General features: G+C 42.7%; 2 protein-coding genes across 7 annotated transcripts; one reads left to right on the forward strand and one right to left on the reverse strand.

The window, feature by feature from the left end:
- Positions 1-4,115: 4,115 nt before the first annotated feature.
- Positions 4,116-23,612, reverse strand: FAM76B (family with sequence similarity 76 member B). 4 transcript variants are annotated; one of them, XM_083361954.1, is made up of 11 exons: positions 23,234-23,612; positions 20,173-20,237; positions 19,336-19,390; positions 18,635-18,790; positions 16,868-17,079; positions 15,864-15,911; positions 15,235-15,315; positions 11,988-12,123; positions 9,458-9,559; positions 5,924-6,050; positions 4,116-5,300 (listed from the first exon to the last, which is right to left on the reverse strand). In XM_083361954.1, exons 1-10 carry the CDS (start codon positions 23,387-23,389, stop codon positions 5,961-5,963), a joined length of 1,101 nt encoding a protein of 366 aa, XP_083218080.1. In that variant the 5' UTR covers positions 23,390-23,612; the 3' UTR covers positions 4,116-5,300; positions 5,924-5,960. The 4 variants fall into 4 exon arrangements, with proteins under 4 accessions (XP_083218080.1, XP_083218081.1, XP_083218079.1 ...); XM_083361955.1 differs by having other exon boundaries at positions 4,116-6,050; positions 11,988-12,120; XM_083361953.1 differs by having other exon boundaries at positions 4,116-6,050.
- Positions 23,613-23,684: 72 nt separating this feature from the next.
- On the forward strand, positions 23,685-54,139 carry CEP57 (centrosomal protein 57). Of its 3 annotated transcripts, none has more exons than XR_014492435.1 (11): positions 23,685-24,032; positions 31,276-31,432; positions 35,867-36,046; positions 37,671-37,792; positions 38,909-39,025; positions 39,907-39,984; positions 41,536-41,652; positions 42,998-43,078; positions 46,560-46,745; positions 49,205-49,349; positions 52,880-54,139. XR_014492435.1 is itself a non-coding variant. In XM_083361948.1 (11 exons), exons 1-11 carry the CDS (start codon positions 23,700-23,702, stop codon positions 53,075-53,077), a joined length of 1,755 nt encoding a protein of 584 aa, XP_083218074.1. In that variant the 5' UTR covers positions 23,685-23,699; the 3' UTR covers positions 53,078-54,139. The 3 variants fall into 3 exon arrangements, 2 of the variants coding, with proteins under 2 accessions (XP_083218074.1, XP_083218075.1); XM_083361948.1 differs by having other exon boundaries at positions 46,560-46,786; XM_083361949.1 differs by lacking the exon at positions 23,685-24,032 and adding an exon at positions 24,247-24,355 and having other exon boundaries at positions 46,560-46,786.
- The last annotated feature ends 6,064 nt before the right edge of the window (positions 54,140-60,203 follow it).

Here is a 60,203-nt window from a genome sequence, read left to right on the forward strand (position 1 = left end):
CACATCAGTCATCAATGGACACATAGAGATAAACCACATTTACATACCATTCAAGAGATAATAAAAAAGCTAAGACCAGAACCCATCCTCTCCTGCAGCCTACTCTCAGACAAGCAGGGATTAACACCAGACAAACAACCAAGCAGAAAACAATATCCTTATTGAGGAATTACCAGGGAGAAAACCACAGCCCCATCAACACTGGCAGGGCAAGCTATTGTAATATAAAACAAGACATTGTAATATAAAAACCACGCCCGCTAGCATCCATTGTACCTGGTCAGGCAATAAAACATCTGCAAGCAAACAGCCAAGCCCAGAGAACACCATAATACTGTAGAATTTGACTCTGGACATGACAACAGATGCTTGAATGTTTCTTACCAGAAACAACACAAATGATGCACCTATAAAGCCCTTAATGGCTTGGGTCCGGGATATCTGAGGGAACACCTGCTGCCGGCATCAAGTTCCCTTCATCCAGTGCGCTCCCACAGGGAGGGCCTTCTCAGGGTGCCGCCGGTTAAAGATTGCCGGCGGGTAACACCCAGGGGGAGGGCCTTCTCTGTGGGTGCGCCTGCCCTCTGGAACCAGCTGCCCGTGGAACTTAGGACTGCCCCCGACCTTCGTTCATTTCGCCGGGACCTGAAGACCTGGCTCTTCGAGCTCCCCGGCCCAGGCTGAGAGTTTTTAGTTTTAATTGGGGTTTTATTCTCAGAGATTAAATTTAATTGTTTTTAATTGTTTTTAATTTTTGTATCACTGTTTTAAGTACCCTGTAAACCGCCCTGAGTCCTTCGGGAAAGGGCGGTATATAAATCCAATAAAATAAATAAAAATAATAAATAAATAAAATATGTCAAGAATCTTTAAAACCAAGACCTATACTGAATGTCCAAACAATTTATAGTCTATCACTTTGCACATGGATTTGTACTGCAACCAAAGTGTGACTTTGTCTTAACATAACTTCAGATCTTCCCTGATTTGTGGTATGGATAGATTTTCTCAGAATAGTCAGTTCAATCAGAATACAGCAGGAAGGGACCATGGAGGTCTCTAGTCCAGCCCCCTGCTCAGGCAGGAGACTCACAATTTCAGGCAAGTGGCTGTTGAGTCTCTTCTTAAAAGCCTCCAGTGATGAAATTCCCACAACTTCTAATGGCAAGCTTCTTCCACTGGTTAATTGTTCTCACTGTTAAGGAAGTTTCTTCCTTAATTCCAGGTTGCTTCTCTCCTTGATTAGTTTCCATCCATCGTTTCTCGTCTTGCCTTCTGGTGCTTTGCAAAATATACTGACCCCTTCCTCTTTGTGTCAGCTTCTCAAATACTGGAATACTGCTATCATGCCACCCCCTAGTCCCTTTTCTTCCATACCCAGCTCCTGCAACTGTTCCATGTTTTAGTCTCCAGGCCTTCAGTTGCTTTTCTCTGCACTTTTTCCAAAGTCTCAACATCTTTTCTGGAATGTGATGACCAAAACTGGATGCTCTATTCCAGATGCGGCCTTACTAAGGTTTTACAAAGCAGTACTAATACTTCACACGATTTTGATTCTATGTTGGATTGTATTAAGTTTTCAGTGCTGCCACACTGCTGGCTCATATTTAAGTGACTGTCCTAACAACTGTGTGTTCTGATTATTTTTATAATATTGGCTGCCTTTGCTAATATTGATTTGATTTTATCAGTTTTAAATTATTACTCTGATGTAAGATCATTTTATATGCAGAACAAATGTAATGCTATTTTGAACATTCTTATATGTTTTATGTAGCTTTGTAAATCTTTTTTTTTGTACTATTTTTTTCTTTGTTGCAATTTCAAATGTTCAAATAAAGTAAAATGAAAAGGCGTGGGGAAAGATAAATCAGAGAACTAAATTCTAAGTCCTATAAAAATTGGTTAAGAAGTCTAAGCATAAGATAATAGCGCCCTTTAAAAATCTGAAAGGATGCTATGGGGACAAATGCAATTGCTCTAGAGTAGGGGTGTCAAACTCTCGGCCTGCGGACCGGGTGCGTCATGCGGTAGCCCTTTGCCGCCAATGGCAAAACCGTCCCGAAACGTTGTGCGTCCTGTGACCTCGTGAGTTTGACGTGTCTGCTCTACTGGATCTGACATTAATAGATCTTAACTTATACAGGCAAAGCAATTTTGACTGACTATTGTAAAAACAAAAAAAAAACAAAAACTCCCAGCAGTGAGAACAATTAGTGGTGGAACCTATTATCCCATTGTGTGTTCCTCTTCTTTGGATGTGTTCATACAAAAACTAAGTAGCCATCTGTTGTAAATGATTTTAAATTAAATTCCTGAGCATCGGACTAAATAAGGGCTAAATGGTACCTTCCATCTATGTGAAATCAGCTCATATATGAAAATCATTTTTTGCAGTTCAACTGCCAGAATGTGGTCAAATAAATCAGGCTTTTTCAATCTTTTTCAACCACACATAAGGTTTATGGACTTCAACTCCCAGAATGCTGGCTAGGGAATTCTGGGAACTGAAGTTCCGACAACTGAAAGTTTCAAGGTTGAAAACTACTGAACTAAACAGAATACTAGGAACAGCTTGAAATCTTAACGTCAAATGTTTTTATTATTTTAAATGTTTATTCATTACAGGCAATCTGTGAAACACACAAACTATAGAACAGTAAAGATGTTGGCTAGAAAGGATAAGGTTTATAGGCATCAGTTTGGAAAAGGCTGCTGAAACCCCCAGATTAAAATTACCCCTTTCCCCAGTCTTGGAACCCAATAGGCAGACAGGCATACTTGCTGGTTTAAGAAGCTTTTATTGTGAAATATTGGATTTAGAAAAAGTACAAAAATGTCAAATGTGTGCCAGTACAGAATTTCAACACAATATACAAATGTAAGTAAGATGAAAAGCTTCACCTCAAAATGGAGATAGACATTCTAACTAAAACAAAAAACTGCAATTATTTACAGGCTAAATGTATATAAATAATTCAAGCCCAAGGGTTTTTTTTCTTGCTTGATGCCAATTATTAAAAAAACTGATTTAAATGCAAACCATAGTGTATCATCTTGGGTCTACATAACATCAAGCTCTTTTTGAAAGCCACCCAAATCTCCAGCCTTTGAAAGACTCCAATTAAAAATAAATAAGTTTCTCTTTAGACATAGTAAACTCTTGTAAATGTTCTGAAAAGGGATGTTCCACAGCTCTGGTACTTAAAAGCCAGACTGTTGGTTTTCTTCCTCTATATAATGTTCCTATTGCAGCATAAAACAGGTTTCAGTGACAATGCCTTGATCAGAAAGTCATTACGTTTCTTGTGAAAAGTTTTGACTGGTTTCTTTTTAAACAAGTCCACCAATGACAGGTAGTCATTTAATCAGAAAAAGTTATCAAAATACTCTGAAATGGAAGTCAGCAATTAAAAAAAAAGTCTGAATGATAAAGCAATTCAACAGGATAGCAAAAGAGTATTCTACCCTATCTATATAATCATGTAATATCTGCAAATAGTATTTATAAATTTACAAAGTTCATCTTTAGTATACAAAAAATAAAAAAAATCTCAGTATTGTAGAAAGCAGCTTTTTGTGTGTGTTCAAATTACAAATTATTCAGTAGTCTCTGGGGAACAAACCCTCCGAAAACCGGTAGCTGGAGGCCCCAACACGGCTAGCTGATGTGCAATCCATGTGATAATAAATTGAGCACCCCTTTTATCAACTGGATTTTCCATTTAATAGAAACAAGTTTAGGTTAATAAATTTTAGGTTAATGAAACTATTTTCTGGAATGCCAATGAACTTTTCTAATGTCCTACATCGGGGGTCCCCAACCCCCAGGGCCGCGAACCTCCAACGGTTCGCGGCCTGCCAGCAATTGGGTCGTGCAGGCATAGGATGCGAAACTATGACCCCTGGCCTGCGGAAAAATCGCTCTCCACGGAACCGGTCCCTAGCGCCCAAATACGTGGGGGGAGGCCCTGCTCTTTTGTATCATTCTCCTATAAAGAACCTTAAAAAATATCGAAGTGTTATTGGTTTTTTGTTTTTAAGCTTTACACATCCAAATCATGATCTCCAACTTACTTATTTCATAGTCACTTCTTGCTTACCTGCGGGAGCAGTCTGTCTTTTTTTTTTTCTTTTTCCAAATCTGGCAACTTTTTAAAGATGTGCAGGCTTCAAATCCCAGGAATTTCCTGGGTAGCACGCTAGTCGCCAAGCGGCCTGAAGTCGCCAAGTTTGAAGAACACTGTGCTAGAAACCTCTGTGCGTTTACACAGAAAGTTTGGAGAGAAACGTTCCAGGGTGCACTACTCTGTGCAAATGCTGAGAGGTCTTCTTTGCCCTGAAGAAATTGAGAGGGCCTGCAGGACACATTCAACAAACGCCTACAGATATGTATGCAATTGACGTTCCCGTAATGGTGATCCCTACGGTGACCGATCTACCTCCACAGAATCCCAGGCTCTCCCCAAAAATGCAGCTGGAGAGCCAGTCTCACTTTATTCCCTCTAGTGCAAATGGTGCCTCAGCCTGCATTACTGTCCCGTCACTGTAAAGACTGAGCCACGGTTATGTGGACAGCATGGTTTTATGTCTACACAGCTAGTTGTTGTTGTTGTTTAAATTCACAGTGTTAGACATTCATCAGGTTTCTCCATGGACATTTCTTTCTGCTCCGAATGTATTGGCCACAGAACATCTGTGGGACAATGCCTTTAGCGACACAAAGCTTTCAGTGTAGACTTGTTACGTTCTCACCGTACAAAACGGCATTAAACTTCAATGCCATGTCATTAAAAGAAACACCTGGAGCGTTTTACATTAGCTCAAATATTGTCCCCCTCATCATTCAGTCAAGAACACATCACTGAGAATACAATGCAAATCAGCACTGAGATCAAATAAACCATCTATTCGTAGAAGCCCTACATTTTAAAAGCTCCCCACCCACCCCGTTAAGTTAGGCACAGCAAGAGTTAAGACAAATACTCTCTACACAGACACATCTGTTACAGTATCTACAGCCAAAATTCATTGCCTGCCAGTACTTAGGACCTTCCCTATCATTCTAACCATTTGATCGTTGCATTTGATCCTTCTGTATATACATTTATAAATATATACATACAGGGGAACGCTGAAACATGGTTAAAGAAAAAGAAAAGTATATACAATTACCAACATCCCTATAAATAAACCGTTGGGAGAAAAGGCACTTGCAGGAGGAAGTCTACAGCGTATTTTCAGGAAAAAAACAAACACCTTTTGTTCTGGTACTTACAATAGAGAATCTCTTTTCATTTCTATAACAGGAAATGCAAAACACCAGTTATTACTAAGAATAGAACTATTAAAATCTTTTACATATATTTATAGGTTTAAGCTTCTTGTAATAAAAGCACCATGATTTTAAACCTCAATGCACTCTTATTTGGACTGAAAGACCAAGAAGGGTTGCCAAGTCTCCAGTGCTCTTGCTTGTTGTCAAATTAGCAGCTGCTGCTGCTGCTGGAACGTAGATCAGATTGAAAGTTGTCCTCAGATGTCTTTGTCCAGCTCCTCCGTGAGTTTTTGCTCTTGACCAGGCGACTTGCTGAAGTCCAACCCAATGCAATCAGTCTGCACGTTATTGCATGTTGTGATGACCAGGGACAGCACACTTACTGATCACCAGGGACTGGCCAGCTGCCTCCTTTTGTATGGCTGCATGGCTGCATTATATATGTATGCGTGCCTTCTTCAAACTTGTTGAAGTACTTTAGTAATCCAAATAATTTTTAATTTGCAAAAAAATAAAAACAAAAAACAAAAAAACAACAACCCACCTCCGTAACATTATTCAGTTAGAAAAAGGTATAGGAACTATGCCACCAACTCTGCACGCCAAAAGGTTTGTTTCTATGGAGTCTCCCCAGAGCTGATTTACCTTTCTGAGTTTAACAGCCACGAAGACCACCATCTTCTTATGGTGACGTCAGCATATTCCCGCTTTTGTCAAACTTCTTGCCCTTTGACAATGCTGCCACCTGTTTGAGCAGCTCTCTGTTCTTTGCCTACAAAAATCCAAAAGGGCCGGTGCTCCTGGTTATTTTGTACAACGTGCATTATTTTACATTGCTACATGAAGATTTGTAAAAATTAAAAAAAATTACAAAGTCTGCAAAAATACAGGGCAGTTAATACTCCATTTATATATCAGGGGTCTTCAAACTTGGCCCTTTTATGACTTGTGGACTTCAACTCCCAGAATTCCTCAGCCAGTATGCCTGGCTGAGGAATTCTGGCAGTTGAAGTCCATAAGTCATAAAAGGGCCATGTTTGAAGACCCCTGTCCTAAATCCTTCCCCTAGGTGGGCTGATAAACATGGCCTTCTTGGTGAACCTGTGAAGGATTGAAAAGGATTCTCTCAAAAGGGGTGGAGGCCTCAGACACAACTTATCTCCCAATTTTATTGCTACAATTGCTACATGAAGATTTTTTAAAATTAAAAATATTACAAAGGCTGCAAAAATATAGGGCAGTTAATACTCCTTTTATATCAGGGGTCTTCACACTTGGCCCTTTTATGACTTGTGGACTTCAAGTCCCAGAATTCCTCAGCCAGTATGGCTGGCTGAAGAATTCTGGGAGTTGAAGTCCACAAATCATAAAAGGGCCAAGTTTGAAGACCCCTGATTTATATGAATCCTAATTTCAGGGGGGGGGGGGAAAGAAGAAATACACTATATTACAGATGAAGAACCCAACACAGAAAGCTGGTTCATCCAGCTTGTAGTACTACAATGGAGGACACACCCCCTTCCACTTCTCAAATCCTACTTCTAGTTGTTCTGCTGATCCCGTTGGTAGTGCTTCAAGAGTGACAACAGAACAATTTCTACTCAGCTTGAATTTTGCTTGTCCCAATCTGCATCTCTGAGGGAAAAAGGCAATAGCGAAGAAGGGTAAAAGGGTCTACTTCCCAGCACTCCTGCATACAGGCAGTTCTCAAGTTATGACTGTAACGGAGCTTGCCCATCATAGTTGTAACTGACCAACCCGATTTTCAACCTTTTTTGCAGCAGTTGTCAAAACAAACAAACAAACAAACAAAAAAGATGGTCATTAAGTAAACTGCCATTTGCTATGGGCCTGGTTTTGCCAAAAACCAGAAGTAAATGCCAGTTTTCAGCAAAACCATTGTATAATGCAGTGATGTGACTGCAGGATGCTGTAACTGTACATACGGCCCAACTGCCAAGTGCCTGAAGTATAGTCACATGTCTGCAGTGAGGTGGGAGTCTGGATTGTAAGTAACCCCAGTTAAGTTCCTCCAATTGGTTGCTAAGTGATGGGTTATAAGTTGAGAAGTAATGCTTTCAGGATAGGACTGTTTCAGCCCACTTCTTGTATAGGCAAGGAAAAAGTGCAGGTGAAGCATACGCTACCCCTACTGAAGGACAAAAATCACTTTTGTAATGAGCCCTTGATAGAAACAAAAGAGTTGTGGTAGCGCAGTGGTTAGAATCCGGTCTTGCAGGCTCATTCTGCCAACAGCCAGCAGTTCGATTCTCACCGGCTCAAGGTTGATTCAGCCTTCCATCCTTCCAAGGTTGGTAAAATGAGGACCCAGATTGTTGGGGGCCAATATGCTGACCCTCTGAACTACTTAACTGTAAAGCACTACGGAACAGCATATAAGTCTAAGTGCTATTGCTTTAAGTGGGGAGAAGGGGTAGGGGAGAAAAGTTTGACCCTGGGGTTCCCCTCTTTCTTCCCCTGCTTCTGCACTTTAACATCTACATCAGGGGTGTCAAACTGCCGGCCCGTGGGCCGAATGCATCCATGTGAAACCACGCCCACCCCATTGCCGGCAATGGCAAAAAAGTCACAAAATGTCACGTCACGTGACGTCGCACGTTTGACACCCCTGATCTACATGAAACTGCTGGGAGAAGACATCCAACGGTCTGGGAAGGTGTTTACAAACCATCTAACAAAACTCAAGGGAAATCACTGAGAAATAACCCAGCTTGGACCTAGAAAACCTACTGCCTGCTTAACATTACTATGGTGTGAAAGGGACGCGGTGGCTCAGTGGGTTAGGACACTGAGCTTGTCGATCAGAAGGTCGGCAGTTTGGCGGGTTGAATCCCGAGTGCCGCGTAACAGAGTGAGCGCCTGTTACTCGTCCCAGCTTCTGCCAACCTAGCAGCTCAAAAGCACGTAAAAATGCAAGTAGAAAAATAGGGTCCACTAGGGTGGGAAGGTAACAGTGTTCTGTGCGCCTTTGGCGTCTAGTCATGCCGGCCACATGACCACGGAGACGTCCTCGGACAAGCGCTGGCTCTTCAGCTTTGAAACGGAGATGAGCACTGGCCCCTAGAGTTGGAAACGACTAGCACGCATGTGCGGGGGAACCTTTACCTTTTTATGGTGTGAAATGTCAGAATCCAACCAGCCTTACAACGCAGGAGGAGGGTCATGTTAGTTTATGGTGGTCCAAAATCAGGGAGGGGTCTGGTAGTATGGTGGAATCTGGCACTGAGTTACAGGAGGGAGGAGTGAAGGGACAAATAAAACACTGAGTCACTGGTGTGGAGGAAGAGGCCCAGGGAAGATCTTCCCAGCATCCATATCAGGGGTCTTCAAACTTGGCCCTTTTATGACTTGTGGACTTCAACTCCCAGAATTCCTCAGCCAGCGTGCCTGGCTGAGGAATTCTGGGAGTTGAAGTCCGTAAGTCAGAAAAGAGCCACGTTTGAAGACCCCGGATTTATACGATAGTAATGCAGAGTATGCTTTAGTCTGGTAAGATTTGACTAAAGGAGAACCGCAATAAAGAAACTACTAATTCATCATTAGTCGTTCTTGGTTTCCCCTACCTTGGACAGGTAGCGCCTTTTCAGATTAACACTCTTCATTATTTACCTCTTACTACTGAATGGTTATAAAACCATTTTTTTAAAATCACATTTATATCCCGCCCTTCTCCGAAGACTCAGGGCGGCTTACAATCTAAGAAGCACAAATCAATGTGCTTAGCAATAGCCTTCATTCTATGTATATGCCTGCTTATTAGGGCTTCCCCCCCCCCCAAGCAGCATTTTTACAAAGTCAGCTTATTGCCCCCAACAATCTGGGTCCTCATTTTACCCACGTCGGAAGGATGGAAGGCTGAGTCAACCTTGAGCCTGGTGGGACTCGAACCTGCACTAATTGCAGGCAGCTGGTGTTACTTAAGGAGGCATTAGCCCACTGCTCCACCAATCAAAAGGCCCAAGCTTTTGTGAACTGTAGCTCACTTTGTCGGATGTCAACTTTTTTTTTTAAAATAACGTTTATGAAATCAGAAAAGGTGCCACCTGACTCCTCCTGATTTTTGGGTAATACAGTGCAACGGAGCAGTACTGGGTTCAAAATGTAGGCCTCTTGGCTCTCACTCATGGATGTTCTCAGCTATTACTGAATAGCATTTACCTGTAATTGTTCTACAGTGTCCTTATGAGCTCTTTCCATACTGTTCATCTTGGTTCTTAAATTCGACTCTTGGTATTGAAAGTCCGCCTTCAGCTCAGTCAGCTGAGAAAAAGAATTGATTTACCTCTTTAAAAATACTGCCCATGGTTACTTCAATCCCCTCACCCTCAAATATCAACAACACGCATTTCTAGGTAAATGTTTAAAGATAAAGTACCCAATTTTCTTCAGCTGGTTTAAAAGCCAGAAAAAAAGAACATTAGGCAGCATTAAGTAATTTATCTGTACAGTTGCAAGAAAAAGTATGTGAACCCTTTGGGATTATATGGAGTTTTGCATGAATTGGCCATAAAATGCGCTCTAAATGTCATGTATGTCACAACAATAGAAAAACATAGTCTGCTTAAAATAATACTACACAAACATTAGCTGTTGTCATGTTTTAATTGAACATAAGATGGAAACATTCACAGTGCAGGGTGGAAAAAGTATGTGAACCTTTGGACTTAATAACTGGTTGACCCTCCTTTGGCAGCAATAACCTCAACCAAACGTTTCCTGTAGTTGCAGATAAGACCTGCACAACGATCTGGAGTAATTTTGGACCACTCCTCTTCACAAAACTGTTTCAGTGTAGCAATATTCTTGGGATGTCTGGTGTGAATCGCTCTCTTAAGGTCATGCCACAGCATTTCAATCGGGTTGAGGTCAGGACTCTGACTGGGCCACTCCAGAAGGCGTATTCTGTTCTGTTGAAGCCATTGTTTTGTTGAATTACTTGTATGCTTTGGGTCATTGTCCTGTTGCATCACCCATCCTCTGCAGAGCTTCAGTTGGCAGACAGATGGTCGTACGTTTTCCTGCAAAATGTCCTGATAAACTCTGGAATTTATTTTCCCATCAATGACAACAATCCGTCCAGGCCCTGAGGCAGCAAAGCAGCCCCAAACCATGATGCTCCCTCCGCCATGTTTTACAGTGGGGATGAGGTGAGGTTTTGATGTTGGTGTGCTGTGCCTTTTTTTCTCCACACATAGTGTTGTGTGTTTTTCCCAAACAACTCAATTTTGGTTTCATCTGTCCACAGTATATTTTGCCAGTAGTGCTGTGGAACATACAGGTGCTCTTTTGCAAACTTCAAACGTGCTGCAATATTTTTTTTGGACAGCCATGGCTTCCTCCGTGGTGTCCTCCCATGTACTCCATTCTTGTTTAATGTTTTCCTTATTGTAGATGTGTCAACAAAAATGTTAGCATGTACCAGAGATTTCTGTAGGTCTTTAGCTGTCACTCTAGGATTCTTCTTTACCTCATTAAGCGTTATGCGCTGTGCTCTTGCAGTCATTTTTACAGGACGACCACGCCTAGGGAGAGTAGCAACAGTGCTAAACTTTCTCCATTTGTAGACAGTCTGTCTTACCGTGGACACATGAACATCAAGGCATGGTTCACATCAGACAGTGCTTCTTGAGACCAGTAAACCCAAAACAGGTGTGTGTTTTTAAAGGGCAGGACGGCTGTCAGCAACACATCCAATATCATCACACTGATTGGAGTCAAGGTTGGCTCACTCCTGGCTCCAATTAGCTCTTGGAGAGGTCATTAGGCTAGGGGTTCACATACTTTTTCCACCCTGCACTGTGAATGTTTACATGTAATGTTCAATTAAAATATGACAACAGCTAATGTTTGTGTAGTATTATTTTAAGCAGACTGTGTTTTTCTATTGTTGTGACTTACATGACGTTTAAAGCGCATTTTATGGCCAATTCATGCAAACCTCCACGTAATCCCAAAGGGTTTACTTTTTCTTGCAACTGTATATATAAAAGAGGCTGAGTTTATCTGTAAAGCACAATGCAGTGATTTAGAATTTTGTCCACATTTTCTGAATTATAACCAAAATGCACTGTCCTTTAAATTGTTTCAGAAGCAATTTAAAAAAAATACAGGCCTTTTTCTAATTTACCTGAAAATTTAATCTTGTCATAAAAGTCTGAGCTATTGTGAAGTGGTAAGTATACATTTAAACTCTTAAGAAAAAAAGAAGAATACTATAAAATTACAGAACTGATATTATCCTAATTGCTTAAACTTTCTAATGAGGTTCTTTGGCTTAATTCCTAAAGTATTTCAGGCTTTTTAGTGCTTCCAAACTAAACTGTCTTCCTTTTATGATCCAAATTTTCTCCTTAAATTTATCCAGTACATTTGTCATTTACCCAGTTGATTACTAATTTAGGGCATCTTCCCTTTGAATCCTATTTCTTTTCCAAAAAGATGATTCTTGGTTCTCAAGTTTGATGGAAGATAGGGAATTACACACACCTTTCCCTTTCTGATACTTGGGAAACAATGGACTCTGTTTTCTGAGGTCAAGTCCCGATGCAGCTATTATCTGTTATTTTTGCAAGCCCACGGAGGGAGGGTCTGGAGGCTTAGCTGCATTTTTAAATATCTGACAAACATAACACTTAAGATACAAATGGAATACTTCTAAAGTAGGTACTGAAATGACTAAACCATTCACCTTTTTATCCTTCTCCAGTATAGTCTGATCTCTTTGTTGCAATAGACGTTTCAGTGACATCACTTCTTCTTTCAACTGACTTATTAGAACAAAGTTGTCGGTGCCTCCGCTGTCTGCTGACTGATTTATAGAGCTACTGTAAAAAAAATAAATAGCATCAAATGTAACTAAAGGCAGAAACAAACTGCATCCCAAGTATACGCATTTATCTGTTTGATACAGGTAATCCTTGACTTGATAACCATTCGTTTAATGACCAAAGTTACAACCGCACTGAAAAAAAGTCACTTATAAACAGTGGTCATACTTATGACCATTGCAGCATCCTCAGTTACCTGATTAAACAGAATAACAAGAGTTGAAAGGGATCTTAGAGATCTTCTAGTCCAGGGGTAGGCAACCTTGGCTTTTATGACTCGTGGACTTCAACTCCCAGAATTCCTGAGCCAGCATGGCTGGCTCAGGAATTCTAGGAGTTGAAGTCCACGAGTCATAAAAGAGCCAAGGTTGCATACCCCTGGTCTAGTCCAACCTCCTCCTCAGGCAGGAAACCTTATATGATTTCAGATAAATGGTTGTCCAGTCTGTTCTTAAAAACTTCCCGTGTTGGAGCATTCACAGCTTCTGGAGGCAAGTCGTTCCACTGATTAATTGTTCTAACAGTCAGCAAATTTCTCCTGAGTTCTAGGTTGCTTCTCTCTTTGATTAGTTTCCACCTGTTGCTTCTTGCCCTGCCTTTAGGTGCTTTGGAGAATAGTGTGACTCCTTCTTTGTGGCAATCCTTTAAATATTGGAGGACTGCTATCATATCCCCCCTTAGTTCTTCTTTTTATGAACCTAGGTAAAAGTTTCCCTGCACATGCGTGCTAGTCGTTTCCAACTCTAGGGGCCGGTGCTCATCTCCGTTTCAAAGCCAAAGAGCCAGCGCTTGTCCGAGGACGTCTCCGTGTTCATGTGGCCGGCATGACTAGACGCCAAAGGCGCACGGAACGCTGTTACCTTCCCACCGGAGTGGTCCCTATTTTTCTACTTGCATTTTTAGGTGCTTTCGAACTGCTAGGTTGGCAGAAGCTGGGACGAGTAACAGGCGCTCACTCTGCTATGCGGCACTCGGGATTCGACCTGCCAAACTGCCGACCTTCTGATCGACAAGCTCAGTGTCCTAACCCACTGAGCCACTGCGTCCTTTTTATGAACCTAGACGTACCTAATTCCAGCAACCGTTCCTTATATGTTTTAGCCTCCAGTCCCCTGATCGTCTTTGCTGCTCTTCTCTGTACTCTTTCTAGAGTCTTAACATCTTTTTTTACATTGTGGCAACCAAAAACTTTGGGTGCTTGGCAACTGCCATGTATTTACAATGGTTGCATTGTCCGGGGATCCTGGAATTGTCATCTGCAACCTTTCTAGGGAGCTTCTGACAAGCAAAGTCAACAGAGGGAAGTCAGATCCACTTAACAAACATACAATTCACTTAACAACTCTATAGTGATTTGCTTAAGAATCTGGGCAAAAATGGGGCATGACTCACTGAACAGCTGCCTTGCTTAGCAGCAGAAATTTTGGGCTCAATTGTGGTCATAAGTTAAACACTACCTATGATATATTTATGCACTGCCTGTCATCTCCTCCATTGTAAGCAGATTTTATCCATCCTTTGTGTCAGGTACCGTATTTTTCGGACCATAAGATGCACTTTTTTCCCCAAAAGTGGGGGGGAAAACGAGGGTGCGTCTTATGGTCCGAAGGTGATCCGTATGGCCAGCCCCAACCTCTGCAAGTGGAGCACAAATCGGCACGTGCTGAGAAACGCCGATCTCGCGCTCCTGCAAACTCCCTTGCTCGGGTTCAGCTTCCCTTCCTACAAGAGAAAGCAGGCTGAAACGGAGTGAGGGAGATTGCCAGGAATGCGAATCGGCTGATGTTGCGCTGCTGCAATCTGCCTCGTTTCAGCCTGCTTTCTCTTGTAGCAAGCGAAGCTGAAACCGAGCAAGGGAGTTTGCAGGAGCGCAAGATTAGCCGATTCGCATTTCTGGCAATCTCCCTCACTCCGTTTCAGCTTGCTTTCTCTTGTAGCAAGGGAAGCTGAAACTGAGCGAGGGAGTTTGCAGGAGTGCGAGATCGGCCGATTCGCATTTCTGGCAATCTCCCTCACTCCGTTTCAGCTTGCTTTCTGCAAGAGAAAGCCGGGTTGCAGGGCCGCCTCCGCGGGTACTGCTCTAATGCAGAGAGGGAAGGACAAAGAGGGAGGGAAGGAAGGAAGGAAGGAAGGAAGGAAGGAAGGAAGGAAGGAAGGAAGGAAGGAAGGAAGGAAGGGACAATGGGAGAGGGAGGGAGAGAAAGAGAGAGAGAGAGAGAGAGAGAGAGAGAGAGAGAGAGAGAGAAGGAGAAAGAATTTTTTTTCTTGTTTTCCTGCTCTAAAAACTGGGTGAGTCTTATCGTCCAGTGCGTCTTATGGTCCGAAAAATACGGTAATTGACACGTTTTAAAAGGACCACTTATATTTGAGCATTAACTTCCAAAGGGTCGGAAACTTGCTTAATGAAGCAGTTGATTTTTTTTATGTGAATAACAGTTAACTGAGAGATTCATTTTTCACATACGATGTACAGATAGTCCTCAATTTATAACCAGTCACTTAGCCACTGTTCAAAGTTATGACAGACCCCATAAAAGGTACTTATGATGGCCAGTGTTCGACGTTCTCACCGCCACCCCCCCTACAGTCACGTGACCCTATTTTGCACACTTGACAACCAGCCCACGTTGACAGCCATTTGCAGGATCCCTCAGTCGCATAGCCACAATTTATGTTTTCGCCAGAGCCCAGTGTTCACTGAATGTCCCAGAGCAAACAATGGGTTGCTTAATGACTGCTACAAAAGTCACAACATTGGGTGAGGTCATGTGATCACTCGTTTAATGACTGTAATTGTGGGATCAATTTAGGTAAGTCAAGGACTACCCATATTTAAAATAAAATAGATTCACAAGGGTTAAATTTGCCACTGCTGCCATTAGACTGATTTCTGATTCAACGTTAGTTCATTTATCCCAAGAACTGCTGGTAGCAGAATTTTCAACAAAGATTTAGGCTAGTTTTGTAGAAATCTCCAAAGATCAAGAACTGGAATAATATTCATGTTGAAATTGGGAAAAAAATGGAAAAAGTATGAACTCTATTTGTTCATACAATGTTTTATTTAACAGAACAGAAATATATATATATTCAGAACTGTATTTTTACCTATCTCCATTAGATGGCTTGGATTCCATTTTGGGCTTTTTCTTTGGAGTTTCATTCTGAATAGCTGAAGAGGATTTATGGCTGCAAAGAAACATTAAGATTGCGTGACATATGGTCATATAGCCACATTTTACCCAAAACAGCATGCAGTATTATATATTATAAATTTATTACATATAAATATTACAAATATAAAGCTGTCCTCTCAGCTTCTCTCTCAACTTTTAAAAACAACTGTCCATCATTCCTAATTCTTTTAATGCTTAACTGTCACTCAAGGAACATTTGAAGCACATTCTACAGTTAATGCAATGCTATCTGTGCCCTCCCTAAAAAAAATCACCAGCCTTTTAGACAGCAATTAAGATTTTCAAAAAGCCCTCACTGTTGTCAGTGAAATATTTGTAAAAGTTAATACAGGTGGCAAAGTTTAACTTTCTCTTCTCTAGTGCTATGCTCTCAATCAGCCCGTTAGTTTCAAGGCTGATAAAGAGGCAATTCTGTCCTCGCCAGTTCTGATAACCACATTTTTCATTTGCTGGCATCTACCACTTCATAAGGGGAAAGAAACAACAAAAAGTTTCCAATCCAGGTACAAAGCAAGAAATGTCTTTTTCAATACTATTTACCTCTGCTTCCATAACCCCTGATCTTCTTCTGGGCTCAGACTGCTGATTCTAAAATACAAAAATGCAGAACGTTGAACCAGCTTATGAGTAATATTCCAATATCTGGCTTTAGTCGGTAACTTCAGAAACTGAATGGTTTGAAAAGATGGAGACAAGAAAGCAAATAGGGTTGTTTTTTTTGTCAAATAAGGAGTCGGGCAATTTTTGTGGGCCTCCATGCCGTTGCAGGTACCGTATTTTCCGGCATATAAGACGACTGGGCATATAAGACGACCCCCCAACTTTTGAGATGATTTTCATGGGTTAAAAAGTCGTCTTATACGCCGGAAAATACGGTAATCCTTGCTTAGTGACTACCTTGGACAATTATCTCTGCAATTACAAAGGTGATGAAAAAGTAACTCTGTGATTGATAGCCACATCTATGAACACAGCAGCATCTTCTCTCACTTATATGCTCATAATTAGTTAGTACATTTGTCCTATGCTTGATCTATTCTCCCTCCCCCCCCAGCAAGAGATTGCCTAAACCAGGGGGTAGGCAGCCATATTCCTGACCGATATACAGTCTCTAACAGTCACACCAAGATCCTATATTGATAGGGGTCCCCAAACCCTGAGCTGTGGCCCAGTACTGGTCCGCAGACCACTCGGAACCGGGCCACAGAAGGGGTAAAGTGTGCACGCATGCAGCTCCACTTGCATGAGCAGCAGGCAAGCGCAAGCAGCTCCGTTGGCGCAAGCTAGGGGTGTGCCTCCACAAAGCTGGAAAGGTTGGGGGACCGCTGCTTGTATGGTCCAAGTTGTCCAGTGAGAACTGCAACCGTCTCTGAACAAAGTATATCTTTGCCACATGGCCATCTGAGTTCTGAACAATGTGTCTTATAAAAGGAATCTGTTGCATTCACAAGAAGCTACGTATTTCTTTATTTATTTAAATCCACCACTTCGCAAGAACGTGTCTCCTAGGATGGCTCAATTTCGAAGCTCCTCGTAGCACTTACTTGTGATGGCCGCTGCTGTGATGGTGGTGGTGATGGTGGTGGTGGGAGTGACGGTGGTGATGGTGGTGTTTCAAATGATGCTGGTCTTTTTCAGTAATAGATGTAGAAGAATTAGAATGTGAAGACCCTAAGCTCTTCCTCTGTTCCTTGGTCTTCTGCAGTACTCTCTTGTAGGACAGAGTACAAAGCCAACACAACAGCTTCCCATCAACCTTTTGGGAAATCATTCGCAGCAAGTTATGTTACACGTACTGAGTGCTAAAAAGACACACAACAGCCAAAATAAAATTATCAAATACTACTGCTGTTATCCTTGCACACAGATCTTAATATAAACAAGAATATGAATACGTGTGTATATATACGGCATCGGCAGCATATCAAAGAAAGCATGCTAGACATTGTAGAAAATTTTGTGTGTGTGTGTGTGTGGGGGGGGTAATCTAACTTGACTTCAATCTGTTTTATCTTTCCAAGGACTGTGGCTAGTTTAGGCAAAGAGATTATTTAGGGCATTCTGTTACCACTATCTTTGTTCATATAACAAAATAATGTATTCTTGAGGACAAAGGGCAGCCCAGGTTCTTGTGTTTTGATAAATATGTTGAGCTACGCAAATTGACATTTTAAATTGGTATCCTGCCTTTATTTTTAGAAATAACTCAAGGTGGGAAATACATCCAATACATCCTCCTCTATTTTCCCTACCACAACAATCCTGTGAGGTGGGTTCATCTGAGGACTGGCCCAAAGTCACCCAGCTGGCTTTCATGCCTAAGGCCATAAACTCATGACTTCCTACTTTCTAGGCTGGTGCCTGAACCACTAGATCAGGGGTAGGCAACCTCGGCTCTTTTATGACTCATGGACTTCAACTCCCAGAATTCCTGAGTCAGCTATGCTGACTCAGGAATTCTGGGAGTTGAAGTCCATGAGTCATAAAAGAGCCGAGGTTGCCTACCCCTGCACTAGATAAACTGGCTCTTCGATGTATGTCCTATACATGATGAATTCCTAAGGCTACAGTACTACAGTACCCTGAATTCTATGAAGAACAAATAAATATAAACGACTACTGCAATAGCTTATAGCACATAAATAGTAACTGGGCAAATTATAGACCAAATTTTGACATAGACATTATTTGTACCTCTTAACATGTAAGAAAAATTCGTGGAATTACTTTTGTTGTCCACTGTTTTGCAAAATCAAATTAATTAGTTCCCTAATCTTATGAACTCTGAGGTGATACATAGACATATATAAACCCTAACCCAGAAACATACGAAGGGATTCCTTTTATACTTGGAAGTAGTCATTTTAAATGTAATATAAAAGGCAGTTTTCTTTTAGAAAACGTCAGATCAACAATCTAGTTTGTAATCTAGTTTTGTAAGACATAAGGAAAAGGGATACAATGCAGACCTTTTATATATATCAGGGGCATCAAAACTGCCGACCTACGGGCCGGACGCGTCATCCCAAAACCGTGCCCACCCCATTGCCGGCAATGGAGAAAAAGCTCTGATACATTGTGCGATGTCGCGAGTTTGACATGTCTGATATATATCAATATCGATAGATAGATCGATCAAGATTTGGTCATTGCTATGGATATTCCTCCATGTAGGACTTAGTAGCCTAACTAAAGATTCAGGTCTGACTTGGCAGAGTGGAGCGTAAGTTGGATTTTACTCAGTTGATTTGAGATCAATTTTGCACCACCAATTTTACAGCAAACTTTTATTTATAATCACCAAAGCCTACCTTTCTTCTTCCTTCTTCTTTGCGGTCAAAAGCACATTGCTGCTTACACTGTTCACAGGTCTGAGGTGGTCCATATTTTTTTTCAGAGTTTGTACAGCGCTGACATTTTGTACCAATAAAAGCAGCAATGATGTTGCAGTACTGACAAGGTTTCGGCTGGGAAAAATGGGTTAGAAACTCTTAAAAATATGTTAAGTTGTTGAGAACTGAAAATCAATGGGGCGGGGGAGAGATAAAATAATTATACAGGGGGCTGAAGACAGATTGTCATCAAACACAGTACTTGCATACTAGAAGAGCATTAAGTTTTATAACTGGAACAAGAGATAATGGGTTATAATCCCTTCGAAAACATATTTAGAGCTTCAGTATCTAATATCTCATATAATTCCAATCAGTGTTTGGAACTGCTTCATAAAATTAGAATTGCATTCCTCTGGATGTCTACATTAGGCATAAAATCCTTATCTGCTACCAAAAAATCAAAACAATCCCCTCAGTTTTGTTTATTAATCAATTGTCAGTATGCATGGATCACTTCTCTTCACATCACATAACCAAGGAAAATTGCAATTACTATCTAAGAAAATTGCTCTATTATTTCAAACAAATAAGGGTAAAATGTCTACAATTTGTGTAGGAATCTAGACAATTGTAGTTTAGCAACCCAATCACGAATACGACTACAGGTGTTAACTTACCGTTCCAAATTGTTTCACATTTTGGGCACACTTCTTGCATATTGTATTAGTTTTGCTGGAAAAAAAAAGCAAAATTCGAAATTTTAGCTACTTAGCTATCAACCGCCTACCTATAATTATTGCTGAAAAGGAGAAAGTTGTGAATTAACATGTTGCTCTTAAGTTTCTCAAAGAATAGGTTATTGCCACATAAATTAAGAAGAGAACAAATTTTCCATACAGAAAAAAATGAGAATAGTCTAGGTATATTAGTTCTATAGGAATTTTCATCAAAACGAACAAATGTACTATTATAACTTCTCAGACACCATTAACCACTAAAGTTTCTACTCAGTGTGTCATTTTAAATCCTAATTTTTAAATTATAGAGGACTTAACTGAATATATTAATGCAAGTAAGCTACATAAATTCTTAACTGAGATTAAAGATAGTGCTGCATTAGTAAAAAAATTTAAAAATGACATATTGGGAACTAAAGCCACATTCTACTATGCCATATAAGGCTTAAATTATTAACAGTATGGAAATTTGCTAGCACTCGGACCATCAAGTGGAGTTCGAGGCTACCATCTGAAAAAATATTAAGACATGCCACTAAATGGGAAAGAAAAAACACAATGCAGCCCTAATGAAACTCATGTAGGTATGTTAGGAAGAAAAGTAGGGCAGCATTTTCTAACGTGGTATTTTCCTGGGGTGTGGAGGCTACAATTCCAAGAATTGTCAGCAAGCCGAACTAGATAGGAATTTAAGCTCCATGCATGGCATTTCCATAGCCACCAACAGTTACTTTTCTTCAACAATCCTTTGTTCATTAATATATTTATTTAACTTACCTCTCTTGCTGAAACTCTGATCGGCAGTAAGTACATTTTACAATGGGGTGCGCAATCCGACATTCCTAGAAGAGATAATCAATATTTTATTGAAGTGCAACAAGCAATATTAGGTGCATTAGATTTTACCTTGCAAAACATTCGTCATCTGAGGTAGTAAATTAGGAAGCTATTCTTGATTATTGGACTAACAATATAATTTATTAGAACAGAACAGTACCCTTGGCAGACTACTGTACAAAATTAATTTACTGCAAGTTAATTTTTCAAATAAAGATGTACAGGTAGTCCTCAACTTACAACCATTTGTTTAATGACCTTTCAAAGTTACAGTGGTACTGAAAAAAATGACTTACAACTAACCTTGACACTTATGACCATTAAAGAATCTTCAGTCACGTGATCAAAATTTGGGCTAGGCAACTGGCATGTACTTATGACAGTTGCAGTGTCCCAGAGTCACGTAGTCGCCATTTTCAACCTTCCCAGCCAGCTTCCCACAAGCAAAGTCAATGGGGGAAACCAGATTCTCTTCATAACTGTAATTCACTTTACAGCTGCAGTGATTTGCTTAACAACCATGGCAAAGAAGGTCATAAAATCAGGTGTGACTCACTTAAGAACCAGCTTAGCAATGGGAATTCTGGTCCCAAATGCGGTCTCAAGTCAAGGACTACCCATAGGTAATATGTTTTTAACAACTTTTGGAGATTTAAAACATAAATATGGCAATAAAAATCATTCACAAAATCAGTAGTGTCACACACAGCTTAAGTACTTTGCTCTGCAGTGGAAACAATTATTTTATTTATTTTTATTGCAAGTGCCTCTGTACCATTTTAATTGAATGACTTTATGCAGCTATTATCATTTAAAAAATACCCATGCTGCTGAAGCCAAGTTTTGCTAAGGAGTTTCACTTCAAATATATGTATATGTATATATTATGTATATTATTACATAAGAAAGCACAGACAATGCAGATGCAGACAGAAACCCACAACCATTTTTGGCATTTTTGTAATTTTCCATTTTTTTATTGCTTTGTTTTGATATTATGAATTCCTGAAACTACTGTAAATGCCTTGGAATGTACCAACTACTAGATCCATCTAACAGTCTGTGATGATTTTGTAACTGCCTAGGAAAATTTATATCATAAAAGACCACAGCTTTTCTTTTTAAGAGAAAACAGATGTCTCTTCCTTGCTAAAATCGGATGCATACAACTGATTCTTTCAATTTCAAATATCTATGTAGCAGTGAATTTATGTTTTAAATCTCAGGATGAAAGCCCAATCTACAGAGATATCAGTACATCTTACCCTTCCGCTCCCCAAATTTAGAAATAGATACACTGTGCATTTTTCCATCCATGGAAATTTTCCAGTATATCTCATTCCCTAAGAAATTAGTTCGAGGGGGGGAAAAAAATCTGGATGAGGTCAAGAGCTCCAACAGTAAGTGTCAAATTTGAAACCAGACTGCCATTCTGAACAGCACTACATGTCATACAGTTGTCCTTATTTTATTGATTTATGTTCTGCCTTTATTATTTTTACAAATAATTCAGGGCAGGGAACATATATAACACACCTTCCACCCTCTATTTTCCCCCACAACAACTGTCTGGTTTTCTAGCCTAGTGGCTTAAACACTAAACCAAACTTGTTCTTTTACTACCCAGAAATTTTGACATTTCCTGCTGATTTTCTACCCTGTGGGGGGAAAAAAAATCCCACCCTACTTTCATCAGAAGGAACCACAGATGGCTACAAGGTGCAATTCAGCAGGCAACATGGCACAGCATCAGTTTTTGTAAGCTTTTGTAAGGCAGGGGTGGGGAACTACGGTCTTTTTTTTTAATGACTTGTGGACTCCAACTCCCAGAATTCCACAAGTCATTAAAAAAAAAAGGCCGTAGTTCCCCACCTCTGTTCGCAGGAATGGAAAAAGAAGTCCGCTCCTACAGTACAGTACAAAGCCTTGAAACCTTCTGCCCTAATATTATTACTAATACTAATCGCATTTCCCCTCTGACGACTTTTTTATACTTATACGGTGTCAAGAGTTTACTTTTAAGTAAAATTTTAAATGTTTTAAATTTTGTAGTTGTGGTATTGAGGCTTTTGGAGGAGTTGGTGGTGGCAGCAGCATGCTCCAGGGGTGAAAAGAAGCAAGGCCTCCTTAAGGAAAGGATGGAAGAGTCAGGATCAGAAAAAGGAAAGAAGGCGAGGTTGTCAGAATACAAGCTAACTTGAGGGCTAATCCACATGGAGCCCCATTTCCATCTGTCCTGTGTGCCATCGTTCACTCCCTAGAGACTAAAATGGACAATGTGAAATTTGAGCGGGTCCCCCAAACAAGGAGTATATATCGGAGGTAGTGACCCTTTGAGAGCTGTATGCCACGAAATTTCATTTTGATGTATGCCGATTGGTGTACATTCAAAGTGACAATAAAGTTATCATCATTGTTTCTTTTAAAAACCTTGTGAACCGCCCTGAGTCCTACGGGAGAAGGGCGGTATATAAGTCTAACACACTAAACCAGGGGGTCTTCAAACTTGGCAACTTTAAGACTTGTGGACTTCAACTCCCAGAATTCCTCAGCCAGCAAGCCTAGCTGAGGAATTCTGGGAGTTGAAGTCCACAAGTCATAAAAGGGCCAAGTTTGAAGACCCCTGCACTAAACTAACTAAACTTTAAGTAACCATCTGGGCTCTGCCGCTGAATAATGCACGAAAAAGCAAAGTTGGGTTATTTTCACTGGGGTGTGGTGTGGCGTGGTGTGTGTGTACACGTGATCAAAGAAACACGTGTGCGAAAGTATACGTGACTATAGGTGTGTCTGAATATTAAGTGCGTGCTAATGTGCGAAAGCGTGGATCATTTTTACCTGGAAGGCTTCTAATCCTAATAAAAGCTCAAGTATTCGCTCCGGCCGGGCGAAAGCCTTTCTTCCAAGCCTCCAATCAAAAGCCGCCTGGCCGGTCGCAGCCACCCACGCAACCCTCCCTCCCTTCCCTTCCTCCCGCCGCCTCCGCCCTCGGAAGCGGCACCTTGCAGAGCTGCTGTCCCTGGGAGAGCTCCTCGAAAGGGTAGCGCTGGTTGCACTTGGTGCAGGCGTAGAGAGCCGGGGCCGCGCCGGATCCCGCGCCCGCCGTCGTCGCCGCCGCCACGATCGCCGCCCCAGAAGCCCCGGATGTTGCCGCCATCCGCCTTCCTCTCGGCCTAGAGGGAGCCACGGCCGGCCGGCCGCCAGCCCGCCCGAGAGGAAATCCAAGCCAGACGAACCGCGGTTCGATCCTCGCCGCCGCCACCGCTTCCCCGGCGTCGATAGGCCGCGCCTCTTCCTTGTGTCAGCGGCGGGGCCCGAACCCGTTTTTTTTTTTTTCCTCCCTCCTTTCTCACACAAACAGAGGGAGAGCGCGAGCGAAGGGAGCGAATGAACGCCCGGCGAGGCGGGTCCGCCTCCTCGGCCAATCCGAGCCGCGCGGCAATACTTCCTTCAAACCTCGCCGCCCAATGGCCGAACGGGACGGAAGGACACACGCGCGTCGCCGCGTGACGTCACGTTCAAGCCGACCAATCAAGAAATCGAAGGGGCCCCCGGAGCGCGCTCGCTCGCTCGCTCTCATTGGTCCTCCGAGGGGCTCTTCTGAAGTTTGGAGGGCCTTTGCCTTCCCACCGTCTCATGGCTGCGATTGCGCAGAAGAGAGCGGGGAGACTTCCTGCCTTTTCTTCCTCTCGCTTCTCTGCCAACGGCTAGAAAAAACGACTCTTAACGCATGCCGCTCTGACTGTACGATTGACTTCCCCACTGATAGGTCCCAAAGAAACGCAGCGCGGAAAATCCAGGTTGGGCTTAAGAACCGCCGCCTAACTGCCGTCGACTATTCCTACTGGCTGTTTGTCGCGTCAATCGCCGCCTCCGCTCTGTGACGCAAGCCTCCCGTAAGAGGCAAAGAGCCGGATGCGATGCGCTAGGCTAGGGAGAGGGCGTCGCGTCGTGGTTGGCCGGTTGCGATGTCACTCAATAGAGCTACCTTGCTGACAGCTGGAAGGCCGGTGGGGGGAGGCGGGAGCGAGGCAGTATCAGCCGCTGCTGGCCTTAAAGGGACACGCACCCGGCACGGCCGCCCTTTTACGACATGGCGGTGGCCGGGGCCCCTGAGCACACGGTGAGCCGGTGGGAGGCGAGGCCGCGGCTGTCCTGCTCCATTACATGGGGCGGCACTCGTAGGCCGTCCGTGGAGTCCTGAGGGTACCTTCTCGGGAGGGGGACAACAACAAGGCGCTCTTCACATGCCCAGAGACGCGTTTTCCGTTAGGCTAGTGCAGACGTAGGCAACCTCGGCTCTTTTATGACTCATGGACTTCAACTCCCAGAATTCCTCAGCCAGCGTACGCTGGCTGAGGAATTCTGGGAATTGAAGTCCAGGAGTCATAAAAGAGCCGAGGTTGCCTACCCCTGGGCTAGTGTCTATATTCCTTAACTTCGGCAGCTTCCCCTGTATTCTCACCCTCTTCGTCTAGCATGGACAGGTGGCTGAGGGGAGATGTAGCTTAACTGTAGCACTTTATTGGGGGGGGGGCGGTGGCAAGGGGCTATTAGTGGCCTCAGTGTAAAATATGAGGATAAGCCATTCAAATAAAACTCTGCTCAGTTTCTAGGGGGAAAGTGGCTTTTCTGGGTGCTTCTTCTAACCCACAGCCTTGGGGCTTCCTGGTGGTCTCTCCTGGTGGTCTCCCTTTCAAGGCCTCTGCTTAAAGATCCTGCGAGCCACTTTTGCTATTTTGGGGCTGGGTAGGGAAGGTAGATAGGGAAAGAAGAGAATTTCATGGAGGGCCTTCTCAGCAACAGGAAAGGCCGGTATATAATTGTCATGGGTGTATTTATATTTATATGAAAAGCTAAGGGACGCGGTGGCTCAGTGGGTTAGGACGCTGAGCTTGTCGATCAGAAGGTCGGCAGTTTGGCGGGTCGAATGCCGAGTGCCGCGTAACAGAGTGAGCGCCTGTTACTCGTCCCAGCTTCTGCCAACCTAGTAGTTCGAAAGCATGTAAAAAATGCAAGTAGAAAAATAGGGACCACTCCGGTGGGAAGGTAACAGCGTTCCGTGCGCCTTTGGCGTCTAGCCATGCCGGCCACATGACCGTGGAGACGTCCTCGGACAAGCGCTGGCGCTTCGGCTTTGAAACGGAGATGAGCACCGGCCCCTAGAGTCGGAAACGACAAGCATGCATGTGCGGGGGAATCTTTACCTATATGAAAAGAGTCACAAGTTTACTGCATGTCCCAAAGGCACTTCTTCAAAAGACAACTGGGCTTTCTTGGTTTTTCTCTTGAAGACTTTTTTCTCTTCTTGTCCAAGAAGCCTCTTCAGTTCTGAAGCTGAACGGAAACCTTGTTGGATAAGAAGCGAATCTGTCTTCAAGCAAAACAAAGACAGTCCACTTAAGTCTTCTGAAAAAGCGCCTTTAGAACAACCATGACCTGGATGATTGAGATTCTTCATAGAAATTTACTACATGGGTATATTTACTGTAATTCTAGAAATTCTGACAACTGCGTGTTCTATTAACTCCTAAAAGATTTTCTGTATTGTGCATTATTGGCGACAAAATTTCTCGGAATTTCACTTATGCACCTCTTCTTAACTTTTGATTGTCTAGCTTTCCTCAAAAGGCATGCATGAAGTCTTTGGTATCAGAGAGCAAAATTTTATTTTGTTCCAGATATTTTTATCACTTTGTCTTCTGTTCAATTTACATTAACTAGTCTACACAGAGGTAGTGGGTTGTTTCATTCCCTTATAGAGTTTCCATATGCAGGGTGCAAAAATTCTTGTGATTAAAAGATTACAAAGTTTTCTGCATCTCTTATCCAGATTTTTGTAGCTCACAATAGCCCTAGTTAATTGCATTTCATTTCCTCTTTTTAAATCTTTTAGAAACTTTTTTAATGCTTTTACAACATTTGTAATCTGTCTAGAGAAAAGCAGTTTAAAAATGTGGTTATTTGTAATGGTTTATAAAGTGCAATGGCTGGGTTATCTCAACACGCAAAGCCAAAAATAAACAGTATTATGGATTAGAGTACAGTACCGTAATATGTAAATATAACATTACCATTGACTTTCAGTTAGTTTCAGATCTTAGCAGGATGTTTCCTATACTTTCTTTTGTGTGTTTTGAATCTCTATGTAAGGAAATACTGGTTTCCTCTCTTCAGCAGTGTTTCTGCAGGAGCTTATTTGAAGGATTAGGGCATGCAATTTAAAACATGTAAAATAATAGAAATTTAGATATTGCAGCCTTTTTATAATGTTTTAAAGAAGCCTCTTGAGAGCTTTTAAGTTCAGAGCATAATCTTTGGGGGGGGGCAGAATAATTCTGCAGTTGTTACTTTACTGTAATCGTATATAAATTTATTTGGGAGTTCCATAGAGCAGACATGTCAAACACAAGGCCCGGGGGCCAGATCTGGCCCGCGAAGTGGTTACATGCGGCCCACGAAGCAATCCTGGAAACAGTGAGGGAACAGCCCCCACTGCCTTGGCCCTGGCCCAGAGACCCTCCTGCCAGAGACCCTCAGATCTGTCCCACTCCTGCCCAGGCCCCCATAAGGCACCCTTGATGCGAACGATGTAGAGCTGGCCATGCCCACCCAGTAGGCCATACACAGTATAGCCACGCCCACCCAGTAGGCCACGCCCAACCGGCCCCCTGAGGGCAACCGCAATGCTGATGCGGCCCTCAATGAAATTGAGTTTGACACCCCTGCCATAGAGGGTGTTTCTCAAACAAGTCTATATGATTTATATATTCAGGGATAAATTTTAAATAGAGTTGTGTTGAGTTGCTTAGCATCTGGGCCACCCTAGAAGTCAGATACTTATTCTATTCAATTAAATTCTTACTGACCTATCTTAAAATTTGCGAGCTTGGGACATTGAATTGATAATTGTTTGAGTCCCCATGTCACATTGTTGTCTTTGCATTGCCTCTAAACTTGTTTGAGTGCTTTTGTTCAATACATAATTTTAGGAGTATCTCCAGTTTACTTCCTATGTTATACTTTTCCAGTTTAGAACAGCTCTGAGTGTGCCAAAAGAGTAACTTAATCATAATGTTGCATAGCAACCAGCTGAGAAACTTATTTCATATAAACATTTGTCACTTAATTTAGATCTAAGTTGTTGTGGGTATGCAATACAGTAAGCCACAAAAGATTTATCTCCCACTCCATGTCACCTGGACTAAACTATTTAGACAGGATACATAGGCAGGAGAGAGAAGAAAAAAATAATAATAAAAGCTACATAACAAGTACCTGCCTTGGCTATATTGAAGCCATGCTAGTCATGTTTCCTTGGAAGCATACAGCCTGTTTTTGTGGAAGTAAACCAGAGTTGTTGGTTACAGGTAGTCCTTGACTTATGACCACAACTGAGTCCAGAAGTTCTGTTGTTAGGTAAAACATTTGTAAGTGAGTTTTGCCCCATTTTATGACCTTTCTTGCCACAGTTGTTAAGTGAATCAAAGCAGTTGATAAGTTATTAATATGGTTGTTATGTGAATCTGGCTTCTCCATTGATTTGGCTTGTCAGAAAGTTGCAATAGGTGATCACACGAGACCTGCAACTGTCATAACCAGTTGCCAAGCGTCTGAATTTCAATCACATGATCATGGGGTCGTAGGTGTGAAAAATGGGTCATAAGTCACTTTTTTCAGTGCCACTGTAACTTTGAACGGTCGCTAAATGAACTGATGTGGGTTGAGGTGTTGAAAGAAAAACCTTCATCGTGGTTCAGTCCAAGCTGGGGATAAACAACATGGGGACTGCTTTAGAAAGAAGGTTGCAGTTTATTGAAGAGGAGAGCCAGACAGAAAGATGGCTCTGGAATAGAAGAAAAGAGAATGAGCACATGTAGGGAGTGGGTTTTTATACCCTCTTGAGCCTTTTGTTTGGAGTTGTTTCCTGTTCCTGTTTGAGGCTATTTCCTGTGTCCTGTATTTTGACCTGTGTCCCTTTGGCATCTGTGAGTTAATCCTATTGTGTCCTGTCTTAGACTTTGGGTGGGGTATGTAGATTTTAGGTGTCTCCCTCATCTTAATCTTCTAGATCCAACCTTCCTGAATGGATTATTACATCTGCATTTCTATAGAGCTGGTTTCTGCTTGGGGGAGGGAGACAGAAAAACTGGGCATGCTTTTCTGCCTCTTTAAGATCCTTTGAGGAAATATATTTTTCTGCCCTTTTTAATATTTCCTTCTCTGGGGGGCTGACTTCCCACAACCTGTATTTCCAAGCAGATATGGTTTTACATTATAACTATTTTTTGCCCTCTTGTCTTTCAAGAAGCCCAAGGCTGGCTGGCTTGCTTTGCTTATTTTATTATTCCACCTTTATTCTTTTTCATAAATAAGGTGATGAACATCTATAATATTCCTTCCTCCTCCTGCTTTCCCCTCAACAACCCTGTGAGGTGGGTTAGGCTGAGAGAGAGGGAATAGCCCAAGTCAGCCAACTGGCTTTCATGCCTAAGATGGGAATAGACCTAACAATTACTAACCTGCTGTCTTAAACACTAGACTAGACCAAATTGGCTCAAATATTACTCCTTCCTTCATTCCTCTTCAGTAAATACTCAAGAGTATATTTAACTGCTAAAGAACAGTAGCAGGCCTGAGTTTCTTGATGAACAAGGATTTAATTTCTGGACCACAGTTCAGTTTGCTCTTTGGGAGTCATCTACTTTTGCCTACTTGGAACAGCATTTTTTTGTGGCCAGCTGACCTGCCATTGGTAGCGGATTTATTTTAAAAATGGCAGGCATTCTTTCTGCTAATAAAGCTGTATTAAATCCGCATTCTGATTTTTCACTACTCATTAGGTGAGTAGGCAGAGAGTCATTGGGTTGTAAGTGTTCCCATTAATTATGGGTCTTCAAGTGTGGCTTCCCTAGCGAGCCTGTGAAGTGATTTTAATCTTCCTGTGGACTGATGAAAGAGTAGCATAAAAATTGGGAGATACGTTGTGTCTGAGGCCTCCACCCCTTTTGAGGGAATCCTTCAATCCTTCACAGGTTCACCAGGAAGGCCATGTTTATCAACCCACCTAGGGGAAGGATTTAGGACAGGGGTCTTCAAACATGGCCCTTTTATGACTTGTGGACTTCAACTCCCAGAATTCCTCAGCCAGGCACACTGGCTGAAGAATTCTGAGAGTTGAAGTCCACAAGTCATAAAAGGGCCATGTTTGAAGACCCCTGATTTAGGAGTTGGAACATTTATATCCTAATGACTCTCTGCCTACCCTCCTAATGAGCCTATTCAGGTTAAGTGGGAACTGAAACCATCCTGGAGGACATATATGGGGTTCCCTCAACCAACTTGCTCAGATTGAAGAAGCTACTTGAATAAACAGTGACGTGTTTCAAACCAAAAGGAAAAAAGAAAAGAAATCCAAATGATGATGATGATGATGATGTTATTCCTCAGGCAGGAAACCCTATACCATTTCAGACAAATGGCTGCCAAGTCTCTTCTTAAAAACTTTCAGTGTTGGAGCATTCACCACTTCTGGAGGCAGGTTGTTCCACTGGTTAATTGTTCTAACAGGAAGTTTCTCCTTAGTTCTAGGTTGCTTCTCTCCTTGATTAGTTTCCATCCATTGCTTCTTGTCCTGCCTTCAGGTGCTTTGGAGAATAGCTTGACTCCCTCTTCTTTGTGGCAGTCCCTGAGAAATTGGAACACTGCTATCATGTCACCCCTCACCCTTCTCTTCATTAGACGAGACACCCAATTCCAGCAACAGTTCCTTATATGTTTTAGCCTCCAGTCCCCTAATCATCTTTGTTGCTCTTCTCTGTAATCTTTAGGGTCTCAACATCTTTTTTACATTGTGGTGACCAAAACCTGGATGCAGTATTCCAAGTGTGGCCTTATAGAGGCATTGTAAAGTGGTATTAATACTTCATGTGATCTCGATTCTATCCCATGCAGCCTAGCACTGTGTTGGCTTTTTTTGGCAGCTGCAGCACACTGCTGGCTTGTATTTAAGTGACTGTCCACTAGGACTCTGCGATCCCTCTCATAGTTGCTACTGTTGAGCAAGGTACCACCTACTATACCTGTGCATTTGGTTTTTCTTGCCTAAGTGTAGAACATTACTTTTTTCACCATTGAATTTCATTTTGTTTGCTATGACTCAACTTCCAGAAATTGCCAAATCTTGCAGAAGTGCTCACGTATCTAGTTAGTTACAGATTGGAAGCTGGAAGGGACCTTGGAGGTCTTCTAGTCCAGCCCTCTGTTCAAGAAGGAGACCTTATATCATTTCAGACAAGTGGCTGTCCAGTCTCTTCTTAAAAAACCTCCAGTGACGAAGCACCCACAACTTTTGTAAGCAAGCTTCTTCCACTGATTAATTGTCCTCACTGTTGAGAACAATTAACTGTTAAGGGAAGTTTCTCCTTAATGACGAATTGCTTTTCTCCTTGATTAATTTCCATCCATTGTTTCTTTTCTTGCCTTCCGGTGCTTTGGAAAATAGGTCAATGCCTCTTTTTTGTGGTAGCCTCTCAAATACTAGTACACTATTATCATGTCATCCCTAGTACTTCTTTTTTCTAGACTAGCCATATCCGATTCCTGCCACCGTTCTCCATATGTTTTAGTCTCCAGACCCTTAATCATCTTAATTGCTCGTCTCTGCATTTTTTCAAAAGTCTCAATGGATGTTGAATGATGGAGTCGAGGGGGTTGGTGAGACTCCATCATTCTTGATTAGCTCTCTGGAATAGAGCACAAAAATCTTGGAGATTTCAAGCATTGTGTTTGTTTGTGTGTGAGTGTGTGAAGAGAAGCCTAGCAGCGTAAAAGTTATAGACCCTGTCCCTGGTCTGCTAGAGTGTGACAGTAGCTGTTTTAGGGATTGATAATCCTTACCAACTCAACAGTGGTTTTTCTCTAATCAAACCATTATAGTCTTCTAAAGATTCACTTTGTTCTCCTTTCTGTTATGGATGAATGTGGGATAATATCTCCGTATTTTTCAAGGAGCTGAATTAACCTTTTTTTACTTGCTTTCAGGGGGTTCTCCATGCAAGTCACACGTCGACATCATACACTGATGGGCTTTCAGCAGCTTCCTTCTCTGAGTACCCCAGGCACAAACCATTCATTAATGCTGACCTATGCCGATCCCCTGCCAAGCCGGTAATTGCCTATCCGGAGAGTAACAGCAAAGGTAATATTTCTCCCCAGAGGAAATGGGGCTGTCGGGAATCATTTTTACTTTATATGTAATCCAGTTCCAAACAATAAATCATCTTGGAAATGATATTATCTTTCTAGGCCTTGATGTGCACTTCCCTTCTTAAAAACTACTATATGAAATTTGAAGAAAGCTACGTGTTGTATTGTGACACAGATTAATAAAAAATTGTGGGTGTTTAGGTAATAGCATAATAATAATAATAATAAGTTGGAAGGGACCTTGGAGGTCATCTAGTCCAACCCCATGCTCAGGCAGGAAACCCTATACCATTTCAGGCAAATGGCTGTCCAGTCTCTTCTTAAAAGCCTCCAGTGTTGGAGCATTCACCACCTCTGGAGGCAGGTTGTTCCACTGGTTAATTGTTCTAACAGTCAGGAAGTTTCTCCTTAGTTCTAGGTTGCTTCTCTCCTTGACTAGTTTCCATCCATTGCTTCTTGTCCTGCTTTCAGGTGCTTTGGAGAATAGCTTGACTCCCTCTTCTTTGTGGCAGCCCCTGAGATATTGGAACACTGCTATCATGTCACCCCTCACCCTTCTCTTCATTAAACTACACATACCCAATTCCAGCAACCGTTCCCTATATGTTTTAGCCTCCAGTCCCCCAATCATCTTTGTTGCTCTTCTCTGTACCCTTTCTAGAGTCTCGACATCTTTTTTACATCGTGGTGACCAAAACTGGATGCAGTATTCCAGGTGTGGCCTTACCAAAGCATTGTAAAGTGGTATTAGTACTTCACTTGATCTTGATTCTATCCCTCTGTTAATGCAGCTTAGCAGTGTGTTGGCTTTTTTGGCAGCTAATGCGTGCATCAGTTTCGCAGGCACAGAATGGCAGCTTAGTGGTGTTTCTCCTCCAGAGGACTAGGCACTGCTGATTCCCCCAAGTGCCCTCCTGGCCTCAAATTTGCTTTCTTGATATTTCCTTCCCAACTCCAAGTAACTGCATGATTCCTGAGCCTTTGATTGGATGTAATCAGAAAATACAGTTAACCCTGTCTCTTCCTTCAGCCTGCAACTTCTATCTCAGCAGTGTCTTTGCATGACAGACCGCATGGCTTCAGCATCTGGCAATAACATTGTAGCTCTGATATTACTGGTCACCTCAGGCTTAGATTACTGCAATTTATAATACATGGGACTGTCCTGGAAGGAGGTTCTGAAGCTTTATTTATTTATTTGTTTATTTATTTATTTAGATTTATATAGCGCCCTTTCTCGAAGGACTCAGGGCGGTTTACAGGATGTTTAAAAGAAAATCAATACAAAAGTTAAAACAATTAAAAAAGATTAAATGAAACCCTGAGAGAAAATAAAAACCCCAGTTAAAATTAAAAATTAAAAATTCTCAGCCTGGGCCAGAGAGCTCGAAGAGCCAAGTCTTCAGGTCCCGGCGGAATGAACGGAGGTCGCGGGCAGCTGGTTCCAAAGGGCAGGCACGCCCACTGAGAAGGCCCTACCCCTGGGTGTTACCCGCCGGCAATCTTTAACCGGCGGCACCCTGAGAAGACCTTCCCTGTGGGAGCGCACTGGACGAACGGAGCTTGATGCTGGCAGCAGGTGTTCCCTTAGAGTCTAGAGTGCAGCTTCTTGCCTACTGACTATTACCATTATTAATAGCAGAATAGCACCAATCTTCTTGCAGTCGTTCTGGTTTTCAGTAGACCGCTGGGCCCAATTCAGGAGGTTGATTATGACCTACAAAGCCCTTTGGGGCCTTGTTAGAATGATAGAATTAGAAAGGACCGTGAAGGTCTTCTAGCCCATCGCAGTCCTCCTCCCATTCTGAACAAATGGTTGTTCAGTCTTTTCTGGAAAACCCTCAGTGATGGAGCCACCCACAACTTCAAAAGGTAGATTGTTCCATTGCTTAACAGTTTGGGGACTAACTTGGCTAGAGTGTCTCCATCTACTCCAAGAGGGCTGGCCGAGAATCCTTCCCCTGAGAAAAGTCAAGAGGGGGAACCCTCTCACCTTGAACAGTTTTCCTCCATAGATGCAGACGACCCCTTTCCAAAAGACACCAAGGCCCATCTCGGTGAACCTGTGGGGCAGAGGGTGTAACTTAGGTTGGAAGCCGTCAAATTTGAGAGGAATTGTTTGGATGGTTTTCATTTGATGGTGAGCTGCCTAGCTTCCTAGGGAGAAAGCAGCATATCAATTACTGTAAATAGCGAATGAGTTAATCTGTCCTAATTTTTGCATGCTGTATTGTTGCCTCTTTCCTAATCTCTGTTTTTTTTATATATATAACATCTGGTCTGATGGAGATGCATTGCATTTTGATTTGGCCCTAGTAAAGATATTGTCAAACTCTGGTGGTTCATTTTTTCTCTCTCCTGTGAACTAAAGTGGGTGTGATTTCTGCTTATTAAATAATAAATAATAATAAATAATACACCTTTATTGTCAAAGTACAACATGTGTACATTGAGATTAGCTGAGCCTCCCCCCGTGCTCTCTCCCCCCAACACACAGTGACAACAAACCCTCCATCCCACCACACTATATTTTATTTTATTTATTTATTTTAATTCTATTTATATCCCGCCCTTCTCCGAAGACTCAGGCGGCTTACAAGCTTAGCAGTAGCCTTCATTCTATGTATATGCCTGCTTATTAGGGCTTTCACACACACCCCAAGCGGCATTATTACAAAGTCAGCTTAATTGCCCCCAACAATCTGGGTCCTCATTTTACCTACCTGGGAAGGATGGAAGGCTGAGTCAACCTTGAGCCTGGTGGGACACGAACCTGCACTAATTGCAGGCAGCTGGTGTTACTTAAGGAGGCATTAGCCCACTGCTCCACCAAGGCTCATATGAACCAACTACACCACACACCGGCCTCCCAAGTCAATTCTGCATAAGATTATGTCCCATTTAAAAGCCTAACAGCCCACGGATAAAAGCTATTTTTCAGCCTGTTGGTACGGCAGGCTATATTCCTATATCTCCTACCGGATGGTAGGAGAGTAAAAAGATACCGTCCAGGGTGTGAGTCATCCCTGAGAATCTTCCTCACTCTTCCAAGTTGAATTCTGGGAGTTGAAGTCCATGAGTCATAAAAGAGCCGAGGTTGCCTACCCCTGGGTTATGCAGAAAGAAATAAGTGCTAACTGCTTTCTCTTCCCTCAACAATCTTGACTGGTATCATATGCCTCAGCTGCCCTTTTGTCATAAAACCATTTTATCTTTCCTCCTCAACCTGTTTTGATGGTGTACATGTCAGTCATTTAGATGAGTTTCCTGGTCCCTAATGAATTAATGCAAATGTTCTACCAGTTATCTTTTGTGTTGGAATCTAGTGGGAGGATCGTATTTCTGTCTCTTCCCTATTTTGAGTGTGTCCCTTGAGGATCCCAAGTTCCAGGAAGCCGCATGGATTTTCATCCTCCTCTACCCATTTGGTCAGATGCGGCCTATTCACGAAGGAGAGCAGCCTTTGAAATTACAGGTTCCTTACCTGGAAGCACTTGGGAATCTTTGAGCTACATGTATGCCCCAGGACATTAATTACCTTTCCTTTTGGAGTGGCTGTTGATAACCTAATTAAAATAGGATTATGCAAGTAAGACTCTCTCTGTTGGTTGCTGCAGAGAAAAAGAGCTCTTGCTAATTATCACCGACAACTACTTCCTTGCAGCACTGCCAGCACGAAGAACTGAAGTCATACTTTTGCTCTCTCTGTTCCTCTTTTAATTGCAGAGGCTCAGTTGCTCAAACATTAGAGCTGGCAATCTTCATTAACGTTGTTATATTAGAAAGTGTGCAACTTTTTTTCAGGCCAAGAGCTGAAAAGTGAGCAAGAGTAGGAGGGCAAAAGCTGATTTAAGAGAAAAATGTAGTGTGTGGAATTACATTAAACTGGTGGAATTGCCGAATAAACTCTTCCAGTGTTTAATACTTTGTTCATCCTGTAAAAGTTGGATGGTTTTTAATCATTTTTCTACTGGTCCTTGTGAAATGAAGTGAGACAGAGAAAAATGTACTTTATCCTTGTTGTTGTTAGCTGCGAAGTCGTGTCCGACCCATCGCAACCCTATGGACAACGTTCCTCCAGGCCTTCCTGTCCTCTGCCATCTTCTGGAGTCCATTTAAGCTCACGTCACCTACTGCTTCAGTGACTCCATCCAGCCACCTCATTCTCTGTCGTCCCCTTCTTCTCTTTCCCTTAATCTTTCCCAGCATCAGGCTCTTCTCCAGGCCAGTGTTTTTTTTACTCAAAACCTGGCAACTCTTTAAGATGTGTGGATTTCAACTCTCAGAATTCCCCAGCCTCTACTTTTGATACTGAAGATAGCTGAACTGTCATTGACTTTTAATTTTTGCACCCTTAGGTCCCTCATCTTCCCCTGTATTCTATCCGCTTGCTAACTGATGGATCTAATTTAATTTTATCTACCAGCCATATTTTCAGCTCTGAAGAACCTGCAGGAGAAAATACGTCGGCTGGAGCTAGAAAGGATTCAAGCAGAAGAGAATGTGAAAAGCCTGACCAGGGAGACCTCAGATTATAAAAAAGTTCTAAGTGAGCAGTTGCTGGAAAAAGAACAATCGAAGTTGCAAGTGTTCAAGAAAAATGATGGTATACAGATATATCTCTTCTTTGCTTGACCTCATTAAGAATGTTACATGTATGAGGACAGATATTAAAGGAGGAAGAGGCATTTCCAGAAGTCATTTGCTGCATCTCTCCCAATTTTGGTTGCAATTGGCATGCACAACCACCCTGTTATACTGTTATTGCTAGGTTGAATGCTTTTTTTTATATAATCAGGCACTGTAGCCAAGTAGGATCCGTCCATGGGACGAGATACGAAGATGTTTTGCGTACACGTGCTGTACATAGACATCCTTTGCATAGTGGTTGAACTTGCGGCTTGCATGTACAAATGAATGGCTGCTGGATATAATGCCATGGCTTTCCTCAAATTTGAAATGCTGTGTGTGTGTGTGTGTGTGTGTGTGTGTTTCTGTTCATAAGCATCTCTGTTTAAAGAAACATTTTGAGTTAAGTAAAGTTTATATTTTTAATAATACTGCATTTGTTAAGAATACTTGTAGATTGCAAGTAACTCAGTGCAATATTTGCAACCTATAGTCAAAGGATCTCTGATGATATCAGATGCAGGCAACAAATAAGAATACGAAGATGTATGGTTGGTTGGTTCTTTGGGCCATAAAGTCATGTTCACACGTATCAGGGAGGCACAATGGGGCCTGGTTGTCACCTGACATTAATTGATCCCTGTCTTAGAAGTAGAAGGAGGGGGGAAGCAGCATTAAGAGAAGTTGTTTAAAATGTTTAAATAGTTTAAATGTTTAAATAGTTGCTTTAAGTTGGATAGAAACTTAACACTCACCCCAAAATAGGATCAGTATCCTTGATTTTGGAGCAGCTGGAGGCTTAAGGGGTATAAGGCGTAATACCTATTTTGCCTTTAAAACTTCAGAAAAAGCATTAAATGTTTTGGCCCTAAATACTTTGGGAACTGCCTTCACCAAGGAAATTCCACAGAAAGGGGCAAATTACCCTTCAGCATATCTCCTATTATGATTTTTTAGATTGACAAATATCTAAGAATCCCTGGAAAAACATTGAGAATTACTGTGGTGAAAATAACTGCAGTTCAGGAAAGCTGCAGTTAGAATGGAGTGTTCTCTGATTGTTTAGCCATCTCACCTTCTGGGACTAGAATATGTAGTCCGGTTCCAAAAAGCAGCCTAGTTACCAGGATGCTCAGTTGTGTCGTGCTTGCTGGAGAACTGGCAGACTTTTCCACCAGGTTTCCATTAATCAGCCTTTGGCCAAGGCAGATATGTGATCAGCTTCCACAGCACTTTGACCTCTATCCTTCTGTCCCACACCGAGATGCATTTGTGGCTGGTCCGAGCACCTAAGGCAGTAGAAGCAAAGTAGCGTAGGTCTGCTGATATACCTGGGTACATAATTTTTTTTTATTTTTGACACATCATTGGGTGTTCAAGTGGGATATTTCTCCAATTTTCCCACGTGCTGGTTTCAAAGAGCCAGTTCTGTACCTAAATGCAGCCACTGGGACAGTCTCATTAAAACCCATTCAGTGTTGGTTCTGGAACGTGAACCTTCTTGACCCTTTGTTTGAAAATAGTAACTTTTTTAAAGAGACGATTTGCAGCCACCAATCGGCCTGGTTCATGCTAGTTTTCTTTTGCTACTCTGCCTCCAGAGTTGGCAGCACAGCTGGCAGCAGCCGAGACTCGCTGTGTACTTCTGGAGAAACAGCTGGAATACATGAAGGAAATGATAGCACAGGCAGAACTTGAAAAGACGACCGTCTTGGAGAAACAGGTACATGGGCCTTTTTAATTCTAGCGGTTGAGTTTTGTGTTTGGTCTAGTAGTGAAGGCACCAGGCTAGAAACTGGGAGAATGTGAGTTCTGGTCCTGCTCAGCATGGAAGCTGGTTGGGTGACTTTGGCCAAGTCATTCTCAGCTCAGCCCATTTCACAGGGTTGTTGCGAGGACAATAGGGGGAAGAAGGAGTATTAAGAGTATTAGCTATGTTTACCATCTTGAGTTATTTATTTAAAAAGTAATAAAATAAATAAAATATCAAGGTAGTCCCGATCTATAGAACTCAGAAAAGTTGCCACTAGCCATGGCATCTTTTTAAAAACTTCCTGGTTCACAGAATTTGCTGTTACACGATTTGTCAAAGTCATCATTTAGCTGATTTTAAAGGGACTAGAGTGATTAGGGTAAGATGCCAGTGGTTATTGGTCATGATAGCTATAAATGACCTCCAGATTTAGAGAAAATTCACTCCAATGCTAGCTATAGGGATCATCAACTTTCATATGGCCGCTGAGTTCAGCCGACCAGCATTTCCCAATATAAACAGACATCCTCCAAATCTGTGTATTTTAATTTTCAAAATTAGCCATGACAGCTGGGAAAGGGTGGGAATTGAACTTGTAGGATTGAAAGATATTCTTGGTAATCAGGATGAAGATTGAAGGAAACTTTAAAATAAATGACAAGGGAATCTGATGTGTAGTAATTAATATTCAGACTATCATGTAGCACTTCAGACTGCTGAAAGACTATCCTAGGATTATCTCCTTCACACAATATGTTTTCCTGCTTACAGTCTAAAACTATTAGTTTAAGAACTACTTTACTACTACTTTGGTAATGGCCAAAGATAGTCCCCAGACTAAAATGTCAGTGTTTAGCCATAGAATAAAATTTTGAAGCTGGGCTCTTGGAAACATTTTACCTATGCCCAAGAATTTTTTTAAAAATGGCTCTTTTCAGAGAAATACAACTAACAAATGTGGTTTATTTTTGTTGTGAACTTTCTCTCCTTTTATGACATCAGGTGGCAGAATGCAATTTAACGGGGCCGGCTCTTTCTTCTCCTTGACACAACGTGTTTTGTTTTCCTCTCCTTTTTCCCCCCCAGGCCACATTGGAAAAAGAGAGGAATGTTGATCACTCCCATGTGAAGTCCAAGTTGGAAAGGTTGGATCTGCTTGAGAAAGAATACACACGGATTACGTCAATGCAGTCTCTTGCAGAGGTGAGACCTGGATTTGTGTTCATTGTGGATTGCAAGATCCATACTAATGTAATCCTCAACCTTTTATCAAACGTTCAGTTTTGGTAATGGAATTCTGTATGTCGGCCTTCTCAACCTCGGCACCCTCAAGATGTACTGAGTAACTTAAGATTTCTCCATCTTGCAACTTCAGTGCTGAGAAATTTGAGTTTACAACTGTACATATCATGACAGTTCTATAGGCTTTAAAACAAAGACTAAAAACTAATGAAAACTAAGAAAAACATAAAGAAAAAAAGTCCAGAGAACAGTAAAAAAATAAAAATATTTAAAGAAATAACTTTCCCCTTCATCAAGACAAGTACAAACCACGTCAGTAATTTATCTCTGACATTTTAACAAAATATCTTTTCTTCCCATATCTCTTATCTACAAACAAATTATTAATATAAGAACCTGGGGGATGGGGGGAGGGGTAGAAACAGCCCCAAGGCTTGCAGGGTCCCTAAAAGGTGTGGAAAAGCACAGCATGGGGTATCTTGGAGGTGAGGGCTTGAGAAGCCCAGGTCAGGCAGGCCTGGGCCTGTGCTAGGCCTCTCCCATCTCTGAGGCCCCCCGTCCTCCACTTAACAATCGGCATAGTTGTGTAACTGCATCGGGAAGAGCAAGGATAGAGGGTTTATTAAGAGAGGCAATCACATGGTTGCCTCGCTTCATGACTGTCATGACTTGCAACCATAATGGGCAGGTTCCATTACAGTTATGCGTCAAGGACTACCCGTTCTATTTTTCTTAAAGCGGTCGGACTGTGATTTGAATTGGTCACATGGCATCCCATCCAGGGCGGCATAGTAGCCGTAACGTTTTGCCTGTGATTGTCCTGCTTTAATGTTTTTAAACAGAAAAAAATGAAAGAATTGGAAGAGAAGCTCCAGGAGGAAGAACATGCTAGAAAGCTGGTGCAGGAAAAAGCTGCTGAGGTAAATCCTGTTCACCTGGGCTGTGGTCTACGAATGAGGTACTCCTTCCTTTGCTGAGGAAGTGATCATGGGGAACTGGGAAGGTTGTGCATTGCTTCAGCAACTGTCACAAAATTATCCACTTTACGCAACATTTAAGTGTCTGATCTATCAGGCCAGCAGGTAGGATCAAGACCCCAGATGCTTTGTTTGGAAAACAGCAAACCTATTGTGTTGAATTTGTTTATTTATTTAATGTGCTTATTTAATTGAACTTTTATATTGCCCATTCACACTTGTATGACTCGGGGGGGGGGGAAACGATAGCATATAAAAGATAGTTCAAACAAAGTTACAAACAGAATTAAAACAGAGTTCATAGGCACAGTCGCAAAGTTAAAGGGCAGAGAGATTTAACCATGCAATTTCTTCATAATTTGGGCCATAAAACAGTTGTCCACTAGTTACATTCGAGGTGAATCATTTGTTCTTCTAAACCAGACATGTCAAACACAAGGCCCAGGGGCCGGATCCGGCCCGCGAAGTGGTTTCATGTGGCCCGCGAAGCCACCCTGGAAACAGTGAGGGAACGGCCCCCACTGCCTTGGCCCTGGCCCAGAGACCCTCCTTCTGCCAGAGACCCTCAGATCTGTCCCACTCCTGCCCAGGCCCCCATAGGCACCCTTGATGCAAACAATGTAGAGCTGGCCATGCCCACCCTGGCCATACCCACCCGGCCCCCTGAGGGCAATTGCAATGCTGATGCGGCCCTCAATGAAATTGAGTTTGACACCCCTGTTCTAAACTATAAACTACAAAAGTTGGGGGGGGGGAAAGTAGAGTTCCTGCAGATTTTACTCCGCTAGTCATTGCCGACCAAAGGGGACGATGCTCATCTGCATTTCAAGGCCATCGAGCCAGTATCGTTTAAAGACATTTCCGCGATCACGTGGCCAGCATGACATCATGCAGTGCTGTTACCCTCCCACAGAAGTGGTACCTATGTATCTACTTGCGTTTGCATGCTTTTGAACTGCTGGGTTGGCAGAAGCTGGTGCGAAGACAAGAGCTCACCCTGTTGCGTTACACTTGAGTCTTGAACCCGGGCTGCCGGCTTTCCAGCCAACAAGCCCAATGTCTTAACCACCGACCACGCCATCCTATTAAGCTGGAAACATAGTATATATGTATTTTTTTTCAGAAGCCTTAACCAATCCAATTGCTCCCAAATTTCTGCCACCGTCTGGGAAAACCGAAACCAAATGGTAATAAAATAGAGAAATGCCAACTGTCCATGAACTAAAAAAGCAACAGGAAAGGGGAATTTTGGGATGTGTTAACCTTTCTCTTTCCTGCAGTATACCTTCCCTCCCTCTTGCTCAGCTAAGGTCCCAAATGCCTGATTGGGAGTAAAATTACTCTGGAATTCAACTTCTATCTATAGAATCCCACTTTTTAGGAATCCAAGTTGGACAAGCCAAGGAAGGGCTTGCTTCTGGAATGGTTTCATCACTAAGTGTCAGGTTCTGTTATTGTGATAAAATCAAATAATTCCCAGGCTTACCTTGGCAGCTTCAGACAGGATTGGAGACCAATAGAAGGTTGCTTCAGGCCCAGACCCAGCCAGCACCAGTCTTGATGCCTTCAAAACCCAAGAAGATGAAAAAAAAATCAAAGCAGTCGGACAAGGTAGGTGGAGGCTACCAGCTTGTAATCTTAGAAATAGTTGCTTGGGGTCTTAGTTAGTGAAGTCAGTAGGGTTGACTTCTTGGTCACAGTCTGGTTAGATTCATGAAATACGGTAGTACTATTACCGATTGGGCATTAATGAATTGTATATAAATGTACTTGAGTTTAGAAGCAAAAGGGACAAGTAAGTCATGATGGCTTTTAGTCCCATTGCTGTTAAATTCCAAGTTTCCATCCCTGAAAAAGTACTGTTGCGAGGGGATTACCTGACACGCTTCATTCACTAGTGGTCTTTGGATCACGGACTTGGTTAACTAATGGCATGTTCCACTGATCTGATGTGAAGAAAGTCATGGGTGAAATACTGGGGCTCGAAAGTAATGTGGAGCTTTAAAGGTCAAACCCAACGTATTCAGTGAAGTTTCAAGAGAGATACAACCTGGCTTGTTGATAGCTCTGATAATTAAACAAAGCTTCCGTAGTAAGACCTTTTAGCAAGGAAACAATGATTGGAGCATCAGTCTTGCATTCTTGTTCTGAACTTCTGAAAGAACCTGCCCTGTAGCTGCTGGAAACTGAATTCCGAAATAGTTTGGTATCATTTAATGAGGGCATTTTTGCACTCTTAAGTTCTGTGACAGACATTTTACAAGTATGATTGTATGTAACCTGAACCCTTTTACTTGTCAACAAGGTGGCCAGCCTCACACTTTTGCTTAAGAGCAAATTGAGTCTCAAAAGGTTTCTAGAAAGATACCACTGACGTTATCCGGCCTGTTAAGCAAACTACCATGAACTTTCCTTAATAAGTCTTTCACTGGGTAACCAAATGCAGGGATCTGTATGGCTTAATTAATTTTTTGGTTCAGGAATGAATTAGCCAGGAACTCCTCCTAAATTAGACTTGACAAGTCTTGTTTTATGTAATGAATTCTGACTCTTTGGGGATAGCTCCTTGTCTTACTTGGATGTCATTCTTCCAATAGATACAAACGTCGCTGTGGATTATTTTTTCCAACTCTCATTATAAGAAACATTTCTTTTAAAACAAACACTAAAAAATAGTCCTCTTGTTTCACAAAGTTCTTCAGAAGCAATAAGCACTGGCTTATTGTGCTATGTTACTGGTTTGCTCTCAAGGCTTAGGAGAATGCTGGCTGACGAATTCTGGGAGTTGGAAGTCCACAAGTCATAAAAAGGGCCAAGTTTGAAGACCCCTGCTTTGATACAAGTGCCAGAGACCTGAATGATCTCATTTAATTACCAGCTGTGTGGATTTCACTTGAGCAGAAATTGGATCTGGCATAATTCCTTCTCTTAAAAAAGCTTGTTCTCTCTTCCTTAGGCTGACTCGGGAATGGCCCACTTCCACTCCCAGCCCCACTACAGGCTACGACTGGGCGATGTGCCATTTGTTGCAGGGAAGGTAACGAAGCATTATTTTCAGAGCCTTGGACCATGTTTTGCTGTTACCGCAAACAGTGGGAAAGCACGGCTAGTTTCATTAAATTCCCCTACTCATCCCAGAAGGATCTTCAGTAGTCCTTCTTGAAAGAGAAGATGGAATGAAATGGGTCTCTCTCTTCTGACCTTAGTTCTGAATTCAGAATTCTGTGCTCGTGGAGGCAAAAACCTCAGCTGTACACAAATAAAAACGAGAGATTTCAGTAGGCTTTTTGTTGTGTTGGCTGGGAAACCAGACGTTCTCCAGATGTTGCTGAGCTTTATAATTTGTGGCACTCCACATTGGCCATGCTGGTTTCCAGGCTTCTGGTTGTAGACGGAAGGCCCCAAAAGGCGTGGTGAGGAGGGTACAAAGAAGGAAGAGATAGGGAAAAAAGGAGCTTGAAGATGAGAAAGCATGGACTCATCAAACCACTGGCCTGCACTCCTCTGCAGGTTACTTGAAGGATAATCCAAACTTACCAATAAAGGAGAATACAGTCTTACCTCGGTACTCCTTGTCACTTGGTTCCAGGAGGTATGATGAGTACCAAAAGCGATGGTTTCGTCATTTTGACAGAAGTCTTCAATAACAGAATAAGAGAGTTAGAAGGGACCTTGTAGATCTTTTAGTCCAGCCCCCCCTGCTCAAGCAGGAAACCGTATACCATTTCAGACAAACGGTTGTCCAATCTCTTCTTAAAAAACCTCCAGTGTTGGAGCACTCACAACTTATGGAGGCATCTCGTTCCACTGATTAATTGTTCTCTCAGGAAATTTCTCCTTAGTCCTAGGTTGGTTCTGTCCATTGATGGGATTCAAATATGTGAACAACCAGTTCTCTATGTGGATGCCGCTTCCGGAAGTCCGTTCTGGGCCCGGGCAACAAAAAATTAGCTACCGGTTCTGCCAAAGTGGTGCGAACCGGCTGAATCCCACCACTGCATACCGAACAGATTTTTTTTTTCCCCCATAAGAAATAATAATGAGTCACAGGGCAAATGACACTGACGTGTTCTAGCTTGTGCGTTGTCTACCAAACAAATGATGAGTACTGGGACAAAATTTTCAAGTCGAAATGTGTTGAGTATCGAATTCAATGAGTTTCAAGGCAGTCGAGTACCAAGATACCCCTGTATTTGTAGCTTAGCTGTATTTGTAGCTTGCAATGAAGGGACCTTGGTGCTCTTTGAGCACTGATGACGTTACTTACTTTGGGTAGCGAAACGTCTGCAGGAAAGCAAGCCCAGCTCAGAGAACACCAAGGACCCCCTAATCCAACCTTAATTAAACCTGTTTTAATGATCCTAGTTCTCTTGGCAACGATGCCATTGGGCACAAAACTGAGCACAAAGCAGAGCTGTTCCTAAAACAAACCAGGAAATATACAGTCTCACTGATTCTATTACTTGGTGGAGCAGTGGGCTAATGCCTCCTTAAGTAACACCAGCTGCCTGCAATTAGTGCAGGTTCGCATCCCACCAGGCTCAAGGTTGACTCAGCCTTCCATCCTTCCGAGGTAGGTAAAATGAGGACCCAGATTGTTGGGGGCAATTAAGCTGACTTTGTAATAATGCCGCTTGGGGTGTGTGTGACAGCCCTAATAAGCAGGCATATACATAGAATGAAGGCTACTGCTAAGCTTGTAAGCCGCCCTGAGTCTTCGGAGAAGGGCGGGATATAAATGGAATTAAAATAAAAATAAAAAATAAATAAATGTTGTTGTCACATACTTGGGGTAAATAGATTGCTTCAAGGTAGGCAAAAGGACTTTAACATTATGTCTTAACATGTTCTTGTCCACTTTAACCTGCTGTGTGATGTTTAACTAGCTGGAATTGAGCCACGTTGCATGTTAATGGCAAAAAGGACATGATTCAGTTTTTATAGAACTCAGAAATTCCTGACCGTCTCTATTCCTTTTTTTTAAAGGATCCCAAATAGGAGACAGAGAAGGTCTTGAGCTCTGGGGATCCACTGACATTCAGGGTTGAAAATGGTGGCTTAGAATATTGAATTCTAAGGGCTGCACAGGACTTTGACATTTCAAGAGCTGCAGTCCAAGCTGAGTGGGACCTCTCTTAATAATTTCTGATATATATTTTTTGCACGATTTGTTAGTAATGGCAAAATTCCATTCTCAAAAATGAGCCTCGCCTTATCTTGGTGGAAAGACAGCGTCACTTCTTTTCCTTTAAAGCACTGCAGTTTTAAAGAAATTACTGTAAAAAATAGGGTCCACAAATGCGAGCCCTTCGCCCATTTCAATCAGAATAAGAGCTGGAAGGGACCTTGGAGGTCTTCTAGTCCAACCCCCTGTTCAAGCAAGGGACCCTAATCCATTTCAGACAAGTGGCTGTCCAATCTCTTCTTAAAGACCTCCAGTGATGAAGCACCCACAACTTCTGGAGGCAAGCTGTTCCACTGGTTAATTGTTCTCACTGTTAGAAAGTTTCTACTTAATTCCAGGTTGCTTCTCTCCTTGATTAGTTTCCATCCATTGTTTCTTCCTTGTAGTGCTTTGGAAAATAAGTTGACCGTCTCTTCTTTGTGGCAGCCCCACAAATACTGGAATACCGCCATCATTTCACCCCCTACTCCTTCTTTTCTTTAGACTAGCCAAACCCAGTGCTTTTTTTGTTAAAAAAAAGTGCCAGAACTCACAGACGTCATACAACCCACCTTGCTTACCCTACAAGGTTCCATCCCAAAAAAAGTGCCGGAACTCCGTTCTGGGTGTTCTATGACAAAAAAAGCCCAGGCCAAACCCAAGTCCGTTTTTCGTATACTTTAGTCTCTAGGCCTTTAATCATCCTAGTTGCTGTTCTTCGTGCTTTTTCCCAAAATGACTTGGGATTTTATAATGGAGTAAAATTAACATATAAGGGACGTGGTGGCTCAGTGGGTTAGGACGCTGAGCTTGTCGATCAGAAGGTTGGCAGTTTGGCAGGTCGAATCCCAAGTGCCGCGTAGCAGAGTGAGCGCCTGTTACTTGTCCCAGCTTCTGCCAACCTAGCAGTTTGAAAGCACGTAAAAATGCAAGTAGAAAAATAGGGACCACTACGGTGGGAAGGTAACAGCGCTCCATGCGCCTTTGGCGTCTAGTCATGCCGGTCACATGACCACGGAGACGTCCTCGGACAAGCGCTGGCTCTTTGGCTTTGAAATGTTGATGAGCACCGGCCCCTAGAGTCGGAAACGACTAGCACGCATGTGCTGGGGAACCTTTACCTTTACCTTTAAAATTAACATTGTGGGTTTCTTGATACTCTCTGAGCTTGCTTGTTCTCTTGCATAAGTTTCCTTACCCAACTAGGTAGCATCATCAGTGACACTAATACATATATTTATATACAAATGCAAATAAATTTCTTCTATAGTTAACCTTGTTAAAACTTTAGCGTTTGGACCATTCAGTATATAACCTTCCTGCTCTTCATTTCTGCTGTCCATTCTTGCCTCAGTCTACCAGCCCAAGCCACTCAGTCACAGCCAACGTGCAGCATGTGCTCCACCTCATGAAGCAGCATTCAAAAGCCCTCTGCAACAACCGCGTGATCAGCGAAGCCCCAATGAGTAAGCCGATGAACAGGGGCAGGAGATCATCTACGTCTTCTCTTTCTTCCACGTCCCAAGGAGACCTTTCTGAGGTGCTTCTGACATTACAAGATGAGCTCGGGCAAATGAGTTTGTGAGTCAAAACTCTTGTGCAAATGTTCACCTTGCGATCTTCTGACCATACGTGTTATTTATTAGATGGTGGTCCAGCAAGCACGTATAACCACTTCAAAAGCTCTTTGCAAATATATATGTATCTTGAGTGTTTTGAGCACCTCGTCGACCCAAATATGGGCAAAGTCTTTTGCCTGTTATCAGCTGACTGATGAGAGCAAAGAAGCTTGAAATAGCTGTCTCAGTCTCCCTTTAATTCTTTGTCAGCGATCCAAATTTATTTAACACAAGTCAAGCAATGTGCAAGTTTTTATAGAGATACGTGAAGTTTACCCATTTGATCAAATTTACCAAATCATTTAGGCCAGGGGTCCCCAAACCTTTTGGCACCAGAGACTGGCTACATGGAAGATCATTTTTCTATGGACCGAGTGGGGAAAAGGTTGCACGCAACCTAGCCCCTTGGCGTGCATGGTTTACAGTAGGGTTCACGCTCTTATGAGTATCTAACGCCTGATGATTCGAGGTGGAGCTGAGGTGGTGATGCTAGCACTGGGGAGCAGCTGCAGATATAGATGAAGCTTCACTTGCTCACTAGTTGCTCACCTTCACCTATGCAGCTTGGTCCTTACAGTACATGGACCGTTATGGACCAGGGGTTGGGGACCCCTTATTTAGACAACAACTGTGCCTCCATTCTGTTACCAGGTAAAACTTCAGCTATTACGCGCCTTGTAGCCAAATTCTGTGCTGTAGGTATAAGGCCCGATGTGAGATAATGTGGGCTCTTTATAACATTTAAAAAAAATATCAGTGAATCTGGTGGCAAAGTCAAATCAAATTGGCTTTGATCCTGACAGTGTAGTGCTGCTTAGAACTGTTTTTTTTGTTTTTGATATGTTTTATTTTAATGTTGCTGGTCTTTGACTATGATCATTCAATAAAGAAGTGGGTGTCAAGCCCCATGGGCTCGACATCGTAAGGGGTGTCTGGGGAAGGCCGCGCAAACCGCCCGCCCACACAGCCCCGTTGCTGAACCCACCTGGGAGCGGCATATCCAGCAGCCGGCCGAGCACCAGACGCCACGGGCAGCCGTGCAGGATCCGCAGCCATTTCCCCGACGAGCAGCTGCTCCGGGGCCTGCAGGGTTGCCTGCGTCGGCGGGACTACCGAAAGGACCCGCAGGCATTCAGGAAGGCAGCCACCGGACCTTCTGCATCTCCCCAGGCGCCTGTTCCTCGGTAGAGACACCGGGTGATCTGGGATTAAGTTCGGATAACAGGCTGTTGTGGGGCCTGCGGGGGGGGGGTTTGTCGAAGGGGCTATGGTGATTACGCGCTGGGAGGTGGAGAGGAGCACGTTAGGAGGGCTGGGGGGGCACGACAGGAAGGTTAGGGACATACATTTACCTGATGCTCGGCAGGAAGTCATTGTGGGAGCTTGGGTGCAGGGAGATGGGAGACGTGCGAGGAGACGGGTAGAGGGTGGGATTTATCCATGGCCAGCCAGATGTTGGTTTGCATGAGAAAGGGTGGGGCTGATTACCCACACTGTATTAAAGACGCGTTGGGGCGGCTATCTCCCAACGCTGACTTTGTAGATACCTGGAGTTTTCGTGAGTAAAGACATCCTCGTTGTTGACCGTACCACGTTTTGTCGTCTGGTTCTTTTAGCGCAGATGGCCATGACAGTAGGTTTTTTCTCTAGTTGTTTTTTTAAAAAAACCTTCCTGTCTACCATAGGGTTCTAGTGTTTCCTGGAGATTGTCCAGATACTAACCTGACCCTGTAAACTTTTGAGTTCAGCCAAGGTGGGCCAAGTTCTGTCATCGAATTTAAAGGGACTTCCTTCCAAGTATAAATATTTGGTAGTTACATATGTTAAATCTCTGCTTTGAACAATGTTACAAACTTTATCTGATTTAATTCCGAGTAGACAATGATTTAAAATAACTTTTTTTTGACTCGGTGGCTGGGCTTTGTCCTCGCATTCTGTCTGGCAGCTGCAAGCGACATGGTTGATGATGTCATAAGATTACTGTGGAATTGGCATAGTATCTCAGGGATGGTTTGGTTTCCTTGTTTTAAAATCAGAGTAGGCACATACATTAGTAGTTCTGGAGTGAGAAACTGACGCCACATTTCCCTTTATGCTAGCCTCCGTGGACTTTTTTTTGGAGGTTTCAGTGTTGGGAAATACTACAAGGTGATGTTGAATTAGGTGGAAAAAGAAGCAGTAATTATTTGCTAATCTCTTAAAAAATGCTGGACTCTTCTGACATTGGAGTGCTCCAAAACAATAGTAGGGATTGCTGTTTGGGGGAAAAAATGTATTGTTTCTATTAGCAAAGTTGTTCTGAAATAATATGTATGAAAAAAAACCATTATCAGCTATTTTTTTAACCTTGCTTTATTTGTTTCTTTGTTTTGCATACAAGCCAACACCAGCATTTGGCCAAACTCATCCATGAAGCTACAACGATTGCCTTAAGGAGAGACTTGGAGAAGGATTTGGAAGTGCTTGTGAAAAGGATGGAAGCCAAGGCTGAACAAATCAATAAAATCCAGAGGCATCGGGCACGGGTGAGTTATCCTGATGACTACTTTCAGTCCCCTGTGAAATCATTGGAGAGTCAATTTGGTGTAGGGATTATGCTAGGAACTGAAAGACTGGGAGTTCTAGTCCTGCCTTAGGCATGAAGCCAGCTGGGTGACCTTGGGCCAATCACCAGGTGACTGGGAGTTCTAGTATGGCCTTAGGCATGAAGCCAGCTGGGTGACCTTGGGCCAATCACCAGGTGACTGTGAGTTCTAGTCCTGCTTTAGGCATGAAGCCAGCTGGGTGACCTGGGGCCTGTCTCACTCTCTCAGCCTTAGGAAGAAGGAGGCAATGGCAAACGACTTCCTAAATTTTGCCAAGAGAACTGCAGGGACTAATCCAGGCAGTTGCTAGAAGTCAAGACTTATTTGAAAGCACACTCCCCAGCCACAGACAACAACAACAATGAAATCATTGCCCAGAATATCTTTATTATAAATATTAAGCAGAGAAGCGTACAGTTTCATAACATACAGTAAATTACAGAGCCCAGTTGGACTTGTGTAACAATTTCTAATTAAGTTAGGGGAAAAACTAAGTAAGATGAAATAGAAATTAAAAAATAAAATAAAATGAAAGTGGTAAAAGAACACATATTTAAGGCTAATCATCGCATTATAAAATTGCCTTGTAAAGGCGTAAAAGAAAACATAGTTATAAAATAGGGTAGTGTAAAATGATATAAAAATTTAGATAAGAGTTGCCAAATGACATTGTTAATTGTACCATCTGGTCAAGTTGAATAATAATTGCCCGGTTTCACTATCTAATTTATGTTGTTATAAGCTCTGAAGCAGAATTTGTAGCTTTAAAAGGAGTATCATCATTACAGCCTGTCTAGAGAAATGAGATATAAGTCAGGCTAAAGATAACATGTTAAAATATACCACAGTAAATGACCTATATCTTAGGCTATTTTGCAGCAATAAGATGATCTAGGTCAGTGTTTCTCAACCATGGCATGTGGACTTCAACTGCCAGTTGAAGTCCACATGCCATGGTTGAGAAACACTGGCCTAGATCATCTTATTTCTGCAAAATGATTCAGATATTTGGCTTTACCTCTTCTGAAAGCAAGGGAAGCTCTGAATAATTAGGTCTCTGCAAATCAATGGCCATTATTTGCTGCTCATCACCTTCTTCAGCTTTGGTAAAAGCCAAAGAATGGAAGGCTCTGCAACCTTCTGGAATCCCGAATCTGGGTATCCACCGATTGCAAAATGCAGAGGACCTGCTTGTGGTAGGGATTGAAGAAACAGAGGACTCCATGAAGGCTGAGCTGCACGTATGAAGCTGTAGACGACGATTCAGTGGCCTCTGTTAGGGGCACGAGAGCAAAGCAGGAAGGACAACTGATCCACGGTTCTTTTATCTGGACATCCTTTCCGGCTGCTTCTAGATCTATTGGAATGGAGGATGACGGAGGTTATTCTGAACAGTTGGAGGACACTGTCCAAAAAAGTTGTTCAATTGTCTTCAGCAGCTTCTCTGCAAAGACGCAAGCATCTCAGGACATAACCCTAAACCACGAGTAGGCAACCTTGGCTCTTTTATGACTCATAGACTTCAACTCCCAGGATTCCTGAGTCAGCTATGCTGACTCAGGAATTCTGGGAGTTGAAGTCCATGAGTCATAAAAGAGCCAAGGTTGCCTAAGGTAAAGGTAAAGGTTCCCCCGCACATGCGTGCTAGTCGTTTCTGACTCTAGGGGCCGGTGCTCATCTCCGTTTCAAAGCCAAAGAGCCAGCGCTTGTCCGAGGATGTCTCCGTGGTCATGTGGCCGGCATGACTGGACGCCAAAGGTGCACGGAACACTGTTACCTTCCCACTGTAGTGGTCCCTATTTTTCTACTTGCATTTTTACGTGCTTTCGAACTGCTAGGTTGGCAGAAGCTGGGACGAGTAACAGGCGCTCACTCTGTTACGCGGCACTCGGGATTCGACCCGCCAAACTGCCGACCTTCTGATCGACAAGCTCAGCATCCTAACCCACTGAGCCACCGCATCCCTACCCCTGCCCTAACCCCACACCAAACTGAGAAATTGCTAAAGATATCTACAGGGTGAGCCTTGGAATATTTTCCCTTAAAAGCAGAGACCGCCTGGCATTGCCATTTCTTCCAGCCCTGTTGTTTAATTTGCTCATGAACCATGTGATACATTCCTTAGCTTGACCTTGTTTCTCCCATTCCTTCCCCCCCCCCCCTTTTATCATGTTAAACCTACTTTTATTATTGGTTTTAAGGTTCAGGAAGCTTGGATTGGTTGGCATTGGGAAATATTGTTACAAGAGTAATTTTAAAGCTGCAGGATTAGTACTGCCATGTTTTCCCCAACTTCCCTTTTTAATTATTTTTCTCAAGCAGAGGAGAAGCTGTTCGTTTTTTCTGTCAGTGCTATCTTTTACTGTCCACGTAGATAGCCTTGCAGCTACACAATATTTCTGCTCCTTTTTGGTGTGGCTACAGACATTATAAAAAATGAATGTGATACAGCAGTACGGGTAGTTGTCGACTTATGACAGGTTGCTTAGCAACCGTTTGAAGTTATGACAGGCCTCCCTAGGGCTGCTTTACAATCCAAAGTCAAAATTCTGACAACCGGGCCCTCCCATGGTGACATTTGGCCTGCATTTAGGGCTGTTTGCAGCATTACGCGGTCACATGAGCACGATTTACAATGGTGTTTTTTTGTCAGAAACCAGCTTTTACTTCAAGTTTCCAGCCAAAAGCACCTACTGTGGAAAATGCTTAATGATTATCGCGTTCACCGAACAACCACGGTGATTCATTTAAATGACAACCAGAAAAAAAAAGCTTATAAAATCGGGCAAGGTCATGTGGTGACCTGATTAATGACCAGTGTTACTTACAGCCATAATTCTGGGCTCAGTTATGATCGTAAGTTGAGGATACCTGTAGAAATGGAGAGAAGAGAGAAGCTATGGATAAATTGCAGGATTAATTGCTGGGCAAAGCACAGCTTCTGAGATGCTGGATCAACAGCCATCAGCTTAACCACAATCAAAACACTGTTGCACCCGTGTAAGAAATGTGTTTTAAACAAGAGGTTAGTATGCTGCATTTATTAACGGGTGCCCACCAAGCTACATTGGCATTGGAGGAAGTAGGCTTGCCTCTGAAACAGTGTAGTGTGCTCAAAAAGATTGTGCATTATATATGTTTGCTTCTTGTGGAGACTTGCGTACCTTTAAGTATAATTAAAGACCTGAGCATTATAGGAATGTTAATTAAAGATCTGAACATTATAGAACGTTCTGTGTGAGGAGCGAGGAAAAAAAAAGTTAAGTGATCTGTGACTGGCTGAAAATAGAAAGAGACAGAGACCATTTGTAATAATGAGTGTGCAAGTGAACAAGAACAGACCTCTAAAAAAATAGATTAAAGAAATTACTGGAGTGTGGCACTTTGGGAATGAGGGTTCACAGTGGATGTTAAAACAAGTTTAAGTTTTAAATGCCCGATTCTTATTGCTTTTTTACGCGGGTACGTAGCTGGAGAAGCTCAAGGTCAGCAAGAACAAGCAGCACTGCGCTCGGGATTCCGGTAAAGTGGACGAAGACAGGAAGGCGAACCAGGCCGGTCTGAAGAGAAAGCCCAGCGGGCAGGGTAAGAAGAGCCTTCAGCTTCTGAGAGAGATGCAAAGTATACAGTCCTCCCTTCAGAAGGATGACATCAGTTGGGACTGCTGACCTGTCTTCCCCGTGTGGCGGTGGCCCAACCAGCTACCATGCTGGATGAAAGACAATACCAGAGTGGCACCTTCTAAACAAAGGCTTCTCCTATTCTACCTGTGTGCCTGATCGTGTTACCATCGTGAGGGGAGCTGGGGATGGGGAGAGAGAGAGAGAAAAAAAAGCCTCCCTTTATTATTTCATTGCTAAACGCTCACATGGGTACCAGTGACGGTTATTTTGCTACAAAACGTAATCCTCGCCCTACGTTTCTGCTTCTGACAATTAATTGTACTCCTTGCTTGGGACAACTTCCTTCTGTGAGTGGAGAAATTAGGTTGTGTGTTTTTTTTTTTAAAAAAAAATCATTTGGAGAGTTGAAGGTTAACAGGGAAAAGCCTCAGAATTAAATTTGTTTTGCAGAATTTTTTTTTGGACTTTATAAACACGCAGGGACTTTGAAATGGAGCAATGGTATGAAGCCCCTGTGTCACTTTTGACTCTTTCAAGGTGTCATAAGCAGCTTTTTCTTTAAAAAGAATCAGCTCTTCCTTCTCAGCGTGGGGAACTCATGCTTTGATGTTTGAGCAAGACGCTCCTGTTTTGAAATACAGAAATTATGCACAGAGGTGAGAAGATTTTCTTTGGCATTCAATTAAACACCATTAAAAAAAACAAAAACAAAAATTTTATATCCATTTTAGCCACGGAATTGAAGTGATGTGGTTTCGGAATGAAACTGAATTGCCAAGTTAATTTTATCTCATTTCTACTGTTTTGCTGAAAAGCAGGAGGCTAATATACATAGTTTTCCCTCCCAAATAAATGGTGCCTTCGATCATGCTGTTTAATACTGGCAGGCAGCTTTTTAAAAACTAATATTCCCTAGACTAGAAGATCTGGTGGTGGTTCTGGTACTAGGCAATTTTAATGTACATGCAACAATATTATTTATTATATTAATAATGTAAAGGCTTTCTGAAGATTGGACTGTAGTAGTTAACTCAAAATGGCTTGTGCTTTTTGAGATCGTATTGGACTGCAATAAAGGCAAATGGAATAAATTAGTCGCGAAAGCCAGTTGGCTCTTTGATCTCCCACTTTCCATGAACTGCTGGACTCCAGGAACTGATCTGTGTAATCCACACACAAAGCAGGTGTAGCATCATTAGTTGACATCTTGCCAGCAATGGGCCATCTTGTGACAGATGGCCCATTGCTGGCTGCAAGGAGAACGGACACCTGGCAAACTAGCTGGTGGGCACTGCCTCTTTCCCTCCCCCGCTGAAGCAGAAGAAGGAGCAGGCCTACTCATGCCAGTCTTAATCCCTCGCTTTCTTTTTTTTTGCAAATAGAGACCAAATAGAAGGAACTACTAGAACAATCCTTTGCCGGGCTCGGAAGCAAAATATAATTAATATAAGGGGTCAAGATTGAAAACTGGCAAACCGGGAGGTGGGCGGTGACTTTTGGGTTGATATCCTGATTCTGCTTTAGGCTGCAAAGTATAAAAGAGGCTGGGGTTAGATCTGGGGCTGCTTTAAAGCGGATTGGAAGAAACGGCAACTCAGCCTCTGTGGGCTTCCATGCAAGAGAAAAGCGAGAACGAAAGAGCAAGAGCAGTTAGACTTACATACCGCTCTGTGATCCTTTACGGCGCCCTCTGAGCAGCTTACCAAGTCACCGGATTGCCCCCAACAATTTGGGTCCTCACTTTACCGACTGCGGAAGGATGGAAGGCTAAGTCAACCTTGAGCCGGTCAGGATCGAACTCCTAGCTGTGGGCAGAGTTAGCCTGCAATACAGGCAGTTCTTGACTTGCGACCTCGAGACTGAGCCCAAAATTTCTGTTGTTAAGTGAGTCATTGGTTAAGTGGGTGTTGCCCCATCTTACGACCTTTCTTGCCACAGTTGTTAAGTGAATGGCTTGCAGGCGTTAAGTCAGTTAACGTGTTTATTACGTGAATCTGGCTTCCCCCCATTGACTTTGCTTGTTAGAAAGTTATGAAAGGTGATGACAGGACCCCAGGGACACTGCAGACGTCATAAATATGAGTCAGCTGCCAAGCGCCTAAATTTTGATCACGTGATGCCGCAACAGTAGCGAGTCTGAAAAATGATCATATGTCAGATTCACGGTGATTCATTTAACAACTGGCAGGAAAGGTCATAAAATGGAGCAAAACTCACTTAACTGTCTCACTCAGCAACAGAAGTGTTGGGACTCAATTATGGCTGTAAGTCGAGGACTACTTGTACGGCACTCTAACCACTGCGCCACCATGCTTCTGCTTTAAGAATCACGTCAGTGGCTGAGCTCCCTGAAGTAGCTGCAGTCTATCTTCTTTCCACGTTTCATAGAGTTAAAAGAAAAGATTGAGCTGTTTTAAGGAGTGGGGAGTGTTTGAGGCGTGGAGCACTTTTCCACATCATTTTCAAAACTTGTACAGCCCTAGTCCAAATACATACCCAAGTACATACATATAAATTATTTGAAAGAAGGAATCGGGTTAACAATGGAGACACATACAATTTTTTGATTGTAGCGGCCTGAAAGGCAGCAGTTTGGAAAAGGAACACTTGTGTGTCAGGGAGATCGTGTGAGAGCAGAGTACTCACATTAATAACACACTTTTAGGTTTCTTTTTCCAAGTATGCAAACCGGATCATAAAAAATGATTATTCTGCCTCTAATCCGTGAGTCGAGTACCTCCTGGCCATACAGATGTGTCACTGGTACAGTTATTCTTCCTGCTTTAGATGTCTTGGACTACAAATCCCATTCCCCATCAGTCATGCTAAGGTGAGGATTGTAGTTGGTTTTAGACCACCTGAAATTGGGGAAGCTTTTTATGCTAGCTGACTGCTCCCCTTGGCATACTTTGAATAAGACGCTGAAGCATTGCCATACATCCTCAGTTGCAAAGCAAGCCTGTTGGCCAATTATTGCAAAGCTATTTTGCAAGACTGTGAATCTGACATGGTTTTGTTTTAAATCTGCCTGCTGAAAAATACAATGCACTCTTAATAAACTGGACCTCACTAGGTCTGCCTCACTTATCTAACCGCTCTGTAGCTCCCTTTATAAATGGGCCGCAAGTTGTTAGGTAACAGATGCCCACAGTCTCAACCAGAAGGGCAACTTCTACCTAACTTGTCCAAGAGCCATTTTGCATTCCTCTTCAGAAAGAGAACAGCTTGTTTTCCAAGGTAAAGGTAAAGGTTCCCCCGCACATGTGTGCTAGTCGTTTCCGACTAGGGGCCGGTGCTCATCTCTGTTTCAAAGCCGAAGAGCCAGCGCTTGTCCGAGGACATCTCCGTGGTCATGTGGCTGGCATGACTAGACGCCAAAGGCGCACGGAGCGCTGTTACCTTCCCACCATAGTGGTCCCTATTTTTCTACTTGCATTTTTACGTGCTTTTGAACTGCTAGGTTGGCAGAAGCTGGGACGAGTAACAGGCGCTCACTCTGCTACGCGGCACTCGGGATTCGACCCGCCAAACTGCCGACCTTCTGATCGACAAGCTCAGCATCCAAACCCACTGAGCCACCGCGTCCCTTTTTTCATACTATACTATACTATACTATACTATACTATACTATACTATACTATACTATACTATACTATACTATACTATACTATACTATACTAGTTTCCTTATGTAGAGGATTCTTTTTATGCAATGTGGAATAAGTGGTTTAAAATGGCATCAGAATGTATTTAAGGGACAGTCTTCCGCATAATATACGATGGCACTTATTTTTCATGTAACTAACCCTTGATCATTAAGAAAGAATTCTGATCTAAAAGCACGCCAAATTAAAGACACCTATTACACTTTCATTAGGGACTGCCTTCTGCAAGTCGGGCATCCATTTGCCTTCATTTCTGCAGCTGAGCTGTAAAAGGTTACTCCCTCACCAACATCTGAAAGTCCTCAGGCCAGGAAGCCTGCTCACAAGCCTGGATAGCTGGCAGAAGAGTCTTGTGCTAGATGTCTATGGAGATTCTCTGTCATCCAGGTCATGGTTGTCCCGTAGCTGCTTTTTCAAAGGCAACTGGACTTTTTTCCCCCCCTTGGCTTCTCACCTAAGAAGCTTCTTCAGTCTGAACCAGCCTGTTGGTTTTGGGGCACTACAAGTCGGTCTGTGTCTCTCACTGAACTAATCAACCTAGTTGGGCAGGAGGGCATTTTTGTTCAAATGCCAGAGGTCCTAGCGCGAAAAACAAATTACTGCTGCTGTTGCCCAGTCATTAATGGAAGTATCGTACTGCTTCTTAAATTAAGCCCGTTTGTAGGGGGGGCTCCCACAGAACTCCCAAAACCGTTAAGTACCGCCTCTCTTGATGAGAAGAGTGCTAGGCGTCTATCAGTGGGTCATTGATTAAGAGTTCAGACTAGGGGTCTTCAAACTTGGCCCTTTTCTGACTTGTGGACTTCAGCTCCCAGAATTCCTCAGCCAGGCACGCGTGCCTGGCTGAGGAATTCTGGGATTTGAAGTCCACAAGTCAGAAAAGGGCCAAGTTTGAAGACCTCCAGTTTAGACATATAGTTATGGATGATGGGTTTTTGAGTTCTATGGAAATCTGCTCTTAAACGTTCAGTACTGTTTTGTTGCAAACAGGTGAAACAGAGTATGCCATCGAGCAAGTAAGTGGGATTTTACTCTTCGATTTATAACATCTCTTTCCTCAAGGCAATGCATGACTAATAATCATGTTTAAGACAAATATAGGAAAGCTATCACCAAGTTAATGCAGTTAAGGGGTTGTAGAGAAGGCTTGGCTTTACCTTGGTGGGAATGCTGCAACAGATTGTATGTCATCAACTGCTCTTGTAAGGATTCCGACTGAATTTCCTGGAATATTAGACATATTTGTCCTTATAGAAGCAGTGCTCCCCAGCCAAAGCCTACGGATCCACAGGCCCGTTCTGTTGCACGGCCACTAGAAACAGCTCAGTACTGTCCCACCCCGTCATGACTTCACACACACACACGAAAAAAAACTACGCGCTTTGACAAAAAGGAGGAGTTATATTGTACTTTGTAAGTTTGGCACATCCTTGTAATTGCCTGCTAGGTCCTGCATCTCAAAAAGGAGCTGCTGTTTAAAGTCCAATTTAATATACAAAGTAGCTGGAAAACATACAAGATGCTCGAGCTACACACCTATTAAATCCTGGCTGTTGACAATGCTGGATGAGACTGCTGGGAGTTGTAGCACAGACACCATACTTGATCTTAGCCAACACCCCACCCCCTTCGAAACAATAAGAGGTTGTATGAATGCAACTTGAAAAGTAAGTCAGAGGCAAGGATGGTGGTGTGGGAACTATAAATCAATCTTGCCTTGCGTGGCACCCACCGTGTGTAGTAGGATTATAATTCCCAGCGTTTGGGAATTTTGGGGCTGCTGAAACCCCTCTCTCCATCTTCTGAAATTTAGCCTATTACCCGTAGCCCTTGACTTACGACCATTTGTTTAGTAACTATTAAAAGTTACAAGAGCACTGAGAAAAGTGAACGTACAACCAGTCTTTACACTTACAAGCGTTGCACGCATCCCCCAGTCACGGGATCAGAATTCAGGCACCTGAGACCCCGGTGTCCTGGGTCCATGTGATCACCCTTTATGGGCTTCTGACAAGCAAATCCAATGGAGGAAGCCGGATTTCCTTAACGTAATGATTCACTAAATAACTGCAGTGATTTGCTTAACAACCATGGGGAAAAAAAGGTTGCAAAATTGGGCACGAGACACTTAGCTGCCTTGCTTAGCAATGGAAATTCTGCTCCTGATTGTAGTCGTAAGGCAAGGACTACCTTATGGATCAGGGGTGTCAAACTGCTGGCCCACGGGCCGGTTGCATCATACGGGGGCCGCGCCCACCCCAGCTCTGGCAATGCAAAAAATCGCGATGCATCGTGACAGGTCATGTGACGCGGCGAGTTTGACACCCGTGTTACAGATAAAAGAAGAACTGCCTTTACCAGAGAAAATAACAGGCTCATCCAGGAAAGCATTGTTTCCTTCTCTGATCGGCGGTGGCCTTGAAGACTTATCATTTGGAAACTCACCTGGATCAAAGAACTTTTAAAATGCAAAACATTTCAATCTATTCCATCTATTGGTGTATTCATACAATATGCTAAATCAGTGGTTCTCACCTGTGGTATGCAGACCCGGGGTGTGTGTGTGTGTGTGTGTGTGATGTCATCGCAGCGGATCCACGAAAGCTTAAAAGAAATGTTAGGATTTAAATCTTAAGCCTTGGTGGTCCGTGGCCATGCTTCGTGGCCACAAAACGTATTTGAACAGGGTCCGTGGTGAAGAAAATGTTGAGAATCACTGTATTAAATCATATACCGTGATTTACAAAGCTAAGTAGCCAAATCAAAAGCGATCAAACGATATCATTTTTACTGGGGTCCTTTGGGCAGCACTGCGTGAACGAGATTATCATTTGATTTGTTTACCATGGTGTATGGTTTAACTCCTGATCCACAAATCACAGCACCCAGAGATAAAATAAGATACATTTGGCCTATTCCCATAGATCAGGGGTAGGCAATCTCGGCTCTTTTATGACTCGTGGACTTCAACTCCCAGAATTCCTGAGCCAGCCATGCTGAGGGAAAAGGGAGAGGTTTCCAAGCTGAGCCATGCTGGCTCAGGAATTCTGGGAGTTGAAGTCCACGAGTCATAAAAGAGCCGAGGTTGCCTACCCCTGCCATAGATACTTCTAAGTTACCTTTCCCCAGCCTAGGTGTTGGCTAAATGTATGGCTTCAATTTCCAGCATCTTCAACATTTTCAGTGACCTTTCATCTCAACTGAAATCCTGCAGCTGTTGAATCTAATGAGATCTGGAGGGCCTCAAGGTTTTCCTCTTTACACCAACGCTACTAGAAACATACATATATCCCTGTATAAAGCAATTAACATCAGAGGTTTTAAATTCTTGGTTTTTTTTTCCTTTTAGAAGCCATATTTCTGTAAGAATCGAGGCACCACAAAAAAAGTCTGTGACTGATAAGTGTTAGAAAGCCAAGAATGCGTAATTTTCTTGTGCACAATTGCAATTTCTGAATGTTCTTCTTCCGTAGCATGCAAACTCATTGTGATGATTTGCATTCTACT

The sequence above is a fragment of the Vipera ursinii genome (assembly GCF_947247035.1).
Source record: "Vipera ursinii genome assembly, chromosome: 4".
NCBI classification, from domain to species: Eukaryota; Metazoa; Chordata; class Lepidosauria; order Squamata; family Viperidae; genus Vipera; species Vipera ursinii.

Excerpts from the sequence above, each read along its gene's own strand:
- FAM76B (XM_083361954.1), bottom strand. The coding sequence starts at position 23,389 with ATGGCGGCAACATCCGGGGCTTCTGGGGCGGCGATCGTGGCGGCGGCG. Across the intron at positions 17,080-18,634 it reads AAGAAGAAGGAAGAAGAAAG|GTTGATGGGAAGCTGTTGTG; the intron begins GTAGGCTTTGGT and ends ATTTCCCAAAAG. Across the intron at positions 15,912-16,867 it reads CACAGCAGCGGCCATCACAA|AATCAGCAGTCTGAGCCCAG; the intron begins GTAAGTGCTACG and ends TTTGTATTTTAG.
- CEP57 (XM_083361948.1), top strand. The coding sequence starts at position 23,700 with ATGGCCGAACGGGACGGAAGGACACACGCGCGTCGCCGCGTGACGTCA. Across the intron at positions 31,433-35,866 it reads TCCGGAGAGTAACAGCAAAG|CCATATTTTCAGCTCTGAAG; the intron begins GTAATATTTCTC and ends TTTATCTACCAG. Across the intron at positions 39,026-39,906 it reads CAATGCAGTCTCTTGCAGAG|AAAAAAATGAAAGAATTGGA; the intron begins GTGAGACCTGGA and ends GTTTTTAAACAG.